Below are 72,089 nucleotides of genomic sequence, written 5' to 3'. Positions count from 1 at the left end.
CCTTCAACATGGAGCATTAAGCTACTTTCAGTATTCGCAGTTCTAAGCGTGTGGTGAAATGCCTCAATCATTTTGGCAACATAATTATTTTTATTAGTTGTTAAGTTTTTTTTTTCAAATTTCCAAATTCCTAATGTCGGCATATTTGAGTTGATTGATTCGACAGATGTTGTTCAATTGTTGTCGATTGTATCAATCGTAACGATAGAACGTCCTAGTTTCAAGGGTTATTGGGTTGATTGATGCGACAAATGCTGTTCAATAGTTGTCGATTGTATCAATCGTAACGATCGAATGTCCTTGTTTCAAGGGCTATTAAGTTGATTGATGCGACAAATGCTGATCAATCGTTGTCAATTGTATCAATCATAACGATTAAACGTCCTAGTTTCAAGGGTTATTGACCGCCTAGGTTGTGTAATGGTTAGCGTGCTCGCCTCGAGTGCGGTAAGTCATGGGTTCGACCCTCAGCCGGGTCAAACCAAAGACTTGAAAATTGGTATTTGCTGCTTCTCCGCCAAGCACGCGGCATTAAGGAGTAAGAGCAAAGACTGGCCCGAATTCAGAATATTGTGTCCGGGTTAGGTGACATGTATTCCTGCAAACTGTTAGCTTGTGAGCTAGCACGTTAAAAATCCTGCTCAGCGTGTCGGTCTAGTACAAAGCAGGGTTAATATTCATTTATCATTATCATGTTCTCGTCCTGAATATGCATCTGACTTGCCACTGGACGTTAAACAACCATACATCCATCCATCAAGGGTTATTGAGTTGATTGATTCAACAGGTGCAGTTCAATCGTTGTCGATCGTATCAATCGTAACGATCAAACGTCCTAGTTTCAAGGGTCAATGAGTTGATTGATCCGACAGGTGCATTACAATCGTTGTCGATCGTATGTATCGTAACAATCTAACGTCCAAGTTTCAAGGGTAATTAAGTTGATTGATTCGACAGGTGCCGTTCAATCGTTGTCGATCGTATCAATCGTAACGATCGAACGTCCTACTGTCAAGGGTAATTGAGTTGATTGATTCAACAGGTGCCGTTCAATCGTTGTCGACCGTATCGATCGTAACGATCGAACGTCCTAGTCTCAAAGGTCATTGAGTTGATTGATTCGACAAGTGCAGTTCAATCGTTGTCGATCGTATCGATCGTAACGATCGAATGTCCTTGTGTCAAGGGTCAATTAGTGGATGGATTCGACAGGTGCGGTTCAATCGTTGTCGATCGAGTTTATTTCATATACATCCATTCAGTTGATTGAAAAGATTAAGAATAGAACAATATAGTAGATTTTTGTCTATTCAATCGATTGTCGGATCCTGTACCTTAATGATTTTTGGGGCATAATTTGTTTATTTTTTGTTTGTTTTCCGTCTTTAATTATTGTTCTTCCGACTGGTAAGTTTTGCACTAGTGGTCAAATTATTCTCTTGGTATCGTCGGATTTCTTATATGAATATAAGTCATGTCCTTAAATTTTCAATTGCACAAAATACGAACATTTCAACGTCTTTTTAATTAAACAATTAAATTCACACGTCTTTCATTAATTATTTGTAACCTATTATAAAACTTTACGTTGAGTACTGTGTTTTTCGTTCAAGACTACGGCTTTTTAAAACGATATTGTTGGGTCAATTCAGGTTTCATTTTAATTAATTTGATATCAATAGAAGAAAAATTGTTACAAGTTTATTTGTTTATTTGTTTATAATTTTGTTGTGAGGCGTTTTTTCTTTCTGTTGATATCCGAACACGAAATGCCTTCTCCTACGCGTCTAAAACAAAAAAAAAACAGTGTTTTTAAGTCAGGCTGCACACAGAACAACGTACAGAATGCTGTGATTTCTAATTGGAGTTATTTAGATAATTTCTATGAGGTTTAAGACAGCACAGGCGTGCTTGTTGGATTCAAGAAAGTAGTTTCTCTTTCGTTTGTCCTTTCTTGGAGTAAGGGAGATAACTTGCGTAACTAACGACGAACGTTTTTAATCCCGTATTCCGCTAGAGGCGTGCAATTACGTACACTTCGCCTTAAAATAATAGTATCGGTCCGGTTCAATATTTTTGTAGAAGTCGAATTTTAAGAGGAAACCCTGTATCTTCATTTTGTAGCGTATAGTTTGTTTCAATGCACAAGTCGAAATAATGCTTCTGAGATAAATGATTTTGAAATTGTTGTTTCATAAAGGTTTGAAATATCATATAAATGTTGATTATTTTACATTTTGCGTAAAAATAAATGATAAAAAAGGAATTGAAACGTACTCTATTAAATGCAAAATATTCGTAGTGTTCAATTTTAACAAAAATTGCTCTTCAATAACGGATTAATTTTGCTAAACTTTGTTTGTAATTGTTAAAATAAGGTGTTACAACAATGTAAATAATAACAAAAAGCATATCACGAATGTTCTTTTAGGGACCGTTCAATATTTATCAGATGGATAGGCCGGTGCAAAATGGGGCGGGGCAAGCACTTTTTTTGTGGAAATATTTGGATGGGCGAGAACTTTTTTTAAATATTTAGTGGATGGGCCAGAACATATTTTATAGGAAATTTTTTTATCCATTTTATCGGTGTGTAAGAAATTTCTTTTGCGGGCACTCAAAAACTGGTAGCTTGGTTCATTTCTGTCAACTTTAAGGATTTAATTAAGGATTAAAAAAGCTAAAATTTTCTGTTCGGACTATCTTATAAATTATTTTGACCTTATGGAATACCAAGTTGTTTAATAGTTTGGTGTATTGCTGTTAAATTTATGGATTTAATTAATAGGTAAGAAAAAAAGCTCAAATTTTTAGTTAGGGATAAATTCAGATAGTCAACTTTAATTTTTTTGTAAATTTTTCAAATCAACTTGGATTTTCAAAAACCTATACAGCTTATTCATTAATATATTGATCTTATAGGAAACCAGGTTGTTTGGTAGTTAGGTGTATTGCTGTTAAATTTATGGATTTTATTAATAGGTAAGAAAAAAAGCTTAAATTTTCATTTTAGGCTAAATTCAGATAGTCAACTTTAATTTTTTTTATAACTTTTTCAAATCAACTTGGATTTTCATAAAACTCAAGAGCTATCTCAATTAGAATGAAATTCAAAACAGTGTGGCTGTGGCCATTGATTGACACATTGAATTCATCCATTGACTGGGACAATTTAGGTGAACGTTTGTATGTAACGACCACTGCTCACTATGTACTTTTTAAAGACACTTAAACTATGGGGCCACCAAAAGTTCTCAACACCTTAATAAAGTAATTCGAAAAATTAATCAGAAATAACACGATGTTTTGATTTATATCAATTATATAAATCAAAACATAAAGGTTATTCCTGATTATTTTTTCGAATTATTTTATAATTAAAGGCGTTAAGAAACCTTTGGTAACCCCACAGTTTAAATGTCTATCGTAGGTACGTCGTGAACAGTGGTCGTTACAGACAAACGTTCACATAAATTGTCCCAGTCAATGGATGAATTTAATGTGTCAATCAATGGCCACAGCCACACTGTTTTGAATTTCATTCTATATATTGATCTTACAGAAAGCCAGTTTGTTTGGTACTTTGGTGTATTGCTGTCATTTTTATACGCCTGTCAAAATTTTGACGCGACGTATTATGGTATACAAATGTCCGGTGTCCGTCCGTCCGTCTGTCTGTCCGTCTGTCTGTCTGGCGTAAACATGTCGCACCGTAACTTGAGAACGACTTATCTTAATTTCATGAAACTTAATATAGTTGTTTTTTATGATGGTCAAATGATCTGTATACTTTTTGGTGAAAATAAGATTTAAACTTTTTGAGTTACGGCACTTTGTAACTAAAACAGGGGTGTGTTTTTTTTTCACATGTCGCACCGTATCTCAAAAACGATTCTTGATTATTGCTTAAAACTTTACACACTTCTTAGTTATATTAATCTTAATATCTGTATACTTTTTGGTGATGATTCAAAATTTCATTTTTGAGTTATTGAGTATTTTGTAAAAAAGGGGGAGGGTTTTTTACGTGTCGCGCCGTATCTCAAAAATGATTAATGATTATTGCTTAAAACTTTACACACTTCTTTGTTATATTAATCTTAAGATCTGTATACTTTTTGGTGATGATTCAAAATTTCATTTTTTAGTTATTGAGTATTTTGTAAAAAAGGGGGAGGGGGTTTTTACATGTCCCGCCGTGTCTCAGAAGCAATAAATGGTAATTGCTTAAAACTTTCTCAGAAACTATTTATGATTATTGCATAAAACTTCCACACAAGACGTCGGGCGTATCATGCGCTCATGGCGCAGCTGTTTATTATAAATAGGTAAAAAAATCTAGAATTTTAAGTTTAGGCTGAATCTAGATAGTCATCTAATTCTTTAATGTTTTTTATAACTTTTTTAAATCAACCTGGATTTTCATAAAACTATACAGCCTTTTCATTTATATACATGTATTGAACTTACAGAATGCCACGTTGATTGGTAGTTTGGTGTATGTCTGTCATTCTTACGGATTTAATAACAAGGTTTAAGAAAAAGCTCAAATTTTCAGTTTATGCTAAATCCAGATAGTCATCTTTAATTTTTTATATAACTTTTTCAAATCAACATGGATTTCCATAAAACTTTACAGCTATTTCATTTATATATTGATCTAAAAGAATGCCAAGTTGTTTGATAGTTTGATGTGCTGCTGTCATTCTTATGGATTTAATAAAAAGGTTTAAGAAAAAGCTGAATTTTATGTTTTAGGTTATTTCAAGATAGTCATCTTTAAATTTGTTCATAACTTTTTCAAATCAACTTGCATTTTCATAAAACTCTACTCCTAAATCATTTTTATATTGATCTTACTGAATGCCAGGCTGTTTAGTACTTTGTTTTTTTGCTGTCATTTTTATGGATTTAGTTAATAGCTTAAAAAAAGCTGCAATTTTAAGTTTGGACCAAATTTGGATGGTGACTGGTCACCTTTAAATTTTTTTTAACTTTTTCAAATCAACTTAGATTTTCATATAACTGTACAGCTTTCTCATTTATATATCAATCTTACAGAATGCTAGGTTTTTTGATAGTTTGGTGTTTAGTTGTCAAATTTAGGGAATTAATTAATAGGCGAAAAAGGCTGTATCAAATTCAAAAACATGCCTGCCTATATTTGCTTAAAAGGACCATAATTTCTTTTTCCAAAAGTAGAACAGATAAAGGAATATTCATATTTGAACTAAATGTATACACATATATGGAATTAACTAGCACATTTTAAATTTTGTATTAACACCAAAGTTTATTCTTTGATTTCAAGACATAAAATTTTAAAACTTTAAAATAGAAAAATAACTAAATCATTTTTGATTGTCTTATAAATTTAGAGGGGCAATGACTTTTTTTATAGATTTTTTTAGATGGGCAAGGACTTTTTTTCAGAATTTAAAAGGATGGGCGTTAGCTTTTTTAAGAAACAATATTAAGAATGCACCGGCCCATCCATCTGGTAAATATTGAACGGTCCCTTAGAATGTATGCCTAAAATCTTTTGAAAGTAATTTTTTCTTTTAAGTAAGGGAACGAACTTCAAAGCCCATTTTACATAAATTGTACCGTATGACTTTTTGACGACAAGTCAAAATGTGAAGTGTAACCTTTAAACTACCAATACTGTGATGTATAGCCGTATAGTCCGAATGACGATTAAACTCCTTAAATAAGCGACTTTTTCTTACTTGGTCACCGTACTATTATGTATCTTTTGACACTATCTAATGATATTTGGCATGAAGGTGTATTACAATAAGACAGTATATCACATAAAATGAAAACTGCCAATCGATCTTGACCTTTGACCTCAAGGTCAACATATTTGATTTTTTTCACGTTTTTTTTTACTGGAGCACACATTTTCTCTTCCTTGAAGAAGTTTTTTAATACTTGACACACAATGTCATCACCTAAATATAATGTGTTCTGTACCATGGATAATGACCTTGATATTTGATATTCAAGGTCAAATAAAAGGTCAAGGTCAAATAAGTAATTCTATATGTCAGCCTCAAACAAAACATTCTTTCTTGCCATGTCAATATGAAAGACAAATGTACTGACTGCTTTTGAGACAACTATCCACCACAGTTAAAATGGAGTGGTAGTAATCAATTTATAGGCCACAGAATGGGTAAGACCTTTGCAGTACAGCTTAGGAATTTCCCCTGGGGTCATGTCCTGCTCCCTCATATAATGACGTTGCTATTTAGATTTATCTTTCAAAAAAGGTTCAGAACCCCATCCGTAACCCATATTTAATCTTTAAATTGCCTTTCTACTTCATCGGGGTCTTGCCCTGCCCCCTTACATACAAGTGATATTCCAACCTTAAATCATTATATATTTTCAATCAGTCCTTTGAGTAAACTATTTTTCTCGTTTTTTTTCATTTTATATAGATTAGACCGTTGGTTTTCCCGTTTGAATGGTTTTACACTAGTAATTTTGGGGCCCTTTATAGCTTGTTGTTCGGTGTGAGCCAAGGCTCCGTGTTGAAGGCCGTACATTGACCTATAATGGTTTACTTTTTTTAAATTGTTATTTGGATGGAGAGTTGTCTCATCGGCACTCACACCACATCTTCCTATATCTATCTATGATGTTTTTGCTGGAGTTTGCGACCCTTAAAAACACTGTTCAGATACCCAACCATAATCTATATACTTTAATGAATATTATCATGACTAGACCAATTAAGTGTTCCATATGTTTTGTCCCTCATGTCCTAACCCCTCTATTAATAAATTGTTTAATTTATTGGAAACAGTACATATTTCCACTCACGCAACATTTATTTTTATTTGCAATTGCAGTCTTTTTTTGACAAGAGTGACTTCTACAGGGGAGACTTTAGTTTTGGTTCACTTACCTAGTTCTAACGAGTTGTAGTTAAATCAAAAATAAAATCGTTGGATTTTGGCTTAATGCAGAAACTTGAAATACTGCAAATTCAAAATACCACATCGTTTTACTTTTATATTGTATGCTTTTTATCGACCGCAAATGTTTTTGGGGATCATATAATGGTATGATGTCGTCGTCGTCTGAAGTTACATTGGTTTCCAGACGATAACTTTAGTTAAAGTGAATGGATCTCTATAAAAAAAAAATTAGGGTTCAATACCACAAAAGGAAGGTTGGACTGATTTTGGGGATGTTGGTTCCAACCGTTTAGGAATAAGGGGCCACAAATGGTTCAAAAACAAGCATTTTTCTAGTTTCAGAATAATAACTTGTGAATTAGTATTTCTTTTGCTCTGAAATTGTACCACAATGTTTAATACCACACGTAGAAGGAATGATTCATTTTAGGGGTTATGGGCCGGGGCCAACAGTTTAGAAATTTAGGGCAAGAAAGGGACCAAAAACAAGCATTTTTCTAGACAATAACTTGTGTGTTAGTGTATGAATCTCTCTGACATTGTACCACAAGGTTCCATATAACACAGGAAAGGCTGGGATTGCGTTTGGGGTTAATTACTCCAAACACGGAGGAATTAGGGGTCGAAAAGGGCCAACAACAAGCATTTGTCTAGTTTCTAGACAATAACTTGATTAAAAGTGTATGGATCTCTCTGGAAAGTGCTTCAAGATTCCGTACTACAAATGAGAGGCTGGGATTGTGTTTTGAGGTTATTGCTCCAAGATGGTTTCAAAAAGGTAAAGGGGGATTTTTTTTTATAATTCATTTAAGGGTTTCATATTTTTTTCCAAAATTTTTCAAATTTCGAAACTTAATTGCACAGTATTGCGCAGTAGAATTGTTAGATCATTTATTTTGTGATAGAAACCTATATTAAGTCAAAAATTTGATTTTAATCCAAATTCAGACTATATCATGCCCATCCGTAACCCATATTTAATCTTTAAATTGCCTTTCTACTTCATCGGGGTCTTGCCCTGCCCCCTTACATACAAGTGATATTCCAACCTTAAATCATTATATATTTTCAATCAGTCCTTTGAGTAAACTATTTTTCTCGTTTTTTTTCATTTTATATAGATTAGACCGTTGGTTTTCCCGTTTGAATGGTTTTACACTAGTAATTTTGGGGCCCTTTATAGCTTGTTGTTCGGTGTGAGCCAAGGCTCCGTGTTGAAGGCCGTACATTGACCTATAATGGTTTACTTTTTTAAATTGTTATTTGGATGGAGAGTTGCCTCATCGGCACTCACACCACATCTTCCTATATCTATCTATGATGTTTTTGCTGGAGTTTGCGACCCTTAAAAACACTGTTCAGATACCCAACCATAATCTATATACTTTAATGAATATTATCATGACTAGACCAATTAAGTGTTCCATATGTTTTGTCCCTCATGTCCTAACCCCTCTATTAATAAATTGTTTAATTTATTGGAAACAGTACATATTTCCACTCACGCAACATTTATTTTTATTTGCAATTGCAGTCTTTTTTTGACAAGAGTGACTTCTACAGGGGAGACTTTAGTTTTGGTTCACTTACCTAGTTCTAACGAGTTGTAGTTAAATCAAAAATAAAATCGTTGGATTTTGGCTTAATGCAGAAACTTGAAATACTGCAAATTCAAAATACCACATCGTTTTACTTTTATATTGTATGCTTTTTATCGACCGCAAATGTTTTTGGGGATCATATAATGGTATGATGTCGTCGTCGTCTGAAGTTACATTGGTTTCCAGACGATAACTTTAGTTAAGGTAACACGATACCGAATGGCATATCTCCCGATTTCCCAAATTTTTGGCATACGTGTTCTTTGAATCGAGTTACATCGGAATATGTAATAAAAAATGGGGGTCACCATTTTTGTTTTTTTGTAATTTTCATAAGAAAACGTCAATTTTGGCGACAAATTTACTTAGGTATATAGGGGAAATGCCTTTTTTTCGGCTTACCTTTTTAGAAATTCGAATGGATGGCTATTTTCTTATATACGGAGAAAAACAAAAAACTAACATAATATCCAGGATTGCATAGTGAATCCATACACGTATAGAAACTCATATGTCACCATCCTTGTTTTTGAAATAAATGGCTTCAAAGTTGATCGATAGGCCTAGAATTTGACCAAAAACGTGTGACGTTATGGTGTACGGAATATAACGTTATTCCTTCTCAGAGAAATGGAGAAAAAAATATGTGTCGGGATCTGAATGAGTATATTTTATTTTCATTTCCCCTGTCGACTGTCGTAAAGTTCCTAGTAATGCAATATAAAATTCTACTGAATCAGATATAATTTTATTTCGTCCTGCACATGGAATTTCACTCATATGAATTAATATCAATATCGTCTGATTTTCACATCAAACGAGCATATACTTGAAACTTGCGTGAACAGGTTCCATGTGAATCGTATGATAATAGTTCATGCATAAATCACCGGAATTTTGTACACGTTAAATTCACGTAAATATTTGAAATAAAATTATTTAAATAATATCTTTGTTGTAAAATTTGATTTAAAACCATAAAAAATTCCTTCAGATTTTTGTTAAGTTTACGTGAAAATTAAATGAAATATTTCACGTGAGATTCATCATTACTGATTTTTAACTCCATCATATTAGACAATGGTGGTATCATCACTGCATCCCGTGATGCATAAATATAGTATTTCAAAAAATTTGATTCATTTAACTGTTTTTTAATTGCTCGGTTTGATGGTTGTTTAACGTTCAGTGGCAAATAGTTCATGCATGTTCGGGACGATACAATACAATTTTGAAAACAGTTGTTTATAAAAGACACATTTGATGTACCAGTCAAAAAAGATTAAACATTCTGTTATTAGTGAAAATTATGAGGAAAAATAATAATCATGATAAAATACACATTCCAAAAAATAGAATAACAAAGCTCCAAGAAAAATTCAAAACGAAAAAAATCCCTTTTCAAATGACGAAATCAAAAGCTGAAAAACATCAAAAGAATGATAAACAGCTGTCATATTCTTGACTTGGTACATACAATACATGTAGTATAGTGTACTCTGCGTGGTGTAAATGTGTTACTTGTTTGCTCAGCAAGTCGGACAAACCTTGCAAACTGTTAACCCGAATTAATTCAGTCGTTATATTCCGCTTACTACATTAAGTAAGTAGGAGAGATCGATTACGGGGAGGGACTGAATTATTCGGGTTAGCAAACTGTATGCAAAATTTCACAAATTTCAACATTCTGTCATTTGTGAAAAATTATTTACATAACAAATCTTGAATTCATATATGCATTCTTTATATAAGTAAAACAACTGCGAAATTTAAAAGTTCCAGCTTGAAATTCAACCTGTATCAGATGTAAGCCGGAGTCTGTACTCTGTGTGCCTTTGTATTTTATCAAAATGCCTAATCCAGCAACCTGTCATGAAACAAAAAAGAAACTCCAGACGATATGCGCACCTATAATATGAGTAGTAACACCAGGTACATAGTTTTAAAGCTGAAGCAAAACTACTGTAGTCCTAAATAATTAGCCGAATTAACCCTATATATACTAAGTGCGGGATTAACGGTCGAACGGACAAATGTAAAACAATATGATGAAACGTGCTCTATAAGTAATTTGGTGACAATGCATATTTTTGAATATGCAGTTCATATAATGGAATGGTAATTTGGAGATCTGAAATGTAGTAGCAATGTAAGAAGGCTAGCATTTCCGTCATTTCGTCTTTGGTGGAAAGTTGATTAATTGGAAATTTTACCGCATCTCCTTATATTTCATAATGGTTTGAATTTTCTAGAGAAGAGCAAAAGTTTTAAAAGACTTAAACTAATATTAACCAAGAGACTGAAATGTTACTGTGACAATTATACTACACATACTCAAAATTTTCCAACTTTTACTAAAACTACAAATAAGAAGTGTAAAGATACTATTCCAATTAGCATTAGTTACGATTTTCTTGATGTCTTCAAGGTGTTGATGTCAGTTAATAAATGCCCAGCTGTTGCTATCTTATAAATTGCATATCACATATCTCCATTTATCATTCTATCTGCCAACTTTTGTACAAATAACATGTACATGTACACAAAAAAAAAAAAAATATTTGTACTTGTACTTTTACAAATAAAGTCTCATGTTACCCCACTTCCAAAATGAGCAAGCGGTAACGTAGATATTTAGTTTTGCGTAACTGTTCAATTTTGGTCTTCCTCGCGGTCTGCGTTTAAACTTTTTCGAATTTTTTGAAAAAAATAGAGGCAATGATTTAAATTTTAACAACTAAAGTTCCAAGTGACGGGTGTAAATTGTAGGATTGATTGCTTTGATTATTGGTTGGTTAACGTCCAGTGGAAAATATTTCATGCATGCTCAGGACGAGAACAAGTTAACAATAAATACAATAGGTAGGTTTTGCAATAGAGGCAGGGCATCCGCGATGATGGTCGGGAAAATTTTAACTGACGCTATACATGTATATATATACTTGTATACTCGTTCTAAAAACTAATTTTAAGAAATAAACTTTTCGGACCTTTTCCGACGCCTAGTATGCGAGCAATATGGCCCCCAGAGCCCTAAAAGGTAACTTTGTTAATTTTCTTTCAGTCGTTTTGTCTCCCAACTTGTACATATACATTCTTTCCAATTCAAAACTAAAAAAACACCGAATACCCATGCAAGCGTAAATTAACACGAATATAAAATCTAAATGATTTCAAGATCTAGCTTTTTTACAGTCTCTTGCCGTTTGAATAATAAAAAGTCAGTCGTTTGCATGTAAATTTCGAGAAAAAAATTATAACGGAATCAGGGAACATGGAACCGGTCTGACTACAGCCAGCCCCAACTACCAACTTGCGTTTGTAGACGCAAGTGGATACTCGGGGCGGGCTTTATTCAGACTCTAACGGAACCTTAATTTTGTTATTTTATTTCTGCCGAATCAAGTGCCCATGTATTTCTCAGCCTTCGTTAACTTTCTAATGCTTCATTCCGATGTTGCTGTCCGTCCTGAGTAGACCACAGGTATTTGGGGCATGGACCCCCTGTTTTGGACCTCACTAAAAAAAAAAAAAAAATTTTTTTGGTGTTTTTTTTTATTTATTTACAATTTTCTACAATGTATAAACATATATAGTCTCAACAATCCATTGCTAGTCGATTACAATAATTTTTTTACTATCCATACGAGCCCAAAGTGAAAAAAGAAGGGCTCGTATGGATAGTAAAAAAAATATTGTAATCGACTAGCAATGGATTTTTTAGACTTGATATATGTTTATACATTGTAGAAAATTGTAAATAAATAAAAAAAACACCAAACAATTTTTTTTTAGTGAGGTCCAAAAAAGGGGGGTCCATGCCCCAAATACCTGTGCTATAAATTAGATTTCTACTTTCAAAACAAAATTTCATGGGGATACAACGCGAATCATGAATAAGTACTTATTGCAAAAATAAACCAAGGTTTACTTTTATAAATTGTTATTTGGATGGAGAGTTGTCTCATTGGCACTCACACCACATCTTCCTATATCTATACCAAGAATAAAAATAAAGTGGTAAAACTGTGTCTGTTATGCATAAGAACATATATAGATAAAGCGTGCAGATGCTTAAATATCAAAGAAACAGAATATTTAAAAAGTAAAGTAATACTTTTTAAAGATTAACAATGAGCAGAATGATTGCCGGAAAACGATAAAACAATCTATGTCAAATAACCGCTACGTATTGCATCAAAACTCGGCACTCTGCATCTAGGGAAAGTTACCGTTAAAAATGCCACACAAAACCCGCTGCATTGGCTTATATATGTGTGAACGTTATTCGATAACGTCAGGAACGATAACTCATGGCGTAACGTCATTCGGTATCGTGTTACCTTAAAGTGAATGGATCTCTATAAAAAAAAAATTAGGGTTCAATACCACAAAAGGAAGGTTGGACTGATTTTGGGGATGTTGGTTCCAACCGTTTAGGAATAAGGGGCCACAAATGGTTCAAAAACAAGCATTTTTCTAGTTTCAGAATAATAACTTGTGAATTAGTATTTCTTTTGCTCTGAAATTGTACCACAATGTTTAATACCACACGTAGAAGGAATGATTCATTTTAGGGGTTATGGGCCGGGGCCAACAGTTTAGAAATTTAGGGCAAGAAAGGGACCAAAAACAAGCATTTTTCTAGACAATAACTTGTGTGTTAGTGTATGAATCTCTCTGACATTGTACCACAAGGTTCCATATAACACAGGAAAGGCTGGGATTGCGTTTGGGGTTAATTACTCCAAACACGGAGGAATTAGGGGTCGAAAAGGGCCAACAACAAGCATTTGTCTAGTTTCTAGACAATAACTTGATTAAAAGTGTATGGATCTCTCTGGAAAGTGCTTCAAGATTCCGTACTACAAATGAGAGGCTGGGATTGTGTTTTGAGGTTATTGCTCCAAGATGGTTTCAAAAAGGTAAAGGGGGATTTTTTTTTATAATTCATTTAAGGGTTTCATATTTTTTTCCAAAATTTTTCAAATTTCGAAACTTAATTGCACAGTATTGCGCAGTAGAATTGTTAGATCATTTATTTTGTGATAGAAACCTATATTAAGTCAAAAATTTGATTTTAATCCAAATTCAGACTATATCATGCTTGAGTATTGTGCCCAATTTCCCAAACTGCGATCGTATCAGGTTGCCCTCAGTGAAGCATTTTATTTGAGCAAGGTGGAAAAAAAACGAAAAAGACCTCGTTATGAATTATGTCTTAACCATAAAAAAGCTTAAGCATTAACAAGGTCTGTTTTTAAATTTCATAAAATCTTATTAAGTTTTGACAAAGTTATTGGTGTCAAAAATTTTTAAAAACTAAATGTTGATGCCACTGTCACCAATGCAACGAAAGAATATAGAATCGCTATGTCTCACTTCTGCAACATAAATAGTGCAGTATCGATATAAAATTATCAGCATGACAAGATGTAAAAACAATTCAATGGCTTAACTTCCCAGTTTACTTCCTATTGGTGTTATTGTCCTTCAATGACGATTTTAATCATTTATTTGCGTGTTTGCGTATTATTTTGAAATGGAATAAACTTTACTAGTTTAATATATAGGTGTATAGAAACTATAGGGGCAAAAATCAAAGTGAAAAAAGGACTACAAAAAAAATCTGCATGGCTCAAATCGTCAGACGATTAATAGCCTTATAATGAAGATTTTCAACATTTAAAAAAAAATTTGCCTTGTATCTTGAAAACTTGCATCTGTAGATGTCAAACATAGAACTTTAAAAAGCAACAAAATATTGTAATATAATTATTTCATAAAAAAAAACATATACATACATGAGATGGTTTTATTATGATGAGTTAACTCTAGTAAAAATATGATAGCACACATAAGTTTAGAAGTCTGTTTTTATAATTGGATTTCTTTGTATTATTCAATTGGTCATATAAAAATCAATTGTTTATTGACTGTATCAATTTTTTTCTTTACACCTTGTAAAAGTATTGCTCTTTTCAGGGGCGTAGCTAGAACGAAACGATGTGCAAGCTACTATCGCCGAGCGAAGCGAGGCGAATAATTTTTGGGACCCTTTTATGCAGATTTTTTTTTTTTTTCTTTTTCGGTTTTCGGTCATAGGACGGTTAAAAGTGGACCTACATTTGTACATGTAGAAAGGACTTATAAACAATTTATGAATGAAAAACTATTAGTTAATCTTCTGAATAGGGTAAATCATGGTAAATTGAATACATAAACAACACATTTTTGTGATACGGAAATTATTCAAAATTGTCCAAAATCTGCTCTTCGGGTCCAGGCAGAAACGAACTTCTCTATTACTTTGTCAATATTAACACTGAATTCCCGATGAATATGCAGTAATGCTAGCGATGATAACCTGTCTTTGTTCATTGTTGATTGTACATTTGTTTTCAACAGACGTAGTACCTTGATATATCTCCACGGTAGCACTCGCGAGGTTTAATAAATCAGCGTACGTGTTCGCCATCGAGCGACCTCCCAATTGAATTCGTCAAAATTACATGCCATGTCAGTTTCGTATGTCTCAGACAAAGTTGAGATTTCTTCGCTTGTTATATTTCCAACACAAGGAAGCAGATACGGCGCAAAGAAGCGATTTTCTAATAATACCAGACGCGACTCCACTCTCCATGCAGTTTCATCATCATATGGTCTATGAACGCAAAAAATAATGAGACTTTCCAATGCAGGGTGTTTGGGTCTTGTTGTCTGTCGAACACATCGTCTCGGGTTCTGATAAATCTAATGCCGATTGGTACATCTCATTCCAAACAGATAAACCGTACTCAGTAAAATGTGCCTCGAAACTACATGTCTTAGACTGAGTATAACAAATTCAAATATGGTAAAAGATACAAGTTACTGTCCGATTTTGTCATGTGTTCCAATAAAACTTTTATTTTGCAACCAAATGCCGTTATTAAATGACATTTCATCAATTAAAAAAAGTGACAACATATGTGTTTCCTTTAAACATTTAATTTATATTTTTATTTTGCCATATTTTTTTATTTTTTTTGCATGCCGAATCGATGTGCACGCAACTGCGTGTTAGCGTATAGGCAGCTACGCGCCTGCTTTTCTTTTTTAAATATAACTTTATGGATATACAGATTGTTATTCTATAAATGTTTGTTATTAACAACTGCACATTTTTACATTTTTTAACAGAATTGTACAAAAAAATCCCGATTGTTTTAGTCTAAACATTCTCTTATTACACCTTGGTAGGCTTGGTTTTATATTTATCTTTATGAAAAGAAAGGAAATATTGAAACTCTTATGATGTATCAAAGAGTAGAACACTAAATATGAAGAAAAATCGATTTTTTTTTTATTCAGATTTTTGAAAATGCACTTTTCTCTAAATTACCTCTCTTTGTACCATAGAAAATCAATATTTATGGCATTATTTATTGTAATTGTATTGCCTTCATTTTTAGTTTAACTTACATTATTATGTATAATAATGGTTTAGAAAAAAGAAAAAAATACATTCACAAAATTATCTACAGATTGATATATTCATTTCATTGATTTCAGAGACAGGCAAATTTAAATATTATTCAAGGAGAATTTAAGATAGTAATTAAACAAGACCCCCATCCATCGTATATGCAGCTTAAATGCGTAATTAACTATGTCTCTTAATATAACCGAATAGATATATACCTTTATGTTTAATGTACCGAGAATTGGAAAGTTTGAAAAAAGTTATTTTAAGCTTTTTTAAAATCATTTTTACTGGATTATCTCCCTTTGTACCATGTAAACTTAGGCATTGTTCGAGAAGAGTTCTACAATGTACTTGAAAGACACCACACCAAGTGTTTTAGCTAAAATGCATAATTAAGTATTCTAATTATAATAAAACAAAGTGAGTTATCTTAATATTTTTAATGGACCAAAGGCTGGATAGCTTTTAAAATATGTACTTTTTATGATTTTCTGAAATATATTTTTACTGGATTATCTCCCTTGTAATAATCCACAAACTGTTTCTTGAAAAAGGCATGTACTGAAGAGTTTCTAAAGCTTTAATACTTGATTATTCAATAAATCATCATTATCTATTTCGTTATTTTCCGCATTTATAAGTTTCAGGGTGTTGAAATTGATCAATTTCATAGAAAATACTGCAGCAAACATGGGAAAACTAGTTCCCGGTACATTTCAGCATCTCTAAGCTGAAGGACATGGGAACCAGATGAAATATTTTTTTTATGGACTTCTTTCATAATGTTGTTTAAGCACACAAAGTTTCAATCGAATCTGATACCCGCCTTGTGGACTGTTTTTGATATATACTTATTAAAATTATGTTTTTGTCAACATTCTCTTGATATGACACTATTTAAGCATGAAAATAAAATTGCATACCAATTTATTACACTGTGGTGTTAACTTTCTACTTGTTTATATATTTCACGTTCTTGTCTGACCATCTGATTGTTAGTTGTATATCTAAATCTGTACTGCTGTCCATTGTCCCTTAAATTAACCAAGATATAATGAGTACGAAAGTTACAAACATTGAAAGTAAATTAAAAGAAAATACGTTTAGTTAAGATAGTTAAACATAACTTAATATTAAATATCTTATCCATATACAATGTGTCAGGACTTCAAAAAAATTGAAATTTTAAAGTTCATCAAGCATTTTCGTTACTCCATTATGCAGGATTAATCATAATTCCCGAATGACATGACAGCAGTGTTGTGTTTCAAATTATAAGAATTCAAATTGCTGAACAAATCGTGTAATGCAGCATTATATATTTTTCAACCGCTCGTTCAACAAGGGATTGCAGTTACGATGCCCCTAAACACACGAATGATGTTAACTAAACCAAAGTTTTTGACGGAAATACAATGAACTCGAAAGTTGTCTATCTATTGAAACCAGATTTTTATTCTAAAATTATGAGTATTCATAAACTAGTAATAATGTGTACTGAATGCACAAATAATCTGAGAACAGTTATTGTAAGCAGCTGACGTTTACTTTAAAATCCTGATATATTCACTTCATACAACTTTGCGTCCTTAGCAGTACTGTGATCTTGATTTGAACATCCGATCAAAAGTAATCCTTTTTGGAAGAAAGAAAGAGAGAATGAACATGTTATTCTTATGTCCATTGTGTTATAAAATATCAGTAATTGTCCATTGTTGTCTAGTATATGTAAGGTATTAGTATTCAGATCAATTTCAATGACATTGTCTCTTGGTGCTGTTACTATCCCTGCTGTTTGTAATGGGTTTTCCTTGTTTATATATGTATGCCCTAAATATGTATTGAGTATATCACCTCCAAGAAGGACAGTCAAACTCATAAATAAAAAATAAACTGACAACGCCATGGCTAAATAAACTACACCTATTTTGATTTTTTTTACCTTCATTTATTAATGGTTTAGACAGGCGTTTCCATTCTATGTTTATTTGTACACGAATATTTTCTGTATAGTTCCACCCAATTTAAATCTAAAATCAAAATGGATCATTGAGTGTTGGTTTAAAAAATGGGTTTCAACCGACATCCAAATGATCCATGATTCTGTAATAAGCAGAATGGTTTACATTTATCTGTTTTTATGGATTGTTTTTTTGCTCAATCGATTTATGACTTTCGAACAGCGGTATACTCATGTTGCCTTTATTTATGCTTTTACAACATAAGCAACACGACTTGTATCGAAAAAGATTGTAGAAAATACAAATGTAATATTAGATACTTTAACTGTTTTATTTTGGGTATTGTTGAGTTGTTGTTTAAAACAAAGCATAAACGGTTTCAAATATTATGCATAAAATGATGCCTGATAGTTATATTTACATTACATATTGATAAGTGTGTGAACTTTGTTTTCAAGTAGTTAAATAGTTTCTGATTATAATCGTTTAACAACGATTTAATATTTTCTTTTTTAAGTAGGGTTATTATCCAGGTTACTGTGTGTTAACGTCAGACAAGTGAGTGGATGGTTGGGCAAGAAAAAAGAATGGGTAACAAATTTGTGAAATAAACTCCGCCTACATTTTAATGCCAAATCAGTGAAAGTTTACAGGACAATTATGCATATGTTGAAATTGTGCAGCTGCTATTTGAAAAAAAATAACATCTCATATATATAAAAGAAAGGAAGTGAGGAAGGAATTATAGATAATGATATAGAATTGAGTATTAAGATTTGGATACTGATGATGCAATGTCATGATTTTACTGATACCTATAGACAAAGTTAGATAACAAAACTACTGAACTCCGACAGTATATTTAAAACGGTACTTTTATGCAGCTATTATACAAGTGAGAAGTTTAGCTAGCTATATAACTAAGTTTGATTCACCATTTTTTATAAAAGAAAATGCCTGAATCATTAAAGGAATAAACCAGTTGTTTTCCATTCGTTTGAACCCCCAAGTGTGACTGGGGAATACAAAATATGGTCACTTGGTCATCCTCCGACCGGCAGTAAAAAGCGAAGTGTGGCGTTCGTTTGGCTGTGCGGTGTGTATCAATTTTGCAGCCGGTCAGGAATATGACTGTTTACTTCAAACTGATGTGTTTCATCGTTTGATTTTACCCTTTGATTATGGACTTTCCGTTTTAAATTGTCCTTGCAGTTCTGCATTTTTGTAATGTATTTGATGTATTCAATATGCAACGCAATATCAGAAATCTGCAATAAAGCAATTTTCTTTAACCCATGAAAACTGATACCCATAAAATTAAGCTAATCCGCAGTAATACAGATGTTATAATATATTGACTTTTAAGAACAGATTATATTTGCAAATGGCTGGATATACACTGAAAAATCAAAATCAAGTCTGAATAAGCCATTTGACAATACACATCAAAATTCAAGCCAATTCCTACTTATCTCTGAGTATCATGACTTACCAGCCGCATATTTTCCTTGTAGATCCATGCGAATCATTATATCAATGGCGAAGAGCCTAAACCAGCATTATCTAGTTCTGCTAAAATCAACCTACCTGATACATGTAGGTATCTCAAACGATCATATTTCAGTTCTGGTAGGCACTGTTTGCCAGACAGAAATTATGAACAGTATCTATCAACTTGTAGTAGACTTAACCTGCTAAAAATTCATCCAATAATGTCATCAGGATCTTATAGACTATTTATTAAAGACAACAGCTATGATGAATCAGCCTCCACATTGTTCACCTAGTTCCGACAAACAAGTTGTTACAAGACAAGACAGGGCAAAGCTGTTCTATTCGTTTTTGTTTGTTTACCTTGATTAGTATTTTTCTAACCAATTAACAAGACAGGATCATATATTAACTACTGTTGCCCTAATTCTATCTTTAGATTGTCTGAAGAGTGCATGTACGATTGAAGGGACAGCACTATGCTAATTCAAGTACCAACTCAGATCTAAAGCATAGTCATTAAAGAAAAACACAACATAAAACTAATGTTTAATTATAAAAATGCAACAATCAATTTTTCCAATTGTATGAAAAGCAATCTACAAAAACATTTATAAGTTCAACGTTAAATAATAGTTATTATTCTCAACATTTATTTTGTAAACATCATATATAAAGTAACAAATAACAATGGAAATGTTCGTCGACAAATATAAGAATTAAAAGAATTTTTCAGATTTCAGTAAATTAACTTTAGAAAAGATCGGATGATGTAAGAATTGTCGGAGCTTGAGGTTACACTTAGTAAAATAGGTAGTTTTTAGCTTTAAATAAGAATCGGAGAAGACATCTTGGATAAAATGATTGTGTATTTAAACAGTCCCTATCCTAAACTTTTCTTACAGTAACACCTGATAGATTGATCTTCCCAGTGTTATATTTTTGGCGATGAACTTGAACTCAATCCGTTTGCATAAAGTAATAATAAAAATTCACCTACATATCAATGGAATAAAGGGGTAATATGTCGATGGAATTTATTTCAGTGTAGTTAAATATATCCGTCAATTTTATTTTTTGTTACCATCAATGTGTATATAATGTATACTGCACAAAAAACCTTCATGTTCTAAAATTAATATTACCCCCAATGTATTTGTTTTACCCATTATGCCAAAAAAAAGCACCCATAAATTTTAGAATTGAACCTTTTTGGTTAAAACATTTTACTAGTAAAACAAAGCCTTATGAATCAGTTGAAAACAGAAAATCTATCTAATCGATGATTCATTTGGGCGTTATTATTTTTTACTTCTCGTAAATATTTTTTCAATTTTAGAATCATATGTGCACTAACCGGACGGAAGCGTACTTTTCTTTGTCACTAAGGGTCCAATTAAATCTATTAACATGATTAAAGTAACCTTTTAATTTCCTCCATCCAAAATAAACTTTAATTATAGTTTGAGATCTGGAAAATAAGTGATATACCGTACGACCAATCTTTGTATTCTATTATCATCTAACTCATGGCAATAAATTGTAACCACTAATAGATAGTATGGTCGATTACAATTAAGGAATGAGGTAATTGATATAATTGATATGTTTTATAATCACTGCTATTAAAATTAACCATGTGTAAACAAAAACACTAAATTCTACTTCGTAGAAAACTATTAAATGTTAAAAAAACAATACAAACATGCAATATTCGTACTCGCTTACATACATTCATTTGTAACTTTCGTGGTGTAGCATTACATATCAAAAGTGATTTACTTAAAATTCATATATATAGTAAAGTGTAATATAACATTGTGCTATAATATATGCAAGACAGGCTAACAGGTATATAATTATAGTTCGTTCACTCAAATTATAAAAACCATCTTAAGAAATCAAATTGAATCTTTTTAATTTTTACAATACGATTATGAAAAAACATTCATGAGATCATTTGTTCCAGAAAACTACAAAACTAGAATGCAAAAAACGTTTTCTATGGTGTACATACTTTCAAAGTCAACTAACAGACATACATTCATTCCTTTTGAAGCTCCTTTTAAGGCACTAGCATACATTACAAAAAGGCTAAATTACGGTATCACAGTTTTATAGCTTAATAATAGACCATGTGATATATATCATATTACCGTCAGTAAATTTATTAAATATCCACTGGTGTATTTCGTAGGTACCAATATGGAGTTACTGTTAATATTCAATGTATTGACCTCAATAACAGGATCATTCTAAAAAAAGGGCATAGCACAGTTTCATATTATGTCAGCTGTATGTGTCTACTCAAAACGTCTGACAAAAATATATAATGATTCAGAACCTTAGACATGTATGACTCAAATTTAAATTTTGATAAAATGTTAAAATCGGTTTTCAGACACAACCAGCTTCAAAATGGTTCTGTGTCTTCAAATGCAAAATTTAATAAAAAGATGGAAAAAATGCATTTATTAATGAACAATGTCAAAAATGCATTATGAAAGACTGAATAATATCTTGATAACATGGATATTTCTAAAATTCCAGACAAATCTCTGATGTATATTAAGTAGCTAAACACTTCGTTTAAATATGTTAACTGTAAATTATAAACACAATATATGTTTTACTGTAAAATACAAGGAAAGTAGCATTATCTCTAAAATGGTAGTTGTTAATAAATCCACATGTTTTTGGTAAGAATATAATGTTTAGGCAATCATTACATGTTATATCATTATAAACATGTTGCCATATGGTCCAGTGTTGATTGTTGTGTGTTACCATACTCGGCACTTCGTAGTTGGGTTATAGTGTGATATAAATGGGCAATTAAAAGCACTAGCAAAAGTTTCCATGTTCGATACAGATCCTCTCACCCTGAAATAGAAAACACAATTTAATAACGTTTCTTTCAGATTTCTATTCCAATTTTTGCCTATTATGTCTGTTGGTTTTGTTCATACATCGTTGTCAATATAATAATGGAATTTTATTCGACTGTCACACAGGTGAGAAGTTTAGTTAGCTATATAATCAGGTTTAATCCACCATTTTCTACATAAGAAAATGCCTGTGCAATGACAGTCGTTTTCCGTTCGTTTGATATGTTTGAGCTTTCGGCGTTCGGTATTTTTGTGATTTTACTGTTTATGGACTAAGAGCTTTAAAATTTCAAAACGCTTATTTACTCTCGATGTCTGTATGTTGACATCTATCCATTTATTTTCAAGATACACTCTTTTCGTTTTTGTTGAAGACAGTATTATTGTTTTGTACCATTTGGGTATCTGTCTCATTCACGTATATAACACAAATTTTTGTACCATTTTACATTCATATTTACTACAAGTAAAACGTTGTCATTTTTTGTCCTCTTTACATGCTAAATCAGGGTATAAGTTTTGCCTGTTTGCTCAAACGCCTTCGATATATTATCCATACTGCTAAAGCAATTACTTTAAATGCAAATAGCCTTATGCAATATTTGATGTGCTACCAGTTTAATTATAAATGTACGTTAGGGATTGCCTATTACACATCATAAAACAGTAGACTAATTAAACAAACATTGTTTTATTAACAACTTAATTAAACCAAATTTGATGACAAAGTACTCTGATATTATTATTAAAATCAATATTGTAATTTTGATGAAGATCCGATAAAACATGATTATGTAAAAGACTGTAGATTATATAGTTGTTAAAAAGGGAAATATAATTGTCCTTGCTAGATAACAGTTATAATTTGGCTCAGAAAGTTATTCCAGAAACGCATATGATAACAATGCTGACATAATTGTACTTGTTAGATGAAAAAGGTGTTTATTAGGGGTTTAAAAGTTATTTTAGAAACATTATTGTAAAAATGATGAATTTATAGGTTGCAAAAAAAGGACCTTGCTCAAAATAGAACAAAAATATCTACGATCAGAAATAACATATGCATTGAGCATAGAATATTACATTACATTAGGTAATGTTGGGTTAAAAATCTCTTACACTCTTTGACACAGCAAGAATGTGTCCGTAATACACGAATGGCCCACTTGCACTATCATTTTCTATGTTCAATGGACCGTGAATTTGGGGTCAAAACTTTTATAAGGCATTAAAGTTAAAAAGTTTACACCCTAGGGTGCATGTGTACTAAGTTTTAAGTTGATTGGACTTCAACTTCATCAAAAACTACCATGGCCAATGTTTTTTTTTAACCTAAACGAGACAGACGGACACACTGAAGAACGGACGCACAGACCGAAAAACACAATGCCTCTAAGTGCGGCCTTAAAACAGGTACATGGTTTATTAACATTTTCTAAACTTCGCTGTTTGAAGTAAGCTAAGCATTGGGTTTAGGCAAACAATCTTGCATTTGGTGTCTGACAATCAACAAAAGATCGCTAAAACTTTAACATAATATTTTCAAGATTTTGTGAATAGTGAATTACTTATGAAAACTCGTAAGATTTTAACAAAAGTTTATATAACAATGAGTAGGTGTACTTAGTTTCAAATAAAGATTGAACATATAGAATCCTGGTTCATTAATTATAACATTATCAAGAAATTAGGGTTCCTAATTTCGCGGGATAAATTACCCAAAATGAATTCGGTCATTGCTTCTAATCTGCAGGTATTCCTGTATTATACATACTTTGGATTTAAAAGTATTCCTGAACACGGCAAATTCAGGCGGGTGCTTTTTACTGACAAAAATTTGTATAAAATATTTTTTATTTTCAACAAAAGAATAAAAACGTTCATCTGGAAGAGTATTTCCTTTCAACTTCTCTTCGTGAATCAGGTTACTATACATACCTAATTGGACCAGGATTATGGCTATCATCAATTAAGTGTTTTTGTAAACCTTCTGGTTTCCACTTCGAACAGAACATCTGAAGTTGAAATATGTTTATTCTATTAGGCCTCTATGGATCATCTTTGAATCATACACAATACACGATAAAAATATATACATGAGTATTAGACATACTACAGTAATCAGTATTGTCAAAATAGAAATGAAAAAGACAAAACAAAACTCAAATAAAACGAACAAATTCTATGTATTCTATAATTATCTTGCAATTTTAAATTTAAAAATGTTGCATATTAAGGTTTCCATCATTTTTATTTTACTAAAAAGACATGCTATTTACACTAACTTAAGGTGAGTACATTTAGTAAATTCTATACTTAAATATATACATACCTGTGCATAACTTGTAAAAAACAGCTGTCGATTACTTAAGCTTACACCAGGAAGAATTTTCTCTGATTCACCTTTTCTTTCCCACAGTTGATAAGCCTAGAATATGTATTTACATATCAATTGTTAATAGTGAAATATTTTCGACAATACAAAAGTAATATTTAGTTAATCTAAATTTTTTTAAAGTATTCTAAGATTTTCCCATCATACTTAAATATATCTTTTTGGTTAAATTTTACTCATATCTAAATATTGATAACAAAATCTCAAAATAAGGATCCTAGCATATAGCAGTATTGTACAGTTTTGCACAGAAAGTAAGGTTATGACCCGTTGGTGCAAGACATAATATAATTTTGTTGTTTGATAGTTAAACACCTTGTGAAATTTAAAGAATGTTATTTGGTTGATTCATGATAAATTCGTTTTTTTGCGATTTCAGAAAACTGACCTTATCATACATTTTCCTTCACCCACCTGCCTTGTAGCTGATATTCATCACATCATGGTAATAATTAGTATCACTTTATTACTCTGATTCGGTTTTATTGAACAAAAAAAATTGTACTTACAAAAAAGGCAGCTCTTAATCCACCATTGTCTGCAATATTTTCATCTAATGTTTTATAACCGTTTACCTAAAATTATATAACAAATAATATTGCAAAAGAGTAACAAGTAATGCTATGAATTATAAGTAATTTATTCATCTTAAGGACTGTTGCACTTATTGAATTTACTAATTTACTATCTGTGTTGTTACAGTAATACTGATATACATCTTTGCAACTGTAAATATGTGTACTCTCGAAGAAAGCATCACTGCACATGTTAATAATTCGGTACCGATATATAATACAGTCTCATAGTCTTTTAATTTTAGAATAGTTGTTATAAATACGAATGTATAAAGACATTGCCACACGTTAATATTCTACTTACTTTTTGTCCACCAATGATATATGCATCATATTGGTCTTTCATACATTTAACAGTCTGATTAAATGAGCTCACGGTAAGTGGATCCCACCAGTTTTCCAGTTTACCCTTTGCATTATACTGTCTGCCTGTTTAAAAAAAAAACAAATAAATTAAATACTTAATGCTTTGTTTTTCAATATGTTGAATGGAACAATGTCATCTGTAATATGCTCTTTATATATATATATTCATTTCTACTGCTGTGATGGAAAATATGAATAAAGTTCTTTAATTTTTTTTTAAAGAGAACCCCTAAACGTCTTTTTACTTATTAGTGGTCCTCTTTATCTCTGTTGGTAGGGTGAATACTATTTGTTAATTGCCTTTCAATCAGTCAATGTGTCAGCTTAAGGATGTACACCTCTAAGGAGCCAAACATTTCTAAAATTAAACTAGACTATAAAATAATAATTGGTGAAGAAAAATTTATATGGTGGTGCAATTATTTTTTGCTACGACAGTTCTACAATAAAACTTTGTCATACTTTCACTAAAGACGAAGTGAACCATCTGAATAAATATAATTAAAAAAACTATAGGTAGGAGTTAATAGAAAGTTTAATAAAATTTTGATGCTTTTTCAGTTTAATTTCATACGCTGTCAATTTTGTACTTTTTGTAATTTTTTGTTTGTTTTTGGAACAAACAGCATATTATTTCAACTTCCTTGTTATGCATGATTAAAAAAATACATGTCTAAGAAATTTGAAAAGAAAAAAATGATATGGGATGTACCTTATTTTGGTAAAATATTATGTTATACTTGAGACTGACTTCATTGGTTATAAGATTTGAAAATTTTATCAATCAAAATCTGCTGATTGTTAATACACAATTTGTTAAAAGAGTTATGTTTAATTATAATTTTTTTTTCATTCATCGATATTTTCACTTTAATCAAATGTTTTGGAAGTAATTCCAGAACGAGATTTCGACGAGATTAGACGTAAGAAGAATACATCCTTAAGTATCTTCCTTTTTTATTTTTAGAAAAAAAAGCACTGACAGAGGAAATTACGATTTGAAATGATAAATGTTAGTGCATAGATAATTATGAAAACAAAGTTTGATCAACGATATTTAAAATAAAATCAATTCTACTTTTACTTACCAAGAATATCAAATGCATGAGTTATTTCATGTCCCACAATAGCAGCCAATGTTCCATAGTTAAACGTTCTATAAATTGAAATATTTTATGGTTATTCATGTGAGATAACGTGTGTCTGTCCCTCTGCTTATATAATCATTTAATGGTACAGCAAAATAAGAATACAAAGACATAATGAAAGAAAAAGTCAGTAATGGAATGTATTTCCTTTTGGTTTATGTTATGGAGGTCAAACTTTTTCTCTTTTTTACAACGTGAAACATTATACAGTACATTAAAATATAAAGTGTGTCACTGACCGAATACTGAACAAGTGGTAAAAAATATACCTATACTAAGTATTTAGTTCCTATTTATACTTTTCGTTTCAATATTAATTTTAATAGTGACAAAGGGAAACTACAAAAGTAAATAACTGTATAGAACCATGCACAATATTCCTCATTTTATTTTGAACATTGTTAATTACTTACATTGGCCCATCAGCTGTATAAAAAGGAAGGTGTAACATGGCTGTTGGAAAGTTTAGATTATTCCTTACTGGGTCGTAATCGGATTCAACTCTAAAAGGTGGTCTGATCCATCTAAAATATAGAAAAAACACTGCATAAGAAAAGTGCAAACTTTATTATATTGTATAAACTCATGCATCTGTAACGTTCTATAGCTAGCTTAACCTCTCACTATAATGACAATTGAATGAAATTAAATTATATTGACAACATATGTGAACAGAACATACAGACATAATAGGTAAAAAATGTGTAAGGTTTCCCCGAAACTTAGTGTCTCGCCTACTTTATGATGCTGATAAATGTTTTATGAACTTTAACTGCAGATTGTATGTAAATAAATGTTAACTGGAAGAAAACTACGTACATAATCAAGTAACAAACGGAAAAACAAAACATTTATTTTTTACAAAATTTTCTTCTAGATACTAGCTTTTGATCATGAACAAGCTTATGTCCAAATTTGGTAGAAATTCATGATAGTTTAAGAACGTTATTAACATTTTAAAAACTTAAACCACAGAGTGAATGTTAAGTTAACTGGCAGAAAAACTAAGTTTATTTATAAGTAAAATAAGAGATTTTTTGTTTACATTTACTTCTGGATACCATCTTCTGACAATAAACAAGTTTTTGTCCTTGTTTGGTATCAATCAAAGATAGTTTAAGAAAGTAATTTCAAAAACTTAACCCACAAAGTGAATGTAATGTTAACTGGCAGAAAAGTCCATTTATAAGTAAAATTCGGATAAACAGGATTTTTTTTGTCAAAATTTATTTCTGGATACTATCTTATGATCATACATAAGCTTCTGTCCAAGTTTGGTAGAACTTAAGGATAGTTTAGGAAAGTTATTAAAATTTTATTAAAAACTTTAACCATAGAGTGAATATTTGTTAACTGGCAACTAAGTTTATTTATATGTAAAATAGGGATTTCTATTTTTTTTACAAAATTTACTTCTGGATACCATCTTCTGTCCTAGTTTGGTATAAATCCAAGATAGTTTAAGAAAGTTATTAAAATTTTCCAAACTTTAACCTCGGAGTGAAGGTTATGTTAACTGGCAGAAAAACGAAGTCCATTTATAAGTAAAATACGGATAAACAGGATTTTTTTTTGTCAAAATTTATTTAATTTATTTTTGGATAATATCTTATGATCATAAACAAGTTTCTGTCCAAGTTTGGTAGAAATCAACGATAATTTAAGAAAGTAGTTTGAATTTCAAAAGCTTTAACCACAGTGTAAATATTTGTGGACGCCGCCGCCGACAACAACGATGCCGATGATGGATTGTAGGATTGCTATGTCTCGCTTTTCGACAAAAGCCGAAGGCTCGACAAAAAATGGGAAAACACACTTATTTACTAAGATTATTTAGTAATATCACAATCCAATCAAAAGATGAGAAATGATTAAGGAATATGTCCGTAATTATCAAAGGTCATTTGTAAAGAGTGCCGTTAAATCCGATTCATGAAATTCATAAGAGCCCTCATAGCAATTATCTGAATGGTCCGTAGGTTGCCTGTTACAATGGTAAGAACATTTAATCATTTGCCTGTGGCAATCCAAATTACTCGGTCGTACCATAGTGTTTGTAACTTATTACTTATCGTCCTAAACATGGACAGAACATTTGCATTTGAACGTTACAGAAACAATAAATAATATTACAATCAATCATCCTTAATAAATGAAGTCTAAATTCCCTCCAAAATTACTTCAAAGATTACTCTGTTCAAATTACCTCTTCTTCGTAAACCACATTTATTACGATTAAAATCTCAAAACTGACGTCACCTCAAAATACAAGATTTGTCGCAAAAATCTACAAACATTGTTTATTCTTTTTAATGCACCAAGTCGATTATAGTTTCAAGTAATGGTTAAAAAGTAAAAAAGAAGATGATCTTCCCGAGTGGGTTAAGCATGCCAGATCGTTAAAAACCTATTTGCACTTCTGGAGTTCAATTCCGGGTTTTGGCAGTTTTCGTGTCTCTCAACCTGACTTTTCTTGTGCAAGCAATTCCGCTGCAAATGTTTGCACTTGTCCTAAGTCAGGAATCTGATGTTCAGTGGTTGTCGTCTGTTTATACACATCATAGATACCAGGATTAAATTTTGTATGTGTTTCGCGTTTCTCGTTTTTTATATAGATTAGACAGTTGGTTTTTCCGTTTGAATGGTTTTACGCTAGTAAGTTTTTAAGCCCTTTACAGCTTGCTGTTCGGTGTGAGCCTAGACCGTACCTTGATGTATACTTTTCATCATTACCAGAGTCACTGGTAACACTATTATGAAGCAAATTTATTATTTTACCAACATGTCACAATTACATGTTTCACATGTAATTCAAATAAATCTTATCATTTGTTTAAAAGAAAGTGAGACCTTAATATTAATCAAAATTCTACAATATTATCATAAATGAATAAGCAATACAATAATATTCCTATTCGGATTATTAATCCAACTATACTGCCACCTACCGTTGTCTGTCAGTCGTTTTACCCAGTTCGCTAAACATTGAAGTTACTTCAAACGCTTTCCAGCTCTTCAGATTTTCAAACCAATGGTTTTCAACTTCGAACTTAAAAATATTATAAAAATGTTTGGTTATTAATTCAAATTCATATTTCAGATGCAACATTGAAACGCAGTTTAGCCATTATAAAGTCTGATATAAGGAATGAACTTGCAAACTGATATACAAGAAGACACAAACTGCAACTAACGATTAAAACGGATTCATATATATCAACAAACATTGACACTAAAAGTAAATCTTGGGAATTAGATACACGCAATCCGATAATAGAGACAGTCACAAGCATTATCAATTATGAGTCAAATCAAACCGATAGAGAAATGAGAAATGAGAAGTTTTCATCTTATTATGTTATTAAAATTTGCTGTTACAACATTTTGGAATTTATTTTAAATTAAGGAATGCATCACCCTTATACAAATCTCTGATTCTTGTCTGGTTTTGGCAATACCTTTTGGTACTTTTTTGTTTATAGCTCTTCATATGTTTGATAAGTTTTGGATTTTCCAATATTTTGGCCTCGAGCATCATTGAAGAGACATTTAATTTGATTGTCGAAATACGCATCTGGTGCAGAAAAAATGGTACCGTTTATGTTATTATTTAGTTCCACATACTACTGATAGCAAATATATAATTTTTTTTAACGGCATGGTTGATAGCAGTTAAATGGTTATGTAGCCTAAACTAAGTGGTTTTATCTGACAGTAGTCGTTTAATGTCGTGAAGATACTTGACACCAGCTTTCCAATAGAGAAATACGTGACACAGATTCTTCAATGATAACTCAGAAAAGAAACATCTTAAGCATAAATGCAACACATCTTCCGTGCACAGATGTTATCAAGAATTTTATGGTAATGTAGACAGAGAAGATTTCACTTTTACAGACACAGTGGTTGGTTTTGTACTGGTGATGTTCAAATTGATGCGTTTTGTTTATCGAACCTGCCGTGTCAATCTGCATGTTGAGGTACAAATAAGCGGAAGGATGTTTGATTCTTTATAGTAGATTTTTAGATATTCTAAACAAGAACAATCTCGAAGTATCGTTTTGATGTTTCATCATATCCCTTTGTTCTCATTTTATGTTCGGAAACCTACTGACTGATTAAAAACAATGTTTTTGAAGAAGTAATAAAAACTTAGAAAAATGCAGCAAACAAATCATGATTGCCGACATTTTTGTGTGTTAATGCTATTTATCCTGATAGCTTTGTGTTGTAGACGTATTTTGTCACAAATATTTCACAAGATTAGTATCATTTGATTATTGCTTATATCACAGAAAGAACGTAGTTCTAAAGAAGTTCACTGCTTTATTTGGAAAAAAGGGTAGGACGTTTTTCATGTTGACACCATTTTTATGATTTCACATATACTAGCACATATATATATATTACTGCAGGAAACTATATTTAGAGTGTGTGCAATATACCTCCACCCCTTGAACTAAAATTTTCATGAGGTACAACAAAATGCTTAAAAACACTACTTGCAACAAAGGACTAATTCATCTTATCATATACTCACTAATTTATAGAACTGATCTAGAAAACTTTGCTTCATAATATACGTTGGATAGCTTATTTTGTTTAACATTTGGTCAATCTGCAATGTTAAAAAAAATCATGAATATATGAGGCAGTTTGATGATACAACACAAAATAATTTAATCATAAGATAAACAAAAGTAAATGTTTTCCTGTGTTGCTGTAAAAAATATAAGATTAAAGGGTAGAATTCTACACGACATTTTGAACCTTCAGCAAATCAGATTAACTACACCGTATTTTCATCTTGTCAGAAGAATCTAATGTTGACGTTGATGTGGTGTGTTGTACTGTACAATAGTGTTGATATCTGTTGATATCTTCTGTCTTCTTTTTTCATAAATTTTTATGAAAGTTATTTAAACTTCAAAAGTCAACCAATTTTCTTCTTTAGATTTAACTAGCTTTTTAATAAAAGCAAATATATATTTGTACTATCTTAAGTACTGTAAAAAGTAATATATACATGGAAGAGTTGGTATAAGTACAATCAACACCATATAACAATAAAAATCAAGTTAATTTACTTTTTACGTCTTCCATATTCAGACTATATCGGTTTTAGTACTCTGACTGTTATAATTGTCTGAATTTATAAATATTAAATGTAAAAAATATATAAATAAACTTGGAAAATGAACACGTTACAGGAAACAAATGATAAAAATATGACTAGTTATGTAATATTTATCATAACTACGTTGATGTTACTTATAAACACTGCCGTTACCATCACGAGCAAAAGATCTCGGGACACATTAATTGGCATAAAGATCCTATCTGAGAATTATAGATTAGCTTAGTTATCAATATCTATTCTCTTTATTTCATGTAATCATCAAAAATTTATATCTGATTGTCATGCTTGGTAGTGTACATTATTCTTTTTAACGTAGTAAATTGTCAATTTTCAATTTTGAATTTTTGTTGCTTCAAACTTTTAATTTTCGTAAATAATTATTTAGTTCACAATAAATAATAAACGATGACATTTAATAATTATGAGAGACAACAATTGTATTTGTACAGAAATCAAAGTTATTAATTGGAAAGAGATACTGTCTAGAACCTTGTGGTTTTATTAATCTATGAACAGGCAAACACAAACATTGCTTTGTTAAAGCATAAACAAGTAAAACAACAATGCTTTGCTAAAATATAATCAAGACCAAACTTATATTTCAAATATATTTATATTCGTGTGTAATGCCCTAATGCAATGCATTTCAATTTTGATAGATTTGGTTGACCTTGTCTGGTTTCTGGATGTTGTTTTCCATAGTTTTGGTCGTAAGTATACCCGGTTTAAGTAGTCCCTAAAACATGTGCAGTTCGAGCAAAAATCGGTATCATACGTTTATGATTCTAAAACAAAATGTATTATCACAACAGTTTCAATGCTATAAAGGTTTTAAAAATGTTGACGATTTTTTTTTAAATCGTGAAACAAAAAAATAGATAATCTTATCTGAAGCAAATCAGAAAACAATATTGATGGACTATCAGACTATTAATGCTATTGATTATAGAATTAAGATGGTACCTACCTTTTGTGTAGCCTCTCCTCGGACATTTCCTCTAAACCACACATTCTTTAAAACAAATCCTTTAAATGATTCCTTTACCTCTGTAATTAGCTGTTCAATCTAAATATGAAAGAAAGACATTACTTCAGAAATATAAGAAAATATTCAACTAATAGTTATATATGATTGTGTTAAAGTTTTGTGTTGTGTCAAGTCTAGATTAAACTTAGTTTTGATTATAACTTTAAATGATATTCTCAAATTACGGTATTTCTAATATCGTTTTTGGACTTTTGTTCAAAAGTAATAAAGGAGGTATAAAAATACTAAAGTTGCATCTAAAAATCGCAATTTCTGTAATGCCTACTACATTTGTTTTTCTTAATCTTCTGACAAATACTCGTATACATAATTTTGTCATTCTTACTTTCAAAACGATGTCAAACATGTGAAAAAGCCTGTAAAAGTTTTCGTATCTTACAAAAAATTGTGTAAAGTCGTGAAAAGATTTGATGAAATACTAAACGAAACTAAATTGACTTTTTCTTCATTTTAAACCTTAATAGTAGTAATGAAATATACCAGGCTTATAATTTTATACGCCAGACGCGCGTTTCGTCTACATAAGATCATCAGTGACGCTCACATCAAAATACTAGAAGCTAGAAAGACAAAACAGATACAAAGTTGAAGAGCATTGAGGTTCCAAAAATCCAAAAAAAGTTGTTCCAAATACGGTTAAGGTAATATATTTCTGGGATACAAAAATCCTTGGTATTTCGAATTATTTATACTTTTGCTATCAGTTATTACTCAATTTATTAAACTTCATTGCGCGGAGTTTAGCTGGTTCGCTTGTAATAAACCAGTCCATCTATAGATAGGTGTTTTAGAATAAACTCATCAATGAAGTGTCCAGTTATTCTTTTTTAAATCCTTTGATGACACTGATAGGTGATTAGAAATCAGTTATAATTATTACGGCAATCATCCTTATCACCCACATCTTCCAATAGACTGTCCTTATGCAAATTAAAACGTAAGCTCCGCCCGATCAGTTGAAATAACATTGGTAATAATCTATAAAAAATATTACCATAGAATTGATATTCATGTCAACACCAAAGTGCTGACTATTGGACTAATGATACTCTCGGGAACGAAACGTCCACCAGCAGTTGGGTCGACCTAGTTGTGTAAATAGTTATCAAAGGTATTAGGCTTATAATTTGAAACGCCAGACGCCCGTTTCGTCTACATAATACTCATCACTCAGCCTCGGATCAAAATAGTTGGAAAACCAAAACAAGTTCAAAGTTGAAGCGGATTAAGGTTCCAAAATTTCAAAAAGTTGTGTTAAATACGGCTAAGGTAATCTACGCCTTGGATAAAAACAAATCCTTAATAGAACGCGTCCCTTCTTGTAAGAAAGATATTCATTACATGCATTTTGCAATTTTCTCAATTCATTTTCCTAAAATTTGGTATAGATAAAGGCAACATTAGTATACCGCTGTTCGAAAGTCATTAATCGATTGAGAGAAAACAAATCCGGGTTACAAACTAAATCTGAGGGAATGAGATCAAATATAAGAGGAAAACAACGAACCAACAGAAACACTAAAGCGCAACAAAAAAACAAAAAAACAAACGACAATGCAACACACACAGAAACGAACTATAAGACAATTGCCATTTTCCTATGTACAGGACATTTTAAGAAAAAAATGGTGGGTTGAACCTGGTTTTCTGTCCAGCCACTCCTCGTGCTTTTATGGCAATGTTAAATATAACACTAAAGTGACAATATTACATGACAAGACTACAGTACAAATAAATGGAAGAACATTCAGGAACGAGAAATAAACAAATAAACGATACATTTCTACGTGCTAATAGTTATCAAAGGAACCAGGCTTATAATTCATTACACCAGACGTGTGTTACGTCTGCTCTTTTGAACTAACTTTTGTTTTATTAATTACAGGTGACAAGATCCTTAAAAATACCACTGACTTTGCAAGTTTCGAAATTGATGGGTACAAACAGTGGATTTTTGCGGGTATGCCGTTATCTTATTTAACTACTTAGAAATTCAAGTTCATTATAAGTGAATAACCCTAAAGCAGTATGTATAATTATTTTAAAGACTATCAGCAAAACGTTGTAATGGTTTGTTAACATCCTATACAATGGATATTCAGTCATGAAATTTCCCCATAATCCTCTGATGATAATTCCAGGCAACAGAAGTTACCGATGTTCAAATCTCCTCAATCTATTTAAACAAAGCAAATTAAGGTAGGGTAGGAAACAAAAAATCTGGAATTCACATGCACTCATACTTAGTAAAAATGTCCAATCGGGATTGGAACATAATTGAAAAATTAACAGAGCAGACAAAACTAATGGTATCTAAAGTTAAGAACTGTGTTTAGCATCGGCATCAAAGACGTAAAGACTTAATTAGATTACAATTAAAGTGAAACAATGAAAGTATCATAACACGAAGCAATTTTATAAGTATTCAATTCCTTTATTATTTTTGACTAACCTGCATGACGTTGTCATTCTGTGAAGTTGCATTAACGTACATCGCCGCTGTAGCAAATCCAAAAGCCTTATTTGTGTAGAAAGTACATCGGCGCCATAACTCGCCATCAAATTCCAATTCTGTAAATAATTAACACTGTATTGTAACCGTTCAGCATAATTGACTTTTGGCTGTTTACCATTTCGAGTAGTAGCCAATTTGTTTTTATTCATTTGTACTCGCAGAACATACCTTTACAAACTTGCTAAATTTTCAATTTGATAACAGATATATTAGTGTATATTTTAAATTAATTGTCCGATTGTGCGCAAACACCATTATTCATTTTGACGTTCCTTGTAGTGTTATTCAAGTTGGCCTTACTATTCAGCGTTTTACACTTTTCATTTATTGTTGATTTTTGTCTGCTCACATCCAGTGGCAAGTATTGCACGCATGTTCAGGACGAGAACAAATTAACAAGTAATGCGGTATTTAGGCCCAGCAATAAGGGGTCGAGAGGGATGAAGATTGTGGATTTAGGAGAAGAGGGAATATTGGATAGTGACAGGAATTAAAGCTTGCAATATGCAACTCTCAAAGAGTTGTTAATAGGATTCTAAACTTGACGATAGAGTGGCTATCTATCTCTACATGAGCAATCAGATTGTACGGACGCTCCACATTGGCAATTGTTTTTATGCCAGTCTGAAAAAAATCAAGTCCAAAATATGACCATATTTCTGTTCTCAAAAAAACATTAAGTGGAACTTTTGGATTTTCTCTTTGGTGTTTGAGCACAATTGACTGTATGACAGATCATCGAAATTGGCATCCTGGAATTTTCTATTTGGTTTAAATCTTAGAAAAATCTTTTTATTTCTTTTAAGTAAATATTTGTACTACTTGCTACTGCTAGAATGGTTTAAACCAAAATTTCTATGAAAATTGTAAAACAAATTTAAAGTACCTGTTTGTTGACTTAAGTCTGCGAATTGTGATACTTCAAAATACGGCATAAAACTTCGAACAGCGTGCACTAACAAGTAGTAATAAAGAACACTGAAAATTAAAAGAATACAAAAATAAATATAACAATTAACAAATATTATAGTAAAGGTGTCAGACCACCAATTAAAAATCACTATCTGTTCAACCAAATTTTTGCAATTTCCACAGCTTTCTAAATATTTTACCTTAAGTTAAACTTCATAGAAACCAGATATATCCTGAATTGTACATGTATCACATTTCTACATGCCAGTTTTCAACTCATGTTTAAAATATTTTAAGAAAGTATTGCATACTCATAAAACAACAACTGGTTTTATGGAAATCTGAAGATAGTATACTATGTAGCGCATTAATCGTGAATTTTTAATGCAAACTCATAGACAAGTGAATTCTGGTTCAAAATGATCTAGATATATTTCTCTTTCATCAAAAGTTTCATTTCTGCAAATTTGTTGGTTAGTTTAAGTAAACAATGACATCAAAAGCACTTTTTTGTGTCAGAGTAGTCTGACTTCTAAAGGCATTAAACCAACTCAGTAATGCAATGTTTAAAAAAAATTTCATTTTTAAAAAGAAGCACATATGTAATTTAATTAAATAGAATATATGCTTTGAATACACTTTGGAATATGTTTGACTTGCATTTTATAATCGTATGTCAGAAAATTATAAACGAAGACAAATATGTATTTCTCTGCACGACTATGACTTAAAAGATACGTAGGAACTGTTTTATTTTGAATATCAAATATTTCCCATCATGTTCTGTTTTATCACGGCCCGATTTGGTGTTGTTGCATCTTACAAAGTCTATTCGAATCCTTTTGAAACGAATTTCGCTCGAAACGGCGCATGGGACCGTCTTAAAGGTTATTGTTGCTTTTTGCCCTGTGTTAAAGGCCCGATTGTGACTTTCACATGAAGAACAAGAACATGCTTTTTGTGTGTTTTGGGGTCCTCAATGCTCTTCAACTTTGTACTTGTTTGGCTTTACTACTATTTTGATCTGAGCGTCACTGATGAGTCTTATGTAGACGAAACGCGCGTCCTGGCGTATTAAATTATAATCCTGGTACCTTTGATAACTATTTACAGTAAAAGTAATGTTTGTTTTTCATGGAAGGGTTCCCCTATTCATTTGTTTTTTAGCAATTTTTGAAGTCTTATTGTGTCGATATATTTGACGCCACATAGCTATTACTAGATTTATTTCACTTGACTGGGCGGGGTTTAAGAAGTTCGCTTATTTAATACCAGTCCATCTATAGAAATGAGTTTTGTAATAAACTCATCAATGGTGTGTCCAGTTATTCGTCCCATATCATACAATCAGTTATTTTGTATTTGCCTTTGGTGACACTGATAGGTGATTAGAATTCAATAATAATTATAACGGCAATTATCCTTATCACACACATCTTCAAATAGACTGTCCTTATGCAAATTAAAACAAAAGCTCCGCCCGATCAGTTGAAATAACATTGGTAATAGTTTTACATTGGTCCTTTTAGTTTGTGATGACTTAAATGCGAAAAATGCGCTGACAGAATGCTTATTTATCTTTGATTTGACACTTACAAAGGAAGGACTCCTACAACTTGTTAAGGAAATTCGAATTTTCAAGAAGTTAAATTGAAATCATCCCTTTAACGAGTAGGTTGTTCAATTTAGAATATATTTTTTACAGATGAGAATGGATATGTTCCAATTGTTACGTTAATCACGTCCTTTTTATCTCGGATTTTACCTACCTAATGAGACTTTTCACCCTTTATGCACTTACACGACACCACGAGGGACGCCACAATTATAGGAGTATCTGCTCCCCCTTCTTAGCCTCTTTGATCACTCCGTGTTTGGGTTCGTGTTGCTCATTCTTTAATATCCTATATTGTGTTATATGAACTGCTGTTTATTTTTTAGTCATTTTCTTCATGAAATCAAGTTTTTTTTACTTTGTCTTCTATTCATAAATGGTTGTATGTAGACACCATTTACAAGAAGAAGACGTCGAAAACAAACTGATGATATCATTGAAAAAAATACGACGAGTTGATACACTATGTCAAAGCATTTTCTCATTATGACAATGTCAATAATATAAATTTAAACTCTTCAATCACAATTTGAAACATATTAATTGGTGGTTGTATAACTTCTAATTGGAAACACTGCGTCAATATTCAGACGACTATAACGAGTTATATCCAGCAATATCATTGATTGTATCACTTTACTATACCAGATGCACCAATATTAAAAGACATATTATATGAAAACGTCTTTAATCCGTTGCGTGTGAACTTTAACGTGATATGTCCATCGCTTACCGAAGAGTCGAACAATATCAAAGTGACAATAAATAACATAAGTCGAAGAAAACACCATGACAAAATCAAGACGAGGAAAAGACAAATAGTTATCAAAGGTACCAGGATTATAATTTAGTACGCCAGACGCGCGTTTCGTCTACATAAGACTCATCAGTGACGCTCATATCAAAATATTTATGAAGCCAAACAAGTAAAAAGTCAAATAATTGTCAACAAAATACATTTTAAAGCACATGTGCGTTGATAAGACTCGTTGGTTGAGCAAAAGACGGATGTGTGACAATGATAATTGAAACTATATCCGTGGTCGGTGGAGACCTGTTCAATTAGACAGACACACTATTTTGACCAGCATTTTACTTAAGTTTAAAATGTTTACTCTATATTAGATCTAAATATTTACTAGCTTACGTCGAATACCGTTATGTGCATCTACCTGTACTCTTTTGCTACTTTCATGACTTTGGAATTACTAAGGGGTGCGTCATTTTAACAAAATAATGCCCTATCAATGCATATGATCTTGCTGCATTTAGAGTGCACCTACTTCAAAAGTATAAAGTTATTATATCGTTCGTTTTTGTCTAATGGTATTGAATATTTCTGGAACGTAATACCATTCCAGAAGACATTTTTAATATGTTACGTGTATGTTTACTTTATGCCACTTCACATAATATTCCCTTTCCTGTTACACATACCTAGAGTTATTTTGTATAGTGTTTTCCACTATACCACATAAACTGATTAGTTTGTCTTCATGCAGTATGACTATTTTATCTGTGTTGACAATCTTTGCTGTTTGGTATGTTAATGTAGTCAAGTACAATTCCCAATCAATCTATAATTAAAAGAATTATATCATAAATATGTCACTATCTTTTAAAACAGCAAGAACATTCCTAGATATCAAAGAAACTATATTGGAAACCACTAGTTGAAGATACTAAAACCGTCTACTATAGTGCAAAGATCATACAAGATACGGAAAGGAATGTAAATAAACAATCTGACTATTGAAGTTGTATAAAGATGGTGAAGAACTCCATGTAAATATATATGTCTGCGATTAAGTCTAATCTTAGAGCTACACATTTCCAAATATGAGCAATATACTTTGTCCTGATTTTAGCCTAATATTAGAAGATCAGGTTACGTTAACAAAAAGCATTAAAAATAGTTCCCATTTCTAATTTTTAACATAATCATCGCTGTGTCTGAAATGATGGCATTTGTGTGAAAATATACGTTCCTTATACATTTATGCAGAAATATTAAATGAAAAGTGAAAATAACAAGAAGAAAAAAACCATAGCAAACCTGACAATGGAAGTGTTAAACGACATTCGCTGGCTTTAAAAAAAAATAATTTCAATAAACGTCATACCATAGAGCACTTCTGTTGAAAATCTGTGATCGTCGTGTTCTTGTACACATCAGCTCTGTTGAATTCGATATCATCCTTACTTCTTGTCTAGAAAGAAAAAAAAATGTTAAACTATCACATTGACAAATAATATACTCATTTATTTCTGCAAATAAATCTTAGTACATGTATTACTTATAGATATTTATAATCATTTGATTTTTCAAACTTTCATGCATAGATTTTTACCTCAAATATTGTTTGTTCCACAGTAAAGTAATTGTGTACTTTTGCAAAAAATAAAACATCACATTGCTGACTTTTGACACACCCCACAAGGGACTGTAATGAATTCCGCAAGACCTCTCACTTATAGAATGTTATAGCATGTTTCAGCATGTTTCAGAACCACATTACATAATCACAAATGTATCCATATCGTGTGTCTACTGTGTAATTTTTTATTTATAATGTTTTATTTTATCTTATATCTTAAACGTTTACCTTGTTCGCTAATTCAACTTCCAGTTTAAGCATATCTTCTGCAATTGTTAAAGACTCGTTCTCGGACTTGTTCCAAAACATCCTTAATGTCTTAGACATATCATCTAAATATTTTTGCCTTACCTACAAAGAAAAAAAACCAATTTGTATCAAACTTAATATGATTCATATACATATAAATAAAGGCAACAGTAGTATACCGCTGTTCAAAACAAACTCGTAAATCTATGGACATAAAACAAAATCGGGGCAACAAACTAAAACTGAGGGAAACGCATTAAATATAAGAGGAGAACAACGACACAACATTAAAATGTAACACACACATCAACGGACTAAGCATTAGACAAAATCCGATGAGAACAGCCAATTTAACATCAAAACCAAATAAATGAATTTGGGATAGAAAAGTACCGTGACACGTGTTATATATGCGTGTTTTGCATCAGAACGCTGATTACTGGGCTGGTGCTACTCTTAAGGGCGAAACGTCTGCAACCAGTGCGCGTATTCTCTACTAGTCATCATAGATACCAAATTATAATTTAGTACGGCAAACGCACATTTTTTTCCACACAAGACTCACGAAATGCGATCTCATCGAAACAGTCTTAAAGCATAATCTATTACTTTGTTGACAACGTTGAAAACCAAAGTTCACTAAATAATAATATAAAGTTGTGTCAAAGCTGACTATGACAATCTATGTCTGGGTTAAATAATGAAGATGCACATACATAAAAATTACAATAATTAGAGCCTCAATTTAAAAGGGACATCCTTTAGATGGAATTTAATGTTAATAACATTTTCAAATATTGAAATCATAGAAAACACATACACAGGATATGTCAATATTCGAAAGGAAACTGGAACGTGTCAAGAATATTAATTATACTACTGTAATAAATATATTTGTAACCTTACTTGTTTAGCATCCCATTTAAGATATTTTTCTTTCTTTGAATTGTCTTCTTCTATCAATGCATCTATCGGATAAGGCATATCACTTTGTGAAATCTGAAATATCAAAAAAGGAAATGTAAATATCTACTTCAATTTGATGTTCAACCCTGAAAATTCTTAGTTGAACAAAATAAATTCTCATTTTGTAATTTTTTTTTGTTGTTTGGTATTCCATATAAAAATTATTGAAAAATAAAGGTTTTTAAAACTGCCTTTTATGACATGCTGATTCCAAGAATTATAGTTTCTAAATATTGCGTTTATGAATGAGTGTTTTGATGATAACTATTAATTAAACATTTGGTGGGGTTGAATATGACTGTCTTTGTATATTATCATTCGTGTTGATGCTATGTTGATCTCTAACTTTTAGATGTTTTGTTCAACTTAAAAAGTTAGACGTCCCATACACATCTACTTTTTACTCATTGTTCAAAATGCTATTAAAGCGTAGCAACAACGATAACAAAAAAAAAACGTTTAAAAAAACGTGTCCTCGAGCTCATGATTTTTTAAAAACTTTATACACACCTTAATGACATTTTTATCGTCTTGCCATTCGTCTGGACCAACGAACACTGTAAACAATGGCCAAGTATTCAGTTGATGTACCTTCTCAAGAATAACAGGAAAAGTGTAATTGGTCTCTGTTCCTGAAATCAGCCCTATTAGATTCCGGAACTTCTGTATGATAGCTGATTTGTTAGTGGTCTCTTCTTGCATACAACTGTCATGGAATTTCTTTGCTTTTTTAATTGCATCGGATGTGCCACGATACAATTCTACAATAAATGTGTCATTTTATTACAAGTTTCAAACAAGTATACTATAACACATTTTTATTTAGAGGCCATCTGAAGCAAGCCTTTAATCGGGAGGTGGGATTTTCTCGCTGTATTGAAGACCCATTAGTGGATTTGGGCTGTTTTTTATTTGTTAGGGCTGTTGTCTCTTTGACACATTCCACGTTTCCATTTTCAAATTCATTCTTACTATCGTGATATCAATCATTAAACTAGCTTTATTACCTAGAGAATAATTTATAAATGCTATAAGTTTTTCTAGTTATTTTGTAAGCACAGGCATTTGTCTCAGAAAAAAATTCTTGTATACCTATATTAAAATATATAGGGGTAAAAATTCAGAGACACGTGCCTGTGTTTGTAAGCTACTTTTTCGTGTAATAACTTATCTCTTTAAAAGAATAACGCTACTAATATGAGTTTTTACGTTTGAAAGGAAGATCTTATGAACAAAACAAATTCCCATCAATCCTTATTTCAAGATAAATGAAAGCAACAGTAGTAAACCGGTGTTTTAAAGTTATAAACCGATAGAGAGAAAACAAATATGGTTTACAAACTAAAACCAGGGAAACACATCAGCTATATGAGGAAAACAAAAGATCAAAATGTCATGGGCTTCATGGTTTAAATTTACCTCATGTATACGCTCACATACATACATCCATACGAACTTGCACGAAACAAGAGTTTTCTCAATGATTGTAACTGTTTACAGCTTATTTAGTAAAATACTAACATATATTTTTTTTTATTTTCTATTTTTCAAATAATTTATTATATTGATATTTAAACTTATAAGGTAAGGAATAAACAACATGATTTTACATTTCGTTGCTTTCGTTTACCAAACCAAACATGTGGAATATACTCCCAATAATTCGAATGAGTCTTAATACAAAGTAACTCAATGTAAATTAAAAAATGTGGATGGGGATTTTGTTAAGCTATTATTATTAATGTTTGGTTTTTAGTGAATTACGACGCTTTCAGCTACATCGGCTATACCTTGGCGATTCTTTTTTATTAGTGGAGTTCCTGCAGAAGCACATTGAATACAAATTAAGTATTTAGTAAGTAATACAAATCAAGTACGATTATTAACTGAACAGACAGGAAAAACTTACCTAGTAGCTCGTGAAGCTGGTACATATTTTTGTAAGCTAGTTCCTGAGATCTGTCCCAATAAGAATATCCTGGTGGTATCGGCGTGCTTTTCTCCCATCCACCACATGCATATTTATAAAAGTCATCACAAGGTTTAACTTGACTGTCAATAGAAGAAAGTACAGAACTAGCTACTTCAATGCATCCTTTTGTCTTGCAAACACTGTCAATTTCTGAAACAAATTGTAATTTTTCAAACGTCATATATATGTTAAGATTATATCATTTATTTCTGTTGGTAAATTGCTATCTGACCTAACTCATTTTTCCATTTATGCATATTAATTTTAGGAAAACTGTGAAAAACGTCATCCAAGTACCAGGCTGATACTTTTGTACGGCAGACATGCATTTCGTCTGCTACAGACTCAATGACGCTATAATAAAAAAAACCTAATAGGCCAGATAAAGAACGAAGTGGAAGAGCATTAAGCTTCAAACAACTCAAAGATGTTCAAACAGTTGAGATATAATTTTTATCATTTCAACTAAGATTCGTGTCAATATATTACAGAATGATTTTGTGAATGCAATATACATTTATTCATGACGCACGGGAAATGTAGACTAAAATGTACACAACTTTGTTCGAGATTTTTGGGCAGTATATTAAGAAACGTGAGTGTACACAAGTCAGTTTTGCTAGTCAATTTTGTTATATAAACTTTTAAAGGTTAAAAAATAAAAATAATAAGGTACAAAAAGCGGCTATAAAATCCAGACAATCTGAATGACGGCAGCATTGCTAATAAAGTCAAGGTCATTGGACCTTGAACTAGGAAAGAGGACCTCGAAATAGCAAGCGACATAAACAAAACAAAGAAAACAGGGCTTCAATAATCAAGTGCCTATCAGGTATGAATACAAAATACAAAGATAGTTCTTTGTAATTTCTTGACGCATTCATTGCAACAAATGAAATAGTTCCGTCAAGTAAGCAGTTTATTTGTTTGTTTCTTGTAATCACATAAATTGATTAAGGAACGCATAAAGTATAAAAAATCCAATTATTCCTCATGTAATCTTGTTAAATGAAAGACAATAGGATCAGAATAAAATACAACATAATAAAGAAATAACAAACAAACTGGAAACCAGATTATCATTCCATGAAAGCTTTCTCAGATAAAACTTCATCTGAAAGTAATAAGTGATTATAGCTATTGTTGTATCCAATCAATTAGATAAGTCTGAATGTCTGCAAATAACTTGAATCAGCTCTTGCAATTTGTTTCCGTTTTGTTAATTAATGCGTTTTTGTAGTTGCCACTTTTAAGATATCAAATTATTATAAAACATTTCGCCTTCAGTTTCACATAAGTTTTTAATTTTGGAGTTTTCAAAATGGCGTTTTACGTAAAGAATTATATATTTTTTCTAAATAAAGTCATTCTTATAACGTCCTTTCGTGAAAATATTTCAATATATATTTATTTTCGTGAGTATGTATGTCTTTGAAATAAGAACATCAATTAGTTTTACATCTCTCATGATTAAAAGATTGTAATAATTCTAATCATGCCATTACTTCAGATCAGATATGTTAAAAAATCTCTTAAGCATAGGTCAGACAGAATTTATGTTTCAAATCAACATTTTAGAAAAACATTACATAAATACCCCTTTTACAAATCTTATGTCTAGATATAGAGTCAATATAGTCATTATGTCAACAGACATTTTCTTAAAATTTTTTATTATGCATCATGACCAATCCAACAGAGATTTTGACATGAGAAAAATATAATGATATAGGTTGTAGAGAGAAAAGAGAGAACTAGATATGTGGACAATCAAAAGTACCAGTCAAGGAAGGAAAATAAAAAACTTCATACGTGGACGATCAAATGATAGGAGTCAAATAGAGAAAAGGATAAACTTGACATGAGGAAGATCAAAGATACATTTTAAAGAAAGGATTGGGAGAACATGACATGTGGACAATCAAAAAGTATGAGTGAAAGAAAGAAAAAGGGACACTTGACATGTGGAAGATCAAATGATATGAGTCCAATTAAGAAAAGGGAATTTTCTTCAATATGTAGACGATAAAACGATTGGAATCAAATACAGAAAATGGAGAACATGACATGTTGAAAATTAAATAGTATGAGTGAAAGAAAGGAAAGGGGAGAACTCGACATTTAAGACACTTCAATGATAGGAGTTAAAGAAAGAAAAGTGAGAACATGTGGGTGACCAAATGATATGGGGGAAAGAATGACAGACAATAAAATTATTAACAAAAAAAAAAACAACAACATGCAGACAAACACAGCCGTTCATACTACACAGTAAACCATTAACATAAGATTCAGCCACATGTTCTCTACCTAAAAACCCGAGAGTGTATTCTAGTTCCTAACTAGTTAAAATGACTGTTCCTGCTCTACTGGTGACACGTCATGATACATAAATGATGAAACGTATTCGGTGATAATGTAAATGTCGTTTGTTAAAAGAAGATCACAACCTATCGTTTCAGATAATGTCTTCGACCATCTTTGTTGAATAAGAAAACATGCATGATGTGGTGAATCAGAACGCATGCATGTTGTGGTGAATAAGGACACATGCACGTTTTGTTAAAAAAGATCACATGTATATTTTGTTGTCTACGAACACATGCATGCTTCATGGAATCAGAACACATGCAACAAAGTAGGCATTTGAATAGTTAATATTCTGTCGATAAAATGGTACCCGAGCTCGATTTAAAAAAAAAGAAATTGATATGCACTGCATACACAATTAACAATATCCATATTTACCGGATTCAATACATGTAATACTTCAATTTCTAGATAGAATAATTATCTAAATTGATTTCTGGTATGAATTTGAAAGCGTGTACTTTGAATTCAATGTTTTCCGGTTATGCTAGTGCTTATCAAATATTAACTATAAAAGCATAACTAGAAACATGCAATATTGAAAATATATTCCACTCATCAAGTAATAATACATCAATATGCAAGGCTAACAATGGAAAGTTTTTAATCAAGCCACATGGAAATTCCAATGGAATTCCAGATTGAGAATAATGTTATTGTACCTTGAAGAAAAAAAATTATAATGCACAAATCAATATGTAACAAATATACGTCTTTATAATTTAAAAATTTATTATTGCACTTTTTGCACAACTCTGAGTATATGCATTGTAATGGTGGTCGTTTTCGCTAGATGTCTTCTTTATTCATATAATATCATTCTACGCATATCTATTTATCTTTATTGAATTTATATAGTTTCTCATGGGCGCAGCCATTTTTATTAGGGATTCGACGGTCCACTTCCTGTGGCCCGGCCGGGACATTTTAGGGTTGAATATAAGTACTCCGATCACGGTGACCGGCAGTTCCGAACCCGGTAGCAGACGATACACCAGTGAAAACTATTACAGAAGCAAGAATATAAACATTTAGTTTATAAGGTAACCAGCTAAGCATATTTAAGCTATTTAAGGCACCACCATGCACTCCCGTAAACTTGTATGCTTTAATTATAGTGTATTACAAATGTTCCATTTGTAGAATGTCAAATAAATCATCATTGAAATTTTAACGGTTTGATTCTTTAAAATCAGAGAACTCGGGAATAGTGATTCCCATGACAGCATTTAAGAACTTCTCGAACAAGATTGATTGATTGATTGCTGATATTACCCGCCACTTTTAGCATTCTTTGTTATATCATGGCGGTCAGATTTTTTCAAGGTAGAGGAAGCCAGAGTACCCGATAGGAACCATTAACCGCAAATAGGAATCCCTACGAGGACACAAATGACGAAACACACAAAACATTAAAGAAGAAACAATTAAATGAAAAGCAGATAATTAACTAGATATCATTGAGATGGGAGCCATCTCTGTGGGCCCCGCTGTCAATAACGTGGGATAAATAAGTTGTATGGATAATCTGATATGAAGCATTATTTGAAGTTATTACATAGTCTCATGTGTGATTTTGATCTAAGATTTTAAGTTAAAACTGATAAATATTCTCATCTTACTTTCATAGTATAATAGTGATATGACTGCATGATGTGAACTCATTGTTTACTACTCTAAGGTGACTTCTGGATATATGGATTGATGTTTGAACAATATGTTTAAAGGTGCTGCCCAATTGATATTTGTCACATATTTTTAGAATTATGCCTTCAATATATTATGACCCACCAAGTATAAAGTATGAAATATTAATGGTTCTCGAGAGGTAGAGCGGACACAATTTGTTAAGAACAACGAACGGATGGACAGACCGACAGACTGATCTTAGACCTAGGATGCATACATTATGACACATTCTCTTGTGTTGGTTAATATATATGTTAAGTTGAAAATGTTTGTCAGGTATAAAGTATGAAATAATAACAGCTGTCCTCTCAAAATATACTGTGGATCAAATTTGTTAGCGATGGACAGACCAACAGACAGACAGACCTTTGACCTAGGAAGTGGTACATACATCATGACACACCCTCTGGTGTTGGTTAAAATGGATGTCAAGTATAATATTTGAAATCATAACGGTTCTCAAGATATAGAGCGGACACAATCTTCACCACAGGACACAGGGTTGTCAACTGAAACCAAAGTTTTTTTGACGTTGACCTTTGACCTAGGAAGTTGTACATACATCATGACACGCCCTCTGGTGGTGGTTAATATGTATGACAAGTATATACTTTGAAATCATAACGATTATCTAGATATGGAGCGGACACGATCTTCACCACAGGACACAGGATTGTCAACTCGAAACCAAAGTTTTTGACCTTGACCTTTGACCTAGGAAGTTGTACATACATCATGACACACCCTCTGGTGGTTGTTAAAATGGATGTCAAGTATAAACTTTGAAATCATAATGGTTATCTAGATATGGAGCGGACACGATCTTCACCACAGGACACGGGGTTGTCAACTGAAACCAAAGTTTTTGACCTTGACCTTTGACCTAGGAAGTTGTACATACAACATGACACACCCTCTGGTGTTGGTTAATAATCATGTTAAGTATTAAGTATGAAATCATAACGGTTCTCTAGATATGGAGCGGACACGAAAGTGTTACGGACGGACAGACGGACGGACGGACGGACAGACGGACGGACGGACAGACTGATCACTATAGGGCGACCCGCCGTCGGCGGGGCCCTAATTACATTGTATACATATTAATCTTATTTTACAACTGTAGAGACTTTTGATACACACAATAAAGGTACATAACATTAGTAAAAACGATCTCAAAATTATCTAAAAATTCCAATCTTCCAATACCAAATCATAGATTGTTATTTAAAATCAATACAAGTTTGTTGTTACAAGATACATTTTCTTTTTCATAATTTAAAATGGTTACAGGGTCACCGAGTTTCATTTTTGTGAATTTTTGGTTGAGTTATGGAATACAGATTCAATAAACGTCAAATTCAGCGTAAAGAAACAAACTTTTCTATTATGGATATTTTCGACCATTTTAAAACATTGAATTGTTTAACAATAATTGAAAAATTAAGAAAAGAGAATAATATAATGTGAATTAGCAAAACATTAAAAAATCAAAATTGCCGCAACAGTTTACACCACTTAACAAAGATTGTTTCTGCACTTTAGTTTCTGTTGACCTATTAAGATTTTCATTTTAAATTTCAGATCCTTTTGGTTTTCCCGCCCTTTTTGATTTACATGTCATTGTTTAAGTTCTAATTTTTGGCTTTGATTGATAGGTTGTGGGCTTTAAATTACACTTTTAAAAACCATGTATACCCTACAAAAAAATTATAGGTTCGGCCTTTTGCACCGATGCTATTAAACGGTTCAGATCCCGGGAATGAAAAAGCACGTTTAGTTAATAATTTCGAATGTTTTTCCTTTTTCGTGATTTCGTTTTGTTTTTGCTTTTTACTCTCAGTGAAAAAAAAGATGGCCATTGGAAAAGTCTGGATCCTCAATTGGTGAAATAGGTAAGCGTAACCAAGGGAGAACTAACACATACATTCTTATCATCATTTATATTAATTTCATTGTTTCAAATAGGCTACCATTAAAATACTCCTTGATGTTTAAAGTTTTATTGACACAGACTAAATCAATGAAAGCTTACCAAAGTATATATACCTATAAAACACTTTTATCTAACAACATAACATTTAAAACCCACACGTCTAGAATATTGAATAAATGTCTGCATCAAAACTAGATGACTTGCATATTGCAACGTGTACATAGAATAAATGACGAATAATAAAAATATCATAGAATTCATTCATACACTTGTTCTTTAGATTTAGGCCTACCTGTACCACTAGACTTCCCAGAAGATTTAGACCTACCTGTATGACTAGACTTCCCAGAAGATTTAGACCTAACTGTATGACTAGACTTGCCAGAAGATTTAGACCTAACTGTATGACCAGACTTCCCAGAAGATTTAGACCTACCTGTATGACTAGACTTCCCAGAAGATTTCGCTATCACAGCAATGATAACACATACAGCAATAACCAAGAAAACAAAAAGGACTTTTTCTATGGAAGTTCGTTGTCGCATACAAATACATTTTCCTCCACAAAAATCATTTTCTTCCTCCAGGAAATCTTCAGAATCTATACTATCAAAATCTCTCATCTGAAATTAATTTCAAAATGGTTACTACAAATCAAATACAATAAAGTACAACAGGTAAAACAGTCAACACAAACCCAACTAAAAGAAGAACAGACGAATAAAGGTTCTCCGGAGGGGATTTCAGTTCCGCCCCACTAATGCCTAATACAATCCCTGAAATAATTCACATTCAATAGTGATTCTTAAACGAAAAAGTGATGGATAATAATTACGACAATCAGAACATATTTGTGGTTAAAGTTGTACCACTGAATAGTGACATCAAGTAAGCATGTCTAAAACTTCGACTTTTCATTGAAGGACATTATAGTTTTCACCGTACAGTTCTGTCTTTTTATAGTAGCTAATATCATTTTCAGGAATGCATTGGTTTCAAACAGATTAATAATTTACAAGCTTTAAAACATCGTTCAAATTATACAAGAGCCTTTTTGAAGTCCCTTTCTCTTAAATGCACACAGTTTAGCTTCAAGTACGAAGTGTTAAAAAGTTTTGCCTTCACACAGCTTCAAAAGCAACCAATTAATTCGAGTCATCTATCGGTGTCTGTAACATTATTTCATGTTGTAAAAGTAAAGATTTACTATCATTCTAATCGTTTTAAGAGCAACACAAGCCGTATTTAGATTACAACACAATAACAATTCAAAAATAGCACAAGAACATAGGGAAACACTGTAATTACTATCTTTCTCTAAAACGGTAAAAAATATGCTAACTTAAACTCTTTTAGACGTGATTGAACAAGGCGAGCGATGGCAGGTGTGAAGTAAAGTTAACTGCTGTCAATCGTCCACATTTTCTTACCAAGTCTGATATTTTAGATTCCCTCAATGATTATAGATTATCATTTTCTATATATATATTACAACGAACAACGTGCGTATATCATTGTATTTGACGTCTTCATGAAAGGCACAAGACCCCGATATAATATATACAATGCGCAACATGTATTATGATTTATTATCTTTTTTAATGTCAGCAGAAATATGTTAACAAAATGAAAGTGTTAAGATTTCCTTTTATTTTTTTTAAATCATCACTGTTTAGTGTGATGGAATTTTAGATATAATAGCTAGGCTTTCACAAATGTTGTTATTACAGCTAAAATCGGGGAGGGTGGGTAGGTTGACAGAAACGTTATCAGACAAAATTTCCATGTACTTCTTATTTTTATCGTTTGCATAAAAAAATTACACAAACAAACGATTACGTAAAATTATGAAACTGTGAATCACTCACTATCAGTACCTTTTTGGAAAGGTTAAACTTGTATTTGTCTTTATCGCCGCATTTCTTTAAAAGTACTGGTATTTTTTTAACCGTTTTTCTTCAAATGCTGGACTATATTTAACCAGTTGCTTTAAACCCTGGTCTATCTTAAACCATGGTCTATAATATTAAATCGTTTTCAAACTGAACCTTCTTACTTGATTTAGGACACCAAATTTAATTTCACAATTTTGAAAAAAGGAGGTTTATTTTTGACCAAAAAATGTACGCGAACAAATCAGGAAACGAACTTTAATATTAAACTTTTCAGTGAATAGCTAATGTGGTTGGCGACCGATATGAAAACAAGTAGTCTAGATAATGTTGTGTTAAAATCTCATTAACAGCTTAATGATCGGTAGTTATAGTGATGCATCCGCACCATCGCAAATTAAAAGTGGCAAATTTTGAAGCTCGTTAGCAAAAAGATGTTAACTGCATTGAGGAGTGTTTCATATCATGTTTAGCTGAAAATCGTTTTTAACAAATGTTAATGTGTTTTTCTCCAAGTCTATCTTTACATATGATTGAACCATTTTTGTACCAGATGCATTAACGATTGTGATATATCGCTTGTAGACAAGTGCACATGACACTATAGATATTCAGGTACAAAGGTCATTTGACGTAGGTGCAAAACAATAAATCTCTATGCAGTTGACAACCACGGAAAAACCTTATTTTTTTTCTCTCTAAAAAAACTTATTTCTTTCCGTATTCATTCCTTACGGGAAACCTAACGGAAGACAATAGTGGGTAAAGGAAGGAGCGTCGAATTCTACAATCGCAAAGATTGGTCCTATTTCTATTCCCCGTTGATGTTTACATAAATAAGTTCAAGTGTAAGAAGTCCAAACCTAAAGAACATGAAATATTCAATGTCTCTGAATCTACCTATATGTTCTTTATTATATATGTAAGTATTGTAGTATGAGTGCCGACGGAAAATACATCTAGATGGAAACATCGCTATTTTTGACATGAATAGCCACTCATACACTCATATTGGTATACATAACTCCCTCAAGCTAAGTGAAGTGACCTTAGTTGTATTTGGCTGTTTCTTTCTTTTCCCGTTTGACGTTTCTATGTATGTATCCACATCTATCTTTCAAACCTCTCCCCCTTAAAAGGATACAATAAGACTAATTACTCACTTTAACTTCTGTATTGTTCAATAATTCGTTCTTCTCAGTACTCTGCCTGCAAATGACAGAAATATCAATAGTGTATTGCTTTATATAACAATACTTTATAATCCGGAAAATAACAGCTTTATATTTGTCAAATGTTTATTATAAATGACTGCTACTTCTAAAGCCATCTGATGATCTTCTAATTGTGTAAAAAAATAGAAGTATATTTCCGGACCATTTTAGATTTTATTCTGACTAAATGTTATTAGTACTATCATATTAAACGACATTGACTGGTTGTGAATTACTCTTACAGTCTATAAGGTTACATTGCATGTCTTATAAGCTCTTCTCTTTTATATAAGCTTTGGATTTCAAATATTTTGGCCACGAGCATCACTGAAGAGACATGTATTGTCGAAATGCGCATCTGGTGCAAGAAAATTGGTACCGTTAATTTTATTATAAACAATTAATAGCGCATACACATCCACGTGCAATATGTAAATAGATAAATAAACATATAAATACATATTTCAAAGAAGCGTGATGCAATTGTGTAGGACAGGAGGTAAAACTGTTTTAACTACTGATTATCATTGTTAAGGGTATCATTCATATTGTTTGCAGAAATCAAAACTAAATCAAATCCCAGACAGTATGGTTTACTTTACTGCTGTCAGCTAATAGCTTGGTACTTAAAACGATCATTTTAGATCTGAAGCTAGTCGTAATTAGCAAATAATCATTTTAAAATGGAAATTAAATCGCTATTTGATATGACAAATCTGACATTAAAAGAGATCTATACGAGATCTGAAGATGATAAAAAAAATCAACACACATGTAAAGAGATAAGACATTACAATTTTCATTTTCAGATCCATAAAATCTTTTTTATATATAGCTTTTCAAATCTATTAGAAATTAATTGACATTTTTAGTCATTTCAAAATCAGTAAACCTATGATGGGAGGGTGAAATGCACGCCACGAACGACATAATGATATTGAATGTTACGCAATTTTTATAGCTTTTTTGTTTGATGAATTATTTGGTTGCAGGTATGAGTCTTATAAAGATTGCAGTTGATTCTACATTCAGATATTATTGCATGATAATGTCAAAATGCAATTAGATGGTATAAAATGAAAGAACATGTTGTAGACTTCAGAATCTGGAATTCAAATTATCTTATACTATGTATAAACTATTTAACATTTTACACTTCGTCTTTTCAAATAATCCTAATGTCACTTCAAATGTATGTTTACCTGTTTTCATTCGAAGCAGCATTTTTCACGACATGCATTGTAGTGTCACATTTCAATGCAAAAAAAATCTTTGAAACTTTGATTCTACATTCAGATATGATTGCAAAATGCAATTAGATGGTATAAAAAAATAGAACTGTTGAATTTATCATTAAGTAGACTTCTGGAATTAAGATTATTTCATACTATGTTACACTACAGACAATCCTTAGGTCACGACCATTGTGTGTATACCTGTTTTCATTCGAAGCAGCATTTTTCACGTCAAGCATTGTAGTGTCACATTTCAATGCAAAAAAAATCTTTGAAACTTATGGCAACGGGCAACAAAATTGATAAAATAAATCGACTGAAACCTTTCCGTTTGTTCCTGAATTAAGAAATATTGAAGTCAAGTCGTGTTTATTGCAGCGAAGTAAACAAATGCAAATGATCGGTAAAATGATGTCGAAGTTTACGCTACTATGGTTGAGACTGTGATGTAAATTTGAATAACGATGGGATTGTTTGTTCTATCAAACCGTAGAAAAAATACTTTCTATGAGGTCTTCTGAGACCTCAATCAAATCATTTTTTTTTTAAACGAAATGTATATTGACATTCTATCAGACGGCTTTTTGCATCCAACCCAAAATAGAACAAAAGGAAACGTAAATTTATTTTCAGTTCACGTCGCGTTTCATCTCCAGAACCAAAGAATGGGGACAAATAAAAACAAAGATGGAGTAGGATTCATCGTAATTCGACATCGATTTAATATCAGATGATTAACCGGAATCAATTTCTTCACAACTAAACTGTCAGTCACTGATACGTCTTGTCGATTTCATAATGACGTCTTTATCCTTTATCTTTCATAAGAAACTATTATGGAACCATTTATATTTTTTTCCTTGTCAGAAAATCGGAAATCTTGAAAGTCATCTCCGTTGCGTCCCATGTTTTTGCTGCTTGACAAATGTAACGTTTTAATGTTCAGATGTAATATACATGTCAGCTATTAAATAACAAATGACTGATTGAAAATTAGCATATATTAATATTGTTTGTTGAAATTTGGCACTTGTTGAAACGACAAAAGCAGAAAACTTACTGGTTATAATCTTACTATGACACACGTGCGTCATCGACGAGAAAACATGTTGTGCTTCAGTACTTGCTTCTGACGCTGTATAACAAAACTATAAGTTGTCATACAGAAAAATTAAAAGACAAAAATCATTGGCACAAATACCGAATACCAAGGTAAAAAAAGTTGATAAAACCTTACAAAACCGACGATACCATCAACAAAACGTATATATGCGGCAATGCGCTGCTGAATAGAGTTCAGGTTTAGATGCATTTTATGATTACTGAAGTGTGTACTGTCCCAGGTTAGGGGGAGGGTTGGGATCCCGCTAACATGTTTAACCCCGCCACATTATCAATGTATGTGCCTGTCCCAAGTCAGGAGCCTGTAATTCAGTGGTTGTCGTTTGTTTATATGTTACATATTTGTTTTTCGTTCATTTTTTTACAAAGATAAGGCCGTTAGTTTTCTCGTTTGAATTGTTTTACATTGTCTTATCGGGGCCTTTTATAGCTGACTATGCGGTATGTGCTTTGCTCATTGTTGAAGGCCGTACGGTGACCTATAGTTGTTAATGTCTGTGTCATTTTAGTCTTTTGTGGATAGTTGTCTCATTGGCAATCATACCACATCTTCTTTTTTATAGTTCTTCCAAGTAGTACAGCATTAAATTTTCCAAAGATAACAATGAAACACACATTGGGAGGCAATTCAAAACTAACAAATGGTATGAAGCTTTCTGCATGCATTTCTAAATAACACATACAGGGTAGAAAAACTACACTTGTGACCCTCAAATAGATTAAATTGAGAATGGAAATGGGGAATGTGTCAAAGAGACAACAACCCGACCATGAATGGAACAGAAAACAGCAGAAGGTCACCAACAGGTCTTCAATGCAGCGAGAAACTCCCGCACCAGGAGGCGTCCTTCAGCTGGCCCCTAAACAAATATATATACTAGTTCAGTGATAATGAACGCCATACTAAACTCCAAATTGTACACAAGAAACTAAAATTAAAAATAATACAAGACTAACAAAGGCCAGAGTCTACTGACTTGGGACAGGCGCAAAAATGCATGTTATCAACGGCGTCATCTAATTAGATAATGAACTACCATTCATTTTATTTAAAAAAAAACATAAATGCGAACGTAAAACATCACTTATTTAGTTAAGGAATGCAAAAGCTGCATTGTTTAAAAGAAAAGTTTCTACACTTCTCAAGACATATCCCGACACACAAATTAATCAAATTATTGTTCATCCAGTACATTTCAACATAACTCGAACGATAAACGCATATAATATATGCGTAAAATGTTGGTCATGTGAACTACTTTGTATTTGAGGCTGTATAACCAATATCATCACTGTTCAACCAAGTTATATCAATGTTGGTCAATGGGATGATTAGTGAAGTCACAGTCAACTACTTTGTTGATTGAAGGTATGCCCTTTAGACGTAATATCACATATATGACTGAAGGTGAATTGAGTGGAAATTAAATAATCAAAGAATTATTGTCACGGTCGGGTAAAATTTCGTACCGAGGACTGATACATTGTAAACAAGATACTCACATATTTACTGATAGGCTTGTTTCCAAGCCATGGAAGACAAGCCTATCAGTAAATATGACGGTAGTCCGATAACTCTTACCCGGATCATGACAAAGAGGGGGTTAGGGATTTTGCATACCACAAAAGTCTTTTATACATTTAGTTGCACCAAGCTCAGAAGACCATGAAATGTGGTGTAATTGCCAATGAGACAAATAACCACCAGAGACCAAATGACACTGAAATTATCAACTATACACCACCGAACGGCATTGAAAAGATTATATTTGAGGAATTATTCTAATTAAAATGAAGTATAAAGTGGCTTTATTCAACCCATTCAAGTCGTCACTCAGTTCCATTCACACGTGTTTTGATAGCTTATAAATTTAAGCACGTTAAATACACGATGAGAAATTCTGCAAAGATTAGATAATAAAGTAATGCAATGAATATGACAAGAAAATGAAACATATGCTAAATCAATTACGTAATCAATAAAAACAATCTTTAGAAAGCAAATTACTGTAATTATCAAAGTTTATAAAACATAGAAATGCAAATAACAAATGTATACATGCCATTTAGAGCATCCATTTCCGGTTACCATATTCCCATATCAATCCAAAGATACACAAGACTTCACTTGATAACTATCTTCCGTAATAATTGCAAAGGCAACTTTTAATATAGACACTTTATTGTCGATATATTCCTCAAGATAATCCAAACTCTCATTACTTTAAGCTCCTAGTCAATAGCTATAAAACTGTACAGAAGTTCCCAATCGTACGTACTTTTTTTATTTATTGAATGATCAATGATATTTTGCAGATAATTACACATTGAAGGATGCCATCATTATTTTGATACTAAACAATTTTTACAGACTTTCGATCAGACCTATCTATAATTTGTTTAATTTAGATGTATGAGTGAGCCATAAAATGAGCATTATTTATATTGATTACGTATACAAAATGAAGGATTATGAAATCGTCATTCTGTCAAGGATATGTATGTTAGTACGGGTCTTCTGTCTTAAAATGGTAATGGCTTTTGCTACGAAAGAGAGAGCGGGGTACAAAAAGGTCATCTAACATCAATCAACAAGGCAGACATTAATCTTCTTCAACTTTTATGAAAGGGATTTATGGCAATTTGTTTGCATTGTTGATAACACTGGTTAGCATTCTTTCTAAATGTTTTAGTACCAAGAAATTGCTGCATTATGTAAGCAATTACATAAATGGAGAGTATAATGACAAACAAATCATATTTATTGGGTTTTTATCTTCGCAATTTTACCAAGACTTATACTTATATATGTATGTTACTAACCAATGAAGATTATGACGATGAATTGATGATTGGTGTCTGGTTGAAAATTATACATGCTTAAAATATTATGGATGTATTTACCGAATATGAATATTCCCTGGTTTGTTCTAGACCGACATCTAACAAGAGTGCATACGCTGAAATATCTCGCCTTCTTTACTAATCATTGATATTATGTTGATAGTCCTAAATATAAATCTGTATTACAACTGTCACATAAACTTAACCAAGAAAACTAAACATTGACCAATGAAACATGAAAATGAGGTCAAGGTCAGATGAACCATGCCAGGCAGGCATGTACAGCTAACAATTCTTCCATACAACAAAAATAGTTGACCTATAGCTTATTATTTAAGAAAAACAGACCAAAACACAAAAACAAAAACACTTAGCAATGAACCGTCAAAATGAGGTGAAGGTTAAATTAAACCTGCACGACTGACAAATAGATCATAAAACATTTCCGTACACCAAATATAGTTGACCTATTGCAATCAGTATTAGACAAAAAGACAAAACTCAAAAACTTAACTTTGACCACTGAACCATGAAAATGAGATCAAGGTCAGATGACACCTGCCAGTTAGACATGTACACCTGTCAATCATTCCATACACCAAATATAGTAGACCTAGTGTATACAATATAAGAAAAACAGATCAAAACACAAAAACTTAACTATAACCACTGAACCAAGAAAATGAGGTCAAGGTCAGATTACACCTGCCAGTTGGACATGTGGACCTTACAGTCCTTCCATACACCGAATATAATAGACCTATTGCTTATAGTATCTGAGATATGGACTTGACCACCAAAACTTAACCTTGTTCACTGATCCATAAAATGAGGTCAAGGTCAAGTGAAGACTGTCTGAAGGGCATGAGGACCCTTCAAATATAGTTATCCTATTACTTATAATAAGAGAGAATTTAACATTACAAAAAATCTTATCTTTTTTTCTCATGTAGTCACTGAACCATGAAAAAGAGGTCAAGGACATTGGACATGTGACTGACGGAAACTTCGTAACATGAGGCATCCATATACAAAGTATGAAGCATCAAGGTCTTCCAACTTCTTAAATATAAAGCTTTTAAGAAGTTAGCTAACGCCGCCGCCGCCGCCGCCGGATCATATACCTATGTCGAGCTTTCTGCATCAAAAGTTGCAGGCTCGACAAAAACGAAAGCTCCGACTGAAGGCTAACAAGGGTACAATCGACAAAAAAGACCTGAGTGTCATCATTGTTTTAAGTTGTTATCGATTAGTTTTTCCTATTTGTTTTAAAAGCTGTGTGCTTAGTTGAAACTAGACAAGTCTTTTGTTTGACAAAAAGGGACCCGTCTCACGTTTTGCTGCATTCGTTATGATTTAACGATCAAAACACAATTGCACATTCTTTGAAAATAATAATAAAAAAAACATCTTGTGTCTTTTAAGCAATTTTTCTTTCCTTAATTATGTTTGTTTCTATGATTAATATGTTTATAAAGACTTCCGTTCATTCAATTTATAGAAATTCTGACGATGCTAAATTTAACTGAACAAGGACTTGAAAGCTACGCATCGCCCAGAAAGGTTTATTTATGAATTGTAATACTATTTTATTATTGTGCAAATGAACTTTGCTCAAATAGAAGAATCATTTGCAGTCGGAAATCTCAATGGGATCATTCTTAAAATAAAAATTAGGGGAATGTGGTATGATTGCCATGCAATGAAACAATACAAACAACAGAGTTAAAAAGAATTAAATTCAAGCAATACATGCTATTCAATAAGTTATGGTCGAATCATTGAAAGACCCCCTATTTCTAAATTATTGAAAATTATCATTCTGTATTGATACTCATTCGGGCTAAGGTCCTCAAAAATCCTAAATTTGTATAAATACTTATCAATGATTATTACTGGATGAACATTACATTTAGTGACCTTACACGTGACAAGCAAAGCTTAGAATGACCCAGTTTCAATTCGTAAAACACCAAGATTTTGACGAAAAGCTTCTTTCCGTCTCTACTTTGTTTTAAAAATCTGGTTAATGCATTAACTGTGTTCTTTTCTACTTATTGGTAAACTGAACAAAAATGTATTAACTCCGAATGCTGATGGGTCTAATCGCACACGAACCGTCAGCTTAGTCTTTTTGTTCGTTCAGTATGTGCATGATGTATTTGTCACGTTAGATATTTACAAGAATGGCTCCATTAACTAAAATAGAAAATGAAATCGATATTGTGACATTATTCAGAATCTATTATATTGAAAAAGTGTTTTATAAATAATATTTTATTTTGTTTAGCAATTTAAAACGTACAGCAGATTAATGCACTATATATATGCCACCAGGATAACGTTTCATTAACTAAATAACATAGTCTAGCACACTAGAGTATAATTATGTTAAAGGAAATAATGCTTTATTACAACTTTAACATTATAGAAGGATTTAGTTAGTAGCGATTTAAAATGCTTGATGTAATTTTAAAGTGTTATAACGAGGGTATGTCCAGGAGTTTTAAGAATAGTATGGGTATCGTAGTGACCCACAGAAAGATAAGGAATATATGAGCAATCAAAGATAAGAAAACATGTTTACCTCGAGCACCTGTCATACTGGAGGGAGGAGCGTGTTCCCGCCCGTAAAACGTAATTCTCGATCAAAATCACGATACAACTACAAAAAAATAATCTGACGAAATGGCCTTGCTAGAGTTATGTACATTAAACCTGTAGTATTTAGTTTGTTTTTAAATTGAACACATTGCCATGCCTCATTTGCTCGGACTGTGTTGGGCCTAATTGACTACTCAACAACTAAGCATCCGTTATTTCAAATACTACTGAAAATAATTCTCTGTTGATCATTCAAAAAGGAATAAGCAGATGCGTTACAATTGCCAATAGATATAGCTTTATCCTGCAATTGGGTGTCTTACTATACAGACACAGCCCTCCAGATATCGCTATGCTGTATCTGTATCTGTATACAGATATTGCTTTAAAGCTCCGCCCACTGCCGAACTGAGCATTGTATAAACCTACAATACCTCAGAATGTGTATTGCCGTCGCATTCCAATGACGTATTGTTTGACCTTATGCGAATTAACGTTTACTTTTATGTTTGTTTTCAAACATTTCTTTAGAACAATAAGAATTAAACCAATTTTCTGATAACATACACACATGGACAGCAATCTTTTCTACGATGACAATTGTCGATTTCAAAACTTGAATGTGTATTATTGTGTAACAAAATCAACCATGTCAATTTCAGCATGCATATTTAGTGAATGTCAAGTTTGAAGCGTAGGACAACTCGTACACTTCTTTTTCAAATTGAACAATGTTTTGTTATTTGTTTTTACTGTTGAAATTAGTTGTTATGTCAAAATAGATAATTATTTACTTTGAACGAGGTAGTATTGTTGACCATTCGAGATTCTTTTTTTGCGAACCCGTCTTCAGCTGAATGTTTGATTTTAATATTACTACGCGGGACTCAAGGGATTTCAAATCGAAAATATATGCAAAAAAAAGTGAGTTTTTGTGTTTTTCAAACAATATACAGAATTAATTGCAGGATAAAGACAATAACTGTTTAGTGTCTTTAAATATCAGTTGTATGTGTACTCGGCTCGAAACCGGAGTAATAGCTCACTCAAGCTCGCATTACACCTGCTTCTTAGCCTCGTACACATACAGCTGATATTTAAAGACACTAAACAGTTATTGTCTATATAATGCATTTATATAGGCCATCGTACATGTACGGCCGTCATTAATGAAAGACCCTATACTGTATAGTCAGCTATGAAAAGGCCACGATAAATGCCAGACACTTCAAAGAGCCTCTGTAGCACAGCCAAGTAGTGTGTATTCGACAATGGACACTTTCTAACATTGTGAATTAGAATGGAATTTATGACAAATATATCGCTTTTGTTGATCGTGTATTGCTGATCATTTTTCTGTTTAAAATTCCTGTCCATCTTCTTTTTAGCTTGTAAGGACAATCACGCTAATAAAGTGTCTACTAATAACTTCAGCAATTTCGGCCCTGCTTACTTATCTGAAGATATTGTCTTGTTCGTCATGTAAAGTGTCTATTTATCTGTTATAATTTTCAAGATAAAAGACAGAAATACTAAAAATTGGTAAAAAATCATCTATATAAAACAACTACTCCAATAAGAAGTCGATTTCTGCTATTTGACTTACTTAGTATTTGTAGATTTTGTCTAGCTTATCATTTATACTCATTATAGTTTCTATCTATCTATCATATATAATTTTTTTTTAGATAGAAGGCAAACACTAAAATCAAGTGATGAGAAAAGCACAGGGACAGGTGAGCTAAAATGTGAAACAATTCTAATGTCAAAATTAACGGCATAACTTATAACGAAACAATTTTTAAAAGCAACAAATATGACAACCATGAACTTAGAAACGTCATGAATTACAGACACACAACATTTGATAACTATTTACGAATTCACAAGTTGGTATAGGCACATAAGAAATTCGGCGGTGTTAAAACATAATTGTTTGGACTCAACCGCATCCTCTAACAGCACAAAAAAAGATCAGTTGTAAATGGCTTCATTCAATAGATCAGTACGATGCACAGAAAACAACTAGCATAAAACAAAGCGCATATGGTGTTTATTATCCTTCTTTATTCAACATTTAAAAAAAAAAAAAATATGCGAGTTAAAACCAATAATGACAGAATGGACCCAAGTTTCTAAATGACATTAATCGTTCAATTTAATTAAAATGCCAGTTAGTAAAGCACTTTAAAATTTTGAGATTGAGTTAAATAAATATACATGGATAAATTGTTCAAATTGTCTCCTTGGAACAAATTTATTTCGCAAAGCATATCACACAAGTTAGAACAATTTGATAGACTTTAAATTAAAGTTGCTCTACAGTATAAATAAAACTGTGATCAACTTGGCGCTTATTAAGGATTTAAAGGAAAAAAAATTTAATGTAAAATTTATGTAATATTAATTAGTACGAAATTGCATGACGCCATTATTGATTGTTACATAGATTTTCTTTCCTAGGATTTCGTGTAGTACCTGTCGTTTATTTGTCTATAGTTAGAATTTGAGTAAATTAAAAAAAAAAAAAACTTCGATAAACAATGAAACAGTCACTGTATTGATTAAAAATATAAAACCAATCAATTTATGCTACTCATTTAGTTGATGCAATGTAAATTTCATGCGTGAAATTTACACCTGCAATTCATCACCCCGAACTACCTATTTGCATGCAGTTATTAATTTTCTACTTTTGAAAAATTACGCATATTGGATAATTCTAACTATCAAAATATGTTGATGATGAAAATTTTTATGCGTTTTGAAATGTTTAACAGCGGCATTTTAATCGTCAAACCGTTTGTGCATTAGAGATTTTTTTATTGAATTATAATTCCAATCAAAAATCCTACATGATGGTATTCTATTGAGAAATCAAATATGTAGTTCTGATATCAAATAGTAGTAAATAATTATACAATTATAAGTGAGGCTATATACCAGAACAATGGCTAAACAGAACTAGTCTTCTTGAACACTTTGTGTTTTCTTTTTTTAAATAATAAAAGTAATAATAAAACACAACAAAAACCAACAAAAACAGCAATATGACTCTGATTAAAAACGTAAACGATAAGATACATTTCCAAAACGAGTTTTGACAATTTCCCAAATCATATCGAATTTAACTAAATTTAATCATGGCACAATATTATATTGAAGGGTATCAGTTGTTTAAGTAACTTATTTTGTAAATGAAGTATACTTTTCACGGATTTTTTTTTTCAATTTGAAATATTTTTACTATTCAAATCCAGGATTAAAACTAGTTCTCAATATTTCCAAAACCTATCAAAAATTGGAGCTATGGTCAATATGTTAATATTCAAAATTTGATGATTTGTAAAGAAATATTGACTGAGTACTTTATCTCGAACCTATGAAAAAAAAGAACGACGGATCACAGAAAAAACTTGACTGTTGGCTCGTGTTAGCGTGCTCGCTCAAATTATAAGAGATATCATTTGCTGCTTCTCCGTAAATTGGCTTCCGCCATTTTGGAACAAGAACAAAGATTGGTCCGGATTCCGAATTAATAAACATCCAAAGCATGTTCAAGCGCAAAGCTGGGTTCATACTTATATCAAATCAACCTGATATAACAATGCAACAGATCTGGAAAATTGAACTTTTAATAAAATCTTGCTTTTTACAAAGTCAGCGTTTAGCGCACGTGAATGGACTGGCTGGCCACTCGTTCGCATGACCATTTCATTTACAATCGTATACCTAATACGTATTTAAATTCTGTAAGATCTCCTAAGATCATTTAAAGATCATATTTTGGAAACTTATAATAAAAAATAAGCTTTCAAGAATGAAAAGAATCTTGCCTAATCTGGTTCCACACGTGCTACTGTATACCCAAGTGGACACACATTAATGTTAATTTGAAGTACAGTGTATGACATCAACCTGGTTGATACAAAAACAGACAGATATCATCCAGCAAAGAGTAAATGGGTGCCAATAATGTACAAAAGTAAACGTATGTACTTTAAAACTTGTACAAATAATATAAAGCACAAAAAAAATATCTCCAAGAAAGTAGACTTTAAACAATTTGATATGTATGAAGAAAAGCAATGTGTAGTACTGTTATGGTAATGAAATATCTGCATTATTCTTTTTATTCTACAGATATTCACGTATTGCAGAACGTGTTGATAAATGAAGGTAAAATATTAATGGCTTCTAGAGCTCATGGGAGAAGCTATAAAAAGCAAACTGTAGCTTAATAGTGCATGTATCATATATACAGATACAAAGTAATAGTTTGAATATTTGCCATATCATTTTACAATGTTGTGAACAAAAGATGTTAATTAAACAGCAACCCAACATATATCTTAAGCACTTTACTGGAACAAAGGCCGAATGTCTAATACATTTTGTATATAAAGATTTGTTTTTCTAATTGTGTTATTATATCATAAAATATATTCAAAATAGAAGAAGAAAAAATGTTAGATAAGATTGGAAAATTTCCTTATTTTGTTCCAATTAAAATGAAGGACATTTCCTTTATAACTTTATTAAAACATGAATATTGAGTTGCTTATAACATTTTCCTTTTATAATAAAAGACATGGACATTTTTACCTAGGAATACTAATGACATGGACATGATTTCCTAGGAAAATTAGTCTGGGAACATAAATTTTATCTAAGAAATTGATACACAACTCTTTAACTATATTAAAACATAACATTAATATTCACCTTTTAAAATTAAGGGCTTAGACATTTTAACCTAGAACTATTTATGACATGGACATGATTTCATAGGAAAATTAGTCTGGAAACAAATTTTATTAAACAGATTGATACACAACTCTTTCGTTTTGTCTTTAACAATATTAAAACATATTACATTCATATTCACCTTTTAAAATTTAGGGCATGGACATTTTAACCGAAGACTATTAATGACTTGGACATGATTTACTTGGAAAATTAGTCTGGGGACATGAATTTTATCAAAAATATAACTATGCAGCTCTTAAACATTACTAAAACATAACAACATTTAAACTTCCATGGTTTAAATGAAATTGAATTAATTGTAGGATTTTATAGGACATGATTACCTTGGAAAATTAGTCTGGGGACATATATTACTAACATCGGACTAAATATACTAGTAAATTCTGTAACCATGGACTTTTTATACTAGTAATATTCGTCCGCCCAGACATACTTTACCAGGACAAATTTATCACTTACATATAGTCCTAAATCTCCCCGAGTAAAGACTAGTTGCTAAAAAATCGAAGACAGTGACAACAAAACCTTTACCAAAAATAGCATTTAATATACATTTGTGTATATACATGAACAAAAGACAAATGATGCACAGCCGAATGAAATACAAAATGCTTACATGTCCCACTACAGAAGTCATTTCGAGCCTTTAATGTCGTAGCTATTGCCTTCTCTACGTCGAAAATTTTTTAAGCGTACATGTGTTAATCAGAGAAAATCGAATGCGCTTATCGACATTAGCTCTGTACAAAATAGTTACCATCTGCTTAATCCTGATACTTTACAAGTAATAATATTTTTTTTATCTATATATATATATATATATATATATATATATATATATATATATATATATATATATATATATATATATATGTGAAAATCTTATCAGCTCTCCATCAATCAATCATTCAATAATCAGTTAGAATTCTTCTTCTATTAAGAAAAACTGTAAGTTGCACAAAGACAGCCAACACTGATAGCCAAAATACAAGAAGCTAAACTAGCAGAATACACAAAACACTACAAAGAAAACTTGACTAACACGAACCCAATAAAACAACGCAGTCTACTCCCTGGTTGTCCCAACTGAAAGCTAAACGACTGCCTTTTCACAAGTCAGACCCGTCTGAGGTCGGGATAGTGGTTTACTACGTACATTGTATAACCACAACATGGTGACAAGCCCCATCAGCGAGTTTTAGGGGACGGTATTGTGGCTACTAAATTAATGTACGGTTTGAAAATGGTAACAAGTCCCGTTAACAAGTATCAGAGGACGAAGTCATGATTGTAGCTAATGAATTGTTGTACTAACGGAACATGGTCACAAGTCTAGTTAACGAGATTGTACAAATACAAAATGGTGACAAGTCCCAATCTTGAATGCGTTCGGGAAACTGTAGAATAAACGATTTTGCAATTTAAAATCCGAAATTTATAAGTTTCCACAATTTTCTACAAATACATCAAGATGCTTCTTCTTATCTAACAAGACTAAAAATAAGAAGTTGTGGTATGATTGCTAATTAGACAACTCTGCACAACGAAAAGACCAAAACGACACAGAAATTTAAAACAACTATAGATCAGCGTACGTCCTTCAACAATGAGTAAAACCCATATCGTATAGTCAGCAATCCTTCGATTCGAGACAAATTAAATGCTTAGTATAAGATTTGAATTGATAAAAATTCAAATAACAAGCAGTGATAACGACCCTTCATCAGGTCAATCAAGGGCAAACTTTGCTTCATATGGATGTTTCTTACATGTTATCTTTTTATTTTCAGTGTAGTTTGTAATGCCATCAGTGAGAAATTTCCTATTAAACAGATATCAGTTAGATGGATATAAGAAGATGTGGTATGAGTGCCAATGAGACAATGTATTCTCCATCCAAGTCGCAACCATTATAGGTCCGAGTACGGTCTTCAACACGGAGCCTTGGCCTTAAACCGAATAACAAGCTATATAGGCCTCCAAACAATACATGTGTAAAACAATGCAAACAAGAAAACCAACAGTCTAATCTATATAGAAAAACGAGAAACGAGATCCACTTATGAACCACATCAACAAACGAAAACCACTTACTATCAGGTTCCCGACCCAAGACTGGCGCAAACAAACGCAGCGGGTCCAAACGTTTTAACAGGCACCAACCCTCACCCTCACCCGAAACAACAGTGCAACATCACAACTTAGAAAGACATGTACTATATAATTAATAATATTATATCAACCGAAATGGCCCAACTGAATCGAAATGTTTTCCTGTGTGGCATGTCTGTATACAGAACATGTACTTTTGTACTTCCATTAAATAATGTTACGCTTTTTTACATAATGGATGATCTCAAACAGACATGTATCTATTTTTTCTGTATCTTTTCGATTCCGAGAAGGAAATCATGTCTTAACAGGCCATTATACATAAGTGTCGGAATTGATGAAATTCATATTTTTCAAATATCCTATTTTCACGACGATTGCTTTTTGTATTTGTGATATATTTCATGAGCTATGTACGAGCAATTTAAATGTCAATGTAAATACAATAATAAACAAATTTTAAAAGTCTTCAATGAGATAAAGCAATTTCCGTGTAGACTATAACGTAAAATGAAAAAAAAAATATCCGTTTATTTTAATATCAGAAGATAATTAAAGTGAAGGGGATTTAATGGCTGTACTTAACTTTCTTTTTAACTGGTCATTCAACTAACATAGTTTACATAGTTTATTTATTATTCTAAAAATAGCAATTAAGCAATAAAATAAATGAAACATTGTCTGGATCACTAGTAATTACTGAGGATTCATAAGTCCAAAAGTACAAGCTAATGATGTCACAGAAATGTGTGTACATGTCTACGCTACGTTGTGGTGTACAGTTAAGCCTAAGGCATTCAGACTATTTTTTTCCCTCTCAGTCATTTGGCAATTTTGAGTGAATCATATCGTGTTTTATAATTTAAGATTTTATTTGACTTAAATACACAATATTATGTAGTTGTTTGTTTTTAGTTATGACATTATTGAGTTTAAATTGAAACATTAATTTAAGAAATTTCCCTGTTGCTCTGAGATGCTCCAAAAAATCAAACAATTAGCCTTTTAAAACAAAGCATATCACTTTTTTAATTGATAACATTTCAAAATAACAAATAATATGACGATCCTTCCATTTTTCGAATAAAGACAAACTTCACTTATTCCGGTTGGTCCTTACACGTGTAATTTATTTCAAATATTAAACTGTAGGTGGTATCCTAAATGACTGCAAAACGGTATTTTGACGAGAATTATTTCTCTTGATTATTACAGAAATGAAATTTGCTAGAATAACACAAATTGACTCTTGTCCTAAAGTTGGTTGCATACAGTTCCATATTTTCATTCAGTGCGACCGAACTAGCGCGTTGAATAAAAGAAAAAAAAAAAAAAAAAAAACTCAAGTGAAGGATTTCGTAAAAAGTACAGATTAATGAATATTTGACATGTTTTGTTATTCCAATAAATTGGCAATTTGTGGTCACATTAAGTAATCTAATTTTTGAAAAAGATTGTTTATTCAATAATCGTCCTGACATATTCTGCTTCAAGAAATAATTTAATTGAAATCAATTAAAGATTGAGTAACATTGCGTGTTCTTCAAAACTTTTTTTTATAACCTACCTGTTTTTACCAGGCTTGACAAATTTGACCTCAGGTACGCCTAGAAGACACAGAGATTCTGTTCCGTAACTTGTCATGTTCGATAAATATATTTCTGAATTCCATGTCACATGTTTGGAAAAACTTAAAAACAATTTCTTCAAAGAAATCTGTATACTCTAGCAAGATGTATTATGAAGGTGTACGTACAACTTATTAAATGTTCAAAGTTTATAGTTTCACTTGTAATTCCATCACCAAGGTAATCTAATAAAACTAGAATCGTTTGTTTATTAAGAAACATACATAAAAGGATTGAATCCCAAATTAACAGTGCAAGTTTACCTAGTTTCAAATTTCTCATCGGTTTCTGTAAATATTATATACTTTGTAACTTTGCAATCCGTAACAGTGAAATCGAACATCCAATGAAAGCGATTGCATCGTTATAAATTCCCCATGTATCGGGAAAATTCATTTATTAACATATGTTTCTGGCATTGTTGACAATATGCATTCAAGTTGAGAAATTATGTTTATTTTACCAACAGTTTTAATTTCTTGAAATAGACGACGTGGATGATCGATAATGGAAATTGATACCTAAAATCTATTATATAAAACTGTGCTATATAATGCCATTGGGAGATAGGTGGTTTATATATAATTCATGACAACATGCAATATTAGGCGTAAAAATCAAACACGTTTGCTTCATCAGTTTTTGATATCTAACAACTTTCCATTTTGCAAATTAAAACCAAAGCAATTTACCAATATAACAATACAGATTTTGAAAGATGTTAGGAGTCGCTTTTAGTTCAATTACATTTGACAAGTCAAGCGATTGAAGTTCTCTTTTTTTTTATTAATATCTTTATAATGCATTTAAAGAGAATAGATTGCTCAATAGAACGAATGAAATACTGGGGATTCCATTTTGTTTACGTTACTATAAATATCGGTGTTGATTTCATTGGGGATATACATATTTCACCTGTTTGGCTAATGGATAATTATCACAGGTAAAAGTGATTTAAGCAAGATACAAAACTTACATTTCTATCGAATCTTGTTTTCGTCTCGCCGGCATTGTAGATGAAAATTTGTTTATAGAAAATGACGAAAAGTTTGCTAAATATTTCTTTCAAAAATGCCTTCCAATGTCATCCAGGTATTACGTGTGTAAACATCCTGTAAACATTACCAAATTCGTCATCCGGGGTCTTTGTCACGTATTTATTTATATCTCTAACAATTTAACTCTATTTTATATTAATCTTTTCTTATCAAAGTGCCCCGAGACATTTAAAATACATATACTTGTATAATATGTTTGTACACATTTTTTATAAGTCTTGCTGTACTTATTAACCCTATTATTGTACAAAGAAAATATTAAACAACTGAACATATTTGTTTACCTTAAAATAGAATTACTTATCCGTTTCTTGTATTAACATTCGAAATATATTTTTCCAATACAAAATCCATCAGACTGTTTAGTTTTGAGTATTATAGCTATATGAATGATAAGTTTACAGCACAAAGAAGTATTTGTCCGAATCACTTAAGGAATATTGAAATGGTTCTGGTCAGCGTTACTTTGTAAGATTGCGATATAGAATCGTAAAGACCGTATTATTAGAACAATCAGAAAATGGACAGCATTATATGGAGGTTTCTTCTTTCCGCAATGAAAATTTGCCATGAAAGCGGTTTTCTTTGATTCAGCTAATAACATTAAGAGTTTTCTAACACTGCATTGAATTCCGCTTATTTACAATATTGTGTATCCGAAATGAAAAACATGTATTTTGGCGCTGGTCCTTTGCTTCTGCTTTTCATGTTATGATTTTGTGCAATAAATTGATACACCATATTTTTTTTGAAGAACTGCAGTGTTTATTTTCATTTCAAAAATACAGTGAAGTGTTGGAACTATGGAACTAGTTTAACCTTGCGTTGAAGTATACCAGTATAGAAGTTCGTCAGTGGTTGTCTTAAATCAAACATGTATCTTTATCTTTTATGTTACACCTGTTTTGGGGATTCTGTGTTAATGGAAGGTGTTAGATACTTTCTGTTTAACGTTTAAACAACCCTTTTAGATCAAGAAACAATTAAAAAAATTCAAATATTGTAACGACAAATGGTAGTTGCTGTAGACTATACTTCAACCCCTTAAAGATCAATAAGACATTACGACGAGAGGGAAAATATATAAACAATTACAGGTCACCGAACGGGCTTTCACAACAACTAAAAGTAAAATTTATACTGCAAAGTAACTATATTTGAGCTCCAGGATGACGAAATGCTAACGAAAAAACCACTGGGCTCAATTAACAACAACAATACATTAGTACAATTATGGCAAATGACAAATAACGAAATCATCTGGATTACTGACATAGGAATAAGCACATAAAAAAAGTGACGGGGTAAACACGAGTTTTGCTGTGCGTTTTGTTGTATGTTTGTTTATTTCAAATTGGATAGATGAGGTAGTGTTGGGATCTCACAGAACGATGTTAGCCCCATTGCATTTTGCACCTGTCCTATGTCAGGAAGTTGTAGCCATTGTTAGTCGATAGTTATTTTTACTTTTGGTTCATTTGTATTTTTCAGAGTTTTGTGTGTTAGTCCATTTCACAGGACTAATATACAATATTTGTTAAAGGCTAGTGAAGCGCGACTTCGGGTGCGGGATGTCCTTGCTGCGTTGCTGACCCATTGGTGGTTTTATGTTGTTTTCTGATTTTTTGTTAGGGTTGTATCTGTGGCACATCCTCGTTTCAATTTGCTAATCCACTGTAAGCTCTGAACCCTCAACATTAAAACGTATTCTGTGATAGTCTTTAAAAGACATGGAGGAACCTTTGAATTTCTTGCATAGAGGTAAAATGCTACTTTGTTTATACATGTATATATGAACATAATATATGATATTATTAGTAATCTTTTATACACTTTAGCGGATACAAAAGTCTGTCCAAATTTAAACACAAAGTTGATTGTTTTCTAGAACGTAAAACAACCAACTTTGACAGTATATCAAAATCGTAGGACGGACGGACATCATTTACATCAATTTTTTAGTCAGCTTCACAATTTATTTAAAAGCCATGTGATAAA

The 72,089-nt window shown here is 31.8% G+C and overlaps 1 protein-coding gene across 2 annotated transcripts; it reads right to left on the bottom strand.

The window, feature by feature from the left end:
* Positions 1-19,987: 19,987 nt before the first annotated feature.
* On the bottom strand, positions 19,988-70,185 carry LOC143073110 (endothelin-converting enzyme 1-like). Of its 2 annotated transcripts, none has more exons than XM_076248426.1 (21): positions 70,010-70,185; positions 52,668-52,713; positions 50,049-50,235; positions 43,555-43,767; positions 42,156-42,406; positions 41,586-41,678; positions 40,659-40,781; positions 40,176-40,262; positions 39,490-39,629; positions 36,412-36,503; positions 35,463-35,581; positions 32,930-33,028; positions 31,363-31,440; positions 29,771-29,871; positions 27,236-27,346; positions 26,763-26,830; positions 25,613-25,737; positions 25,243-25,308; positions 24,671-24,766; positions 24,277-24,353; positions 19,988-22,333 (listed from the first exon to the last, which is right to left on the bottom strand). In XM_076248426.1, the coding sequence occupies exons 1-21, from the start codon at positions 70,042-70,044 to the stop codon at positions 22,234-22,236; spliced, it is 2,307 nt and encodes a 768-aa protein (XP_076104541.1). In that variant the 5' UTR covers positions 70,045-70,185; the 3' UTR covers positions 19,988-22,233. The 2 variants fall into 2 exon arrangements, with proteins under 2 accessions (XP_076104541.1, XP_076104540.1); XM_076248425.1 differs by lacking the exon at positions 70,010-70,185 and adding an exon at positions 68,973-69,110.
* Between the last annotated feature and the right edge of the window lie 1,904 nt (positions 70,186-72,089).

The sequence above is a fragment of the Mytilus galloprovincialis genome, chromosome 4 (genome assembly GCF_965363235.1).
Source record: "Mytilus galloprovincialis chromosome 4, xbMytGall1.hap1.1, whole genome shotgun sequence".
Lineage (NCBI taxonomy): Eukaryota > Metazoa > Mollusca > Bivalvia > Mytilida > Mytilidae > Mytilus > Mytilus galloprovincialis.
The sequence above is the reverse complement of the archived record's forward strand: the minus strand, read 5'-3'. Positions and strand labels throughout refer to the sequence as shown.

What these genes read in the sequence shown, in the direction of transcription:
- LOC143073110 (XM_076248425.1), bottom strand. Translation starts at nt 69,049, where the DNA reads ATGACAAGTTACGGAACAGAATCTCTGTGTCTTCTAGGCGTACCTGAG. An exon ending in TGGGAAGTCTAGTCATACAG is followed by an intron (nt 43,768 to 50,048) that starts GTAGGTCTAAAT and finishes AATTTGTTTCAG; the next exon opens with AAATTGACAGTGTTTGCAAG. An exon ending in AAGTTGAATTAGCGAACAAG is followed by an intron (nt 40,263 to 40,658) that starts GTAAACGTTTAA and finishes TTTTCTTTCTAG; the next exon opens with ACAAGAAGTAAGGATGATAT.